This window comes from Gigantopelta aegis, chromosome 6, assembly GCF_016097555.1.
Source record: "Gigantopelta aegis isolate Gae_Host chromosome 6, Gae_host_genome, whole genome shotgun sequence".
NCBI lineage: Eukaryota > Metazoa > Mollusca > Gastropoda > Neomphalida > Peltospiridae > Gigantopelta > Gigantopelta aegis.
The window spans coordinates 57,980,230-58,050,423 of NC_054704.1; the positions used below are offsets into that span (position 1 = coordinate 57,980,230).

Consider the following 70,194-nt stretch of genomic DNA (forward strand, 5'->3'; position numbering starts at 1 on the left):
CAGAAACACATTGAATATACAGACACTGATATTCTAAACAAGAAAATATATTTAATATGAAAGTTTAATCGTAGAAATATTTTGTTAGTCGGAAACATCTTACAATGCAGCAAACTCGGGAATGTCCCTTTAACCACGCCCGTGGTCTAACTGGGATAAACCACGGGTAAGATACTAAGATCAAAGGTGCTTTCAAACAAAACAAACCAATGACATTTCACAGATGCCAAATGAGAAATGCTTTCATTTTTATAGGTTATATTAATAATTAACACCCATAGCTCCATCAGAAATTATTTTCATACACAAATATATATATATATATATATATATATATATATACTGTATAATGTTTTAAAAATCTATATACGATTACTGCGGTTTACACAAAACGTATTCATTGTACGTTATTTCCTAACCTAATCAGGACCTTTTGTAAGGAACTCTTTTTGCTTGAAAATAATAAAATCCACTAACTGCTGTTAAGAAACATTAGCAACAAATGAGTAGTTCTTTTGGGGTTTTTTTTTAACTGTCATGGTTAACTTGTGAACTAGTGTATAACTATAAAGCATGTTTATTAAGCTGTGTATTTTAACAATTATTTCAATTTTGCTTCGATGGTGTATCTCACTGAACAGTTACTCTGGTAAGTAAATCTACAGCTTCCGCTTTCTGGAAGTTATTTCCCTTACGTCTATGTACAGTTTGAAGTCAAAAGTTTCCTTGATTTACTATATGCATAAACCTTTTTCACAATTCTTTTCTTTATTAAACCTGTGTCATTGCGCAGGGTTGTAGAGAGATGTAGTGCAGTGGTGGGGCGGCATTTAGCTCAGTCGATTGAGTGCTTGCTTCAGGGTCCGACTATTTACCCCTAGCCCGAGTACTCTGTAACAGAGCTAGACGGACATTTGGACATAAATACGATCTCATTACAGTCAGAGACCAAGCTATGTATTTTTTTGGCAATTGCCGACAACCAAAAAGTTGGCAAAGATTTCTGCTCTAATACCACTACAATCCTATGTTTGACATGAAATACCTTTACATCCATACATGTATGTATAAACCAACAACAGCAAGAAAACGTGTACCTCTTTTAAAAATAACAAATTATCTACATTTTAATGCCTGGGGGTATATGGGGTATCGTGTATGTTTTGGGGGTATTGTGTGTGTCTTGGGGTAAATAGTCGATTATCTCCCTTAGCAATCAGCTGTCATTAAGGCTTAAAATTAATTCTTTTACATCATTTTCCACTAAATATTTGATAAAATAGTACATTTTAATTAATTTTAACAAATATTTAAGGAGTGTTGGGGTATCTAGGTGGTGTCTTGGTGGTGTTTTGGGGTATCTTGGGGTAAATAGTCAGACCGTTGCTTCGGTGGATCCATTCAAGTTAAACTAATTGCGTTTTTTTCGGTCCAACCAGTGCATCACAACTGGTCAAAGGCCCCGTACTTTCCTGTCTGTGGGAAAGTGCATATAAAAGATCCCTTGTTACATTAGAAAAAAATGTGGGTTTCCTTTGATGACTAAGGTCGACAACAGTCACTTTTCGCACCCTTGTTTTGGCTTCGTACACAATAAGTATCAGAATTACCAAATGTTTGACATCCAATACTTAACCGATGATTAATTAATCAATGTGCTCTAGTCGTATCATTAAACAAAAACAAACTTTAATTCAGTGGTAGTCCACTAGAGCTTACAAGATTGGCATGTTGGGAGCAGGTCAACTCGCGCCAAAACCACATGGCTGCAGTGTTTGGTCAGGACTCCCTATACTATTTATTCCCCAAATGTTACCAACTCACCCCAGTATTTAGTCAACTCCCACTTTACTGTCCATAATGACAGTATCATTAAAAATGAACGTCTACTAGTGTGATGGAAAGTTCTGCAGTATATTTATACATTTTCATGCCAGAACATTTACTGTTACATTTTCAAAGGTGTGAACTATCATAGTAGTGAAACAAGCAATGAGCAATTATTAAACTGCTTTTGTCTGCTGTAACCTGACCGGCACAAATAAGTTGGTGCTACTAAGTCAACCAACCCCATGTGTTTGAAGCATGTAAAATCCTTGTCATTACTCAAATACTAGGGCAGCAATAACAAGACTGCAGTAATAACGTCTGCGGTGTTAACTGATTTGTGCTTTGCCCCCAAGACTGTCATCAATCTCATTTGTACACTAATTAAGAAAATAGCCTACAAATAACTTTTAGTAGGCTTTTTTCATTGTAATTCCTTAAATTTGTAAATGCTAATATACCATCGTTAGCCAATTATATTTATGAGTTGAAACAAAATACAGAACCAAACTATAGATTAGCATTATGTTTGCAGAAATTGTTCAGGGGGTCTAAAGTCCGTAAAACATTGTTAACAACTACAATAAATTACTCTCTTACCTTTAATTACTGTTAGATGTTCCTCACGTTTTGTCCAGACAGAAATCATGGAAAAAACATTACTATGACATAGATTCCACATACTAAATGATAACCATGTTATCCAGTAATTTATTGTAGTTATTAACAATGTGGTTCAGACTTTAGACTGTGGCAAGCAAAGTTTTGGACAATAAAATGGGAATGGGGTGAGTTGACTAAACACTGCCCATGCAAGCTGGTAACTTTGGGGGGGGGGGGGGGGGGGGCAAGTTGACAAAACAGTCTGGAGCAAATTGTCCAAAGTTCTGCTGGGGCGAGTTAGTTAACCAGCATTCACCCTATCTACTGTAGGTTAGGTAGTGTCCTCAAACCGTTCTGTTGATATGTTGTGTCAAAGCTAGAGAGCTTATTTTAAAACCTGTTAATTTCTTAAAGGAATGCTAAAGCAAGGCTTTTGGACTGGTATGCATATTCAACGATACATAATACACATTATTGCTTAATATCAACAAGTATAATCGTATAGTTAATTAATAAAATGGTAAAATGTGACGGCTATTATATATAACGGGCGCAGCCATTTTGTACCATCTGGCGAGCTGGTGGTTATGTAATACCTAACGTGTCACGTCAGGAATGAGTCTTCGAACTGAAGAAACAAAACATACCTGATTTTTGCGGATGCATTGCAATGTTCTGTAATAATATCCATCCCAGTAACACAGAAATGTGTATATGTGGTTTATTTTTCAATACGAAATAAACCACCATTGTCAAAGTGTTGAAATAACTGTATTATATTTTGTACATAAATTAACCCACGTACTGAAATAATAGTTGGAATGTTTTCTTGGTTAATTGATCTTTTCTTTCCGTGGCCTGTACCTGTGGTTCTTGATTGGCAAGTGTATATTTAGACGGTCCCCAGACACTGTGTCTAGACACACTAAAAAGACGTGCCTCTTTTATTAAGATCACAGGGTATTGTGTGCTAAACTCAAATCGTAATGGAGTTATCAGCCGTCCTGCTTTATTACTGTAAGTAATTCTGTAAAACCCTTGATTAAGTAGACTTTCCCATCTAAAATCACAAAACTGACCAATTACGTTACTACATAGTCCCAAAGAAAAGAAAATTATCACTTGGGTATCGTGAGTGGTCATTTTTGCTTGAACATATCCTACCAATAGGCCTAATAATATGCATTTTTTCTTTGGATTTTTTAAAAGAAAAAATACTATAACTTCGTTTCATTATATTGATGCAAATTGAAATATATTTAGTTAAATACTTTATTTTATCATCCATTAAAGGCTTTTGTAGGAGATATTGCTGGCACTATAATTTGCGATATCTCCGCAGGAGATATTGCTTCTTATAATCTTGATTGGTCAAATTTTAATCAACAGACAATATTTTGTTACGTCACTGTATTTGTTTCAGTGCTAAACCTATCATTAGTGATGTCACGCCACTGCTGTTCTGCTAGTTAACGAGTCTACCGCTGACATTCAACCTACATTACTGACATTGTTTACAACCGTTGCAAATGAAAAGAATGATAATGGATGATAAAAAGAATACCCCCCTCGTGTCTTGTAATATTATAATTTATCAGCACTGGTTGATAAAAGTATTAAATACTCGGCAAGCCTCGGATTTCATACTTTTATCAACTCGTGCTGATAAATTATGATATCACAAGACACTTGGGGAGTATCCTCTATATACTATCAAGTCATTTATGTTGTTTTACAAGTCAGGCTGATGAAAGCGAAGCGCCTTGTCATAAATTAGAGCGTTTGTTTACACTGTGCATGGAGAAGTTGGACGGAGCTGACGTCACTTCGCCCCAAGCTATACCACCGGACGTCACAAAAATGAAACAAAATGGCTGGCTCCAGTTAGCAGGAATAATCATAGTTTTTTATTAACTCTAAAATTACGTATTTTTCATTTGTTAAAGTTTCTGTCACGTACCAAAGATTATGGAAAAGATAACCCAACAAAAATGAAATATTATATATATTTAATACAAAAAAACAACAACTATATATATATATATATATATATATATATACTTAACTCCAAAAGAAACGCGAAAATTTTAAAATATTAAAAAACCCACATTTGAATAAACTATGTACAAATCGATTAAGTTGACCAATAGCCATCTTGTCAGCGTATCCAATTCCACATAACGCATGAAAAAAACGAGTACAGTGTGACGTCACGCACGTGCTGAAATTGACGACCAAAATCGATCTGGAATGCAAAACGGGTGGATCATGAAAGATGCGAATTGCACGTGAAACACTACCAGGCCTGGGTATAAAAGAAACGCCAGACAGCAATGTTCAACTCATTTTACGAGTAGCGATACAACGATGCCACGACTTAACGCTGATTCCAGACATAGAGCTTTGGGGAATTTGGAGGCCGGAATGGATGCCAGGCAGGTTGCACGTGCTTTCGGTGTCCATGTCTCGACAATCTACCGTCTCATAGACCGATTTCTACAGAACAACAACGTCGTCGACCGTCCACGTAGCGGCCGTCCCAGAGTGACGTCACAGCGCCAGGACCGTTACATCGTCCGAACTCACATGCGTGATCGGTTCGTACCAGCCACCACAACAGCCCGGCAGACAGTGGGAACCCACAACCGCCCCGTTTCCTACACCACGGTACGACGTCGTCTGATCACCATCCATCTGAACTGTCGTCGACCGTACATTGGACAACGTCTCACACAGCGACACCGCCTTGCACGACACAACTGGACTGTTCTGCATCGACAGTGGCGGAACCGACAGTGGCAGAACATCGTCTTCTCCGACGAAAGCCGCTACTGCTTAGATAGGGCCGACGGTCGTATGAGGGTGTGGAGGCGTCGAGGTGAGCACTTCACAGATGCGTGTGTTATGGAGAGGGACCGTTGGGGAGGGCCTTCCGTCATGCTGTGGGGTGCCATATCCTGGGGACGTCGTGTACAACCTGTCATCTTCGACAACAACGGCCGAGGACGCGGCAGGGGCGTCACAGCACAGCGCTACATCGACGAAGTGCTCACGCCTGTGGTGGTGCCTTTTTTCGCGGGTCACCGTCAGATGGTTTACCAGCACGACAACGCCAGGCCACACACGGCACGGGCCACCCAGGTATTCCTGGCACAGCACAACATCATCACAATGGACTGGCCAGCTTTAAGCCCGGATCTGAACCCCATCGAGCACTTGTGGGACGAGGTTCAGCGCATGATGAACCAACGCCCTGCTCCCGTGGTGACACAGCAGCAGCTCCGCCAGGCCGTCGTGGACACCTACAACAACGTGCCCAGGGCCTTCATCAGGAACCTCTTCCTCTCCATGGGTAGGAGGTGTGCGGCGGTCATGGCCAGCAATGGCGGACACACCCGCTATTAGTGGACATGTTTGAGTGGCATGTGACGCCATTGAAGAAGCGCCATGGCCTTGACATTTCAAATGACAATGCGACCTCGATTTTTAACATGTCAATAACATGAAATCTCATCTTTACGAATTGTTTAAGTTTTTCATAGAAACGATTATTTTAAGAACTTTGGGACGTATTTCAATGAGTGCACTCAAAACCTCCAATCTACGTATTCGCGTTTCTTTTGGAGTTAAGTATATATATACCACGCACACCAAACCCCCACAATCACTCACCACCCATCTCATTCGTCCCATTCATCCATCAATCCAACCCCATGTTGAAAACCCCCCCAAAATAAACATAATCACAGTACTTGAATGTGCACAGTTTGTTCTAGAACAATTTCCGAAATGAAAATTACTCAATGTTGTTACAAACGTTCCAAATATAAATATCAAAACAACTACGGAATTTTATAGAGACCACGTCTCCAATCCACACCACCCTGGTTGTTCGTATACACCTCCCGATTCCGACCTCATGAATCCAACCTCATGAATCCAACCTCATGGAGTCCAATCGCAGGAGTCCAATCGCGGGAATCCAACCTCGGCAATCCAACCTCTGGCCAATCCAACCTTGGGAATCCAACCATATGAGTCCACTCATATCAATCCAAGGGTTTAGTCTCCACCCCAACCTCAGGATTCTACACCTGGGAACACCCGCTGTAACAATATAAAATGCATTGCATGTATTGCATTCTACAATCCCGTATTTTATATACATGTACCAAATTATTTACAAACAAATATCACTATAAACGTGTACATGCATTGCCCAACATTTAACAAATTATAACTATACATAATCATTGTTGCACAAATACGGTATCTAATATTCACAAAGTCATTTACAACAATCTAAGTAATAAGAATCAAAACTTATGTCTTAACACCGTGAGAAATACAGGAGCACCTTCCTCAATGAAAATGATAACTCTGCCCAACACCTAATAATTCTTTCTATATTTACACATTTCCCTGACACAGTTAGTACGTGCTTTCCATGAATTGCCCATCCCAAAACAATACACCATGTTCCCGTGTCTTCCACTGCTCATCCACACACTGCCCGTGCAACATACTACACCACACAACAAAAGTCAAGCATACAAATCAAATTCACTTATTTAGAATGCCCGTCAACAAAAGTAACGCATACATAAATATGACATGTGACAGTGTCAGTATGTGTTGGTGGTCCGGGTATGCATCTTTCCAACACATAAGGCTCTTGTTGGAGTTTAGTCTACCTTTAAGGATCATTAAGCACTGTGTCTAAAAGATTAACATTAAATGTAACATCTAAATTCAATTTAATGTCACAGACATTTAGTTTTATTGTATTGGACATTAAAGATATACATATATGTAAAGGAATTCCTTCCTCTTATTCAGTTGGAGTAGTTTATAATAAGTAGAAGCATGTCTCCCATGTCACCAGTATACTGTAGACGGGCATCGAAATAACTAGTCTATATGTTGGACAGTAAATAACCATAGTTGAAAGAGTACTGAAGTGTCTTTAAAGAAACATGTCTTTCATTTCCTCTTCACAAAAAGTATGGAGATGTACTCCACACTCACCCCTGTTGTACTTTTCCCAGCAATATTCCTTCATGGCAAGAAATTAGACATGTAAAAGTTCATTTGAGACAGAGTGTGGGTGAGACATGTCACATGAGTAAGGTATATGTACTGTATTTATACAGGGAGGGTGCTCTTTTAAAAAAAAAAAAAAAAAATTCTATCCCACTGCCCCGTTTCCTTTTTTTCTTCGAATTCCATCTTATTTCTTCCCGAATGACAGCTCCTATTTTCAACTTCTTTTGCTGTCCACCTCACAGATCCTTGTCTCTTGTGGCCATCCATGCCACACGCCTGTCATTTTCCCATTAGCTTTAGCTGTAGGCTTAGTCTGACACCAGTTTTGAGTGTTCAGTGGTTACTTCTGTCATTTTTAAGAGGCATTTGTAACCATCTACTACACTCCCCTAATACAAGTTATCATTAAAGTTAGTGCCTTGGGGTACAGTGTATTCACTGTCTTTAAAAATGACAGGCAGTCTATAAAAAAAATCCCAGACTGGGTTTTTTTTTTATTGAATTCACTAATAAGTGTATAATTTCAATTGACTTAATTAGTTTATTTTTGTGGTTGCAGGTGCGGGTAAAGCTCCTATGTTTGGTGATTATGAAGCACAAAGACACTGGATGGAAATTACGATAAATCTGCCTTCATCTGAATGGTAGACGTGTACCTTATTATTATACTATTATATGATTTATTTAATTTTCACTGATTTTTACTAAATAAAAATGCAGAAAATTATGTCATGGTGGAAAAATCTGGATCATGGCAGAGATGAAAGAAATTGATATGTGCATTTCAAACTGCATGTATATGATCTATCATGAGTTGTGTTTCTTAAATTTTTGTGAATGTATCGATGTATAAATCACAAATTTAGTATAACATGGCTACCTGTACTTTGAGGCAGTAACTAGATATACTTTATGGTTTAAAATTAATGATAAAATGTGTGTATATGTAAATTGAAAACTGTTAATAAACTACTATACATGCATGTACAATGTATAGGATCTAGGTGGGAGGGGATTTGAGCAGATTAGTGGAGCAGATGTAAAAGTACATATTCTGACATACACATGTATACTACAATAAATAAGTGTTGTGTGTGATCATGTGCTTATTTGTAAAGTAGTTTACTTTTTCTTTTCTTTTTTACTAATGCCTTAAATTTATTTTTGTAGGTATAAAAACACTACAAACAATGATTTGCTCTATTGGGGCCTTGATTACCCCCCTTTGACTGCCTACCACAGTTACCTTTGTGGCTTATTGTAAGTACAGCCAGCTAGACATGAAATAGATTTTTAAAGTAACACTACAGATATCTAAGTAACAAACTAGCAGGCCAGTTTGTATGATGGGTTTAAAAAAGATTAACAGCAAATGTCCCTTTAAGAAAAAAAACCTTCAGTTATAGCAATTGTGTATGATCCATCTTTCGATTGCTTGAATTATTAATTTAGATTGAGCAAAATGGTGGTCAGTACATATCGAATAATGAATGAAACATTTAAAATTGTCCATGACATTTTAACTTAATAAGTATAGTTTTATCACTACATGCCATCAATTAAGGAAAATATTTTTTATTGGGGATGATTTCTTTGTCGTTTCATTGAAATCTGTTGATTAATTTGATTCAATTTATTATAGGTCAAGGTATGTGAACCCTGACTGGGTGGCTTTAAACAAGTCTCGTGGATTTGAAAGCGAACAGCATAAACTATTCATGAGGTACTCAGGTAAAATCCATGTACCAATGTACAGATTTTATTTTATTTACAAACAACAATGAATCATATTTATAGTATAATTGTAAAATAAGAAAGATTTAGAATAGATAATCCAGTTTTAAATCTTTTGTTATGATCTATTCAGATTAGGTTACATAAAAGTGCAATCTTTGTTACACAAAACAAATCACATGAATGTCAAAAAACCAGATTTGATGTGTTGTGATACTCGTCTGCAATGGTAGCAATTATGACTTCACATTTTGTAACCCAGTATTTATTTGAAATGACTAGCTCAAAATTTAAATGGTCAGCCCATGTTAAATATAATAATTGTTTAAATTGTAATTTCTATTTTCCAGTAATCATTGCAGATCTTGTGGTTTTTATCCCAGCTGTTTTATTCTACTGGATATCTCATTGGAGACTATTAAAATCAGAAAAGGTACCAAAAAAAAGAAGTTTGCTTTGTTTAACGACACCTCTAGAGCACATTGATTTATTAATCATCGGCTATTGGATGTCAAACATTTGGTAATTTTGACATATAATCTAAGAAAGGAAACCCACTACATTTTTCTGTTAGTAGGAAGTGATCTTTTATATGCACACTCCCATAGACAGGATAGCACATACCACAGCCTTTGATATACCATTCGTGGTGCACTGGCTGGAGCGAGAAATAGGCCAATGCGGTCACCGACGGAGATCGATCCCAGACCAACCATGCATCAAGCGAGTGCTTTACCACTGGGCTACATTCCGCCCCCTGAACACATACGAAGATACATCTATATTTCTTATTCCTTTGCAATGTGTTGTTGAGGGGGATATAGCGTCTTGCTTGTACATACGTGACACAACAACATCACTGCTGCAGCAACATTATTTCTCATCAATTTTCATGAAACTTCATATATAGGAATAGGATCATGAGTTTGCTGCATTTCTATACCTTGCTTTACATGTTTTTATCTTATGTCATGTTATATGATTGCTAGCTGTCATATAGCATTGATATCTTCTGTTAATCTTATATTTTTCTTTTTAGCTTGGTGGTGTACTGACCATGCTGCTGTATCCTGGATTAATCCTTATTGATCATGGACATTTCCAGTATCCTTCCTAGCATTAAAACCAGTGGGATGACAATTTTATTTGTTTTAGTATAGTACTGTCCGGTGTATTGGCACATCTAAGCATTCAAAGATCATTTTCTGTGAACACTGAATTACATAGTAAAATGTATTTCTCACCAAAGAAGCAGTGCATAATCTGAAATATATAGGGGTATTACAATTTTTTTTATGTCTGTAGTAAATAAACATTTTAAAATTGTGCATAACTGTAATGTTTATAAAAGTGTGCATCAATGTATCTAACATGATTTCCATGTTTGGTGAATCTGTACAGTAGATTTGGCCCAGTCAACTTTTAGCCAATATAAGCTACACTGGTGTCCCAGGATTATTTTATAACTTTTGTTTTTTGGTTTTGTTTTTGTTAAAACATTTACTCTAAAAATGAACGATCACACATGACGCTGGAGAAAGAGATGGTACGGGCTGTGAGGGTTGCTGGCTGGAACCTGTTTCGCAGATGCGTGGTTCGGATCCATGTGTCTTGGCGAGGGGTTGTCACGGGAGGTCGGCTGCTACAGGGACGGTCCCTGACCTGGTTGTTTTGTTGATGTCGTTGCCATAAGTACCATATGGTGTTTCTGTGGATGTTGAATTGACATGCTACGTCACGCTGCGAGGTACCAGATTCAAGCATCTCTTTGACTCGCCATCTGTCATTTTCACTGTGGCGTGGCATGACGAAATTGTTTCAAACAGTTCACTAATGGTGTTTTTCTGACTTCTGGACTTCTGAAGGCTGCACAGAGTGACAATGATTTGCAACTGAATGTCTGGCCTTTTATGGTGAACACTGGACAGCATTTATACCGAATATTCCATGTTTCTTGCACAAAGCATGCAATCGCTGCAACAACTGTTTGGTTGCATTTCTTTGAGCTGTTTCATGCACATTTTCTCTGGTTTACATCCATAAATCCATTCATAAATTTATTACTCCAAACAATCCATGCCACAATAACTTTTGCCTTTGAGTATAATTATTAATCGCACTGTTAACAATACATATGTTAACACTTGATTTCCATCAGTGGATTAACCATTGAAAAAGGAATTGAGCTTTAATTTTCTGAAAAAACACTGAAAAACATGACAACTTTCTAAGTGTTCTTATGCAAAATACCAAGAGCCACATTACTGGAAGTGCCAATACATTGGACATGGCTGTGTACAGAATATTTTATACAATGTAATTATCTTACCCTGTTCACTTTCCCACATTGTGGGAGCTACAAAAACCTGGCCTTCTGTTATGAATACATGGATGTTCATAAATTGCCAATGTATATTCTTATGTTGTATGATTGAGTTTGTGAAACACATTACTCCTTAACTGACCAGATACAACAGCGTCAGTCTTGGGGCTGCTCTACTTGGAATGGCCTGTATTGTGAGGAACCAGGATCTGTGGGCAGCCATCTTGTTCTGTCTGGCCCTCAACTACAAACAGATGGAGCTGTATCACGCTTTGCCTTTCTTCTCCTACTTGCTTGGCTCATGCTTTACCAGCAGTCCCACCAAAGGGTAAACTTGCTTACCCTGTTCATTATCAATTCTCTTAGGTTCATTTATGAGATTTTACCTGTTGAAATTGTGCTTTCAGAATTGTAAAGATTATGCATTTGTTCCCTCCAGATCAAAGCCAAATTAATGTGTAATTGTCGAAAAAGTTGTTAAAATTTGCTTCAAACCTGGTTTTTGAGGATATGTAAGAAATAGAATAATACATTCATGTCCGTTAGATACGATTTATCTCACAACCTGTTGTTTAAAAATGTATCAAACTCACTTTTGCTCGTTTGAAACATTTTAAAACAACTCGTGAGATAAATGGTATCTAATGGCCACTATTATTATCTTTTTAACTATTAGAAAGAAAAGAATAACAAGTGTTAACAAGTTTAATATGAAAGTGTTTTTGTATTTCAGCTATCTCAAGTTTTCAATGCTGGTACTTGTAGTACTTATTACATTTGGTGTCTGCTGGCTTCCATTCTTACAAGATCTCAACACAGCTCAGGCTGTTGTCAAACGTCTTTTTCCATTCGGACGTGGATTATATGAGGTAATGAATATATAAAATATAACCAGTGAATTAGTCATTCGGTCAGTGAATCAATATATTTCTGGAAAAAACTAAATGTAATTACATATAAACAAGGATTTGAAGAACTTAGAAACACCAGGTTTGCTAATTTTGTGATTTTTTATTTTATTTTATCAAGTTGAAAAATGTTGGGGATGTGATGTTTGCTACAAATATTTTTTTTGTTAACCATTATAGTTTAATTTATGGAGCACGTTCATAATAGATTTGTTTTGCTCTTTACTGTCTTTTGTTTTGTTTTTATGTAGGACAAAGTGGCTAATGTCTGGTGCAGTTTATCGGTGATGATAAAGCTGAAAAAGCTTTTACCAGTGGATAAACTTGTATACTTGTGGTAAGTGATTGACTCTTATTGCTTTTTATATGTCAGTTTGTGTTTTGTTTTTCTTATTTTTACATTTTATCTTCAGCTGCAGTATATTTGTTTTCTAGATACAAGAAATTTTTTCAGTTGTCGTTATCTTTTTTTTTATCAAGTTAGTTGTTTCAGACATGAAAAGGCAGACCAGAGGTATATCACCATTTAAACACATTATGTGTTTGACATATGTAATTGTTTACAGTTATTGTTTTATTCCAATACCAGTTCCAGACACAGAATGAGTGCACCAAAAGCCTTGATGGAGAGATGTAAGGCACATAACCAACCAGCGTTCTACATTTTGTGTATATTATTCTGCCTCTGTGAAGGCTGTCTTACCTTTTCTGACTCCCAATAGCAGCTGTATGTTTTGGTGCTGGGGTGTCATTAAACATTTAGTGGTAGCCCAGTGGTAAAGCACTCACTCAATGTGCAGTCAGTTTGGGATAAATCCCCGTTGGTGGGCCCATTAGGCTATTTCTCGTTCCAGCCAGTGCCACCACGACTGGTATATCAAAGGCCGTGGTATGTACTACCCTGTCTGTGGGATGGTGCATATAAAAGAATCCTTGCTGCTAATTGAAGAGAGTAGTCCATGAAGTGGTGACAGCGGGTTTCCTCTCTCAACATTTGTGTGGTCTTTAACCATATAACCGTGAATAAAATGTGTAGAGTGCGCCGTTAAATAAAACATTTCTTTCATTGAACATTAATTCATTCATCCCATGAAGGCAGTTTATTTATATGATATATAAAAAGAATCCCTAGTTGCTAATTAAAGAGTAGCCCATGTGGTGGAAGAAGATTTCTTCACCAACACAGATCCCAGTAATCTTCTTTTTTTTTTCAACTTCTTTATTATCCCCAGAAAATAGGTCATGTCAGGGTTGGGGAGCCCTGAATCATCACCTTACAATAATCTCACCAACACTGGGAATAGAACATTTGGCAACTGAATTAATTAAAAAAGATTTTTTTTTTTTTTTTTTCAGACACACATGTAACAAGACAAACATACATCCAGTCAATCACACATAATCCCATATTATAATTGACAGTTTCCACCCATGCTTTTGCATACTCATGTATATTATATACATATTACAATTGACAGTTTCCACCCATGCCTTTGCATACTCATGTATATTATATACATATTATTCATGCAGATGATCCTCAGAAGTTTGTACCTTCTCATATTGTACTCTTTTATTTTGACAATTTTTTATCGAAATCAGCTTTTCTACATTTAGTGAAGTAAGAATACTTTTCAATTTGGTATCTTATGTACAATTCATTCTTTAAATGTTCATTGTTTGGCAAGATATTTTTCACTTTGCTTTTATAAATAAAGAATTTGGAAAACAAGATTAAAAAATCCAGACCTACATCTGTTTTAGTTGTTTTTTGTATACCAAATAAAATGAATTCTGCATTTAATTTGAGATTCTCAAACATGAAGACAGTTTGTTTTAATCCATTTTAAAAGTTGCGACCAAAAGATACTGACAATAGGACAATCCCAAAATAGATGGTATAAATCCTCAGTTGTTGATCTACAGAATGCATTTATCATTATCTGATTTATTAATTTTATACATAAATCTATTGGTAGTGTATGAGTCTAAATTAAAACCCCCTAAGTTTGGTTTTGCTGGTGGTCCTGAAGGGATGCAAGAAAATCTTATTCCAATCAGTATCACAATTGAACTCATTTTCCCATTTTGCTTTAGCTTTCCATTGAGCAGTAGAATTAAGTAACACAAAATATATCGCTTTTGAACCCTTCTTGACTGATGTCAGACTGGAGATTGCAACACGTTGATCCAAGGGTTGAAGGCTAAGTTTGTCATTTCCTTTTTAATGCTCAATTTTTTCAGATACAATCTAATAGAAGAAATAATGCCGAAAAATTCGACAAAGGGAATAGCCTTTGTACTCGAGTAGGAAAATTCTTCATAAGACATAAAGGATCCATCTCTGTTTATTAAATCACAGATTTGTAAAAACCCAGCATCTATCCAGTGTTTCCAAAATACTGACTTCTTGGCAATTCTTATATTATCATTATAGAATACGGGTTCAGTTATAAAGGCTTGAAACGAGTCGACTGGTACTTTCTTTACGTATGCTTCCAAACAGTCTTTCCAGAAAGGATTAGTTAAATCTGTTAGTATTTTAGAAATAAAATAATTCCCAAATAAATCCATTTGTTCCAATAAAGGGAAATTTGACAAAAGCAACTGCTTCCAAAGCACATTATTTTTATGATCCCAGTAATCTTTGTCTGGTGCTCTGCTCAGGACAGCCTGCGTACACATTAATGGAATGAAAACATCAAGAATGTTGAAGAACCATAATGTTTTTGTTGTTGTACTGTTTTATTTAAACCCCTAAACTACTAGTCCTGGAAGGCTGATGAAGCGTTTTATTAACTTAAAATTCAACAAACTTATATTATTTGTATTGACAACATGTATACATTTATTGTGCTTTCAGTTTGGGATCGACTGCTGTCTTACTGTTGCCTTCATCAATACACCTGCTGGTCAAGCCAACTGTTGAAAATTTCAAATTAGCTTTGGTGAGTTGGTTAAAGATTTTCTGGAAACAGTTTTGAAATGATTAATCACTGCAATATAGGATGTACAGGAAAGATAAAGCAAATTGTCATGTGTCTGACATAAACATAAGAATAGTTTTGATTTTGGTGTAATTTAATAGTGTAACACATTCTAAATTAAATAAAATCCCTCCAAACCAGATAAATGTTGAGGTCCCAAGGTGATCCACCTGCTTAAATATTTTTACTTTTGTCCTTATAGTGATCATTTCTATAGCCATTACCTGTCCTCAAACAAGGGCACCTCCCCCCCACGCAAGTGGTCTGGTCCGAACATCCCAACAGCCAATGGGATGGCCTAAAATTCTTCTACTGCATACTGCTCTCTAGTTCCGGTCACATGACTGTAACTTCCTTCTTTTTCTCTTCGCTAAAGGGTCTGGACGTCCTTTTGCTTGGCTCTGTTTGGAGTCAACTTTTATAAGACCTTTGGTTTTGTATTCGTGTTTGGGTGAAATGTTTTTCACCTTCGTTTTAGTTAGCTTTCGTATGTTTTTTTCGCGTATTTCGCTTGACTTTCCAAGCATTTAATTACTTGAAATGTTGTTTATATTGCCGGTTGTCGTGTCGGACGCCATTTGCAAAATGGCATCTGTGTTGACTGGCTTTGTGTTTGGGTGAAATGTTTTTCACCTTAATTTTTGTTAGCTTTCGTTAGCTTTCGTATGTCTTTGGCGTATTTCGCTTGACTTGCCAAGTGTTAATTACATGGAATGTTGTTATATCGCCGGTTGTCGTGTCGGACGCCATTTGCAAAATGGCATCTTTATTTACCGGCTTTGTATTTGTGTTATGGTTGGTTTTTCTTTCTTTTCACAGATTGAAAAATTACCATTATCATATCTGATAATGTTCAGGCAACTAGTTCGAGCGTGTTATGCTGCAAGAAGTTAGTGCCGGCGGCGACCCACACGACTTATGTCCAGGTTGTCGTGTTCGTGTGGCCACACTTCTAGATGCGACCTTTGTGCGGGCTTGTCTGATGTCGAGTTCGCGGCTTACCTGAAGGTGGTGTCAGCGAGGACCAAGAAGGTGGAATCTTCGAGGACCAAGAAGGTGGAATCTTCGCCTTCGATTGCTGACTCCGTGGCGGAAGTGTTACGTTCAATTCTACCGACCATGCTGGAAGAAACAATGGCGTCAATGGCGACCTTACCCAAACCGGCGGGTTTGGGGTCAGGTCCGGTTCCAGTCCCCTCTTCAGGGGGTGCGGCTTCTTCAGCTCCACCGATACCTAAGACTTCGGACGACAGGCCTGCGGTCTCTACGCAGCCCTCTAAGAAGCCGGCTCATTCAGATAGACACTCCACGGATTCCAAGGCTCACCGATCTTCGGCGGGGAAGTCCCCTTCGGCGCATCGGAGCCGGGACCGTAGCCGTTCCACATGACCTGTATGGCTCCCTACGGGTTCCACAGATCATCAGCGCCAACCTTCAGTTGATGTGGCTTCCAAGGCCTCCGAGGGCTAGACGGGACCATCCACGGTCCGGTTAACCGGCGGCTTCCATTACGGTACATCGATTGGCCTGTGCTCGAGTTCTACGAGACTTTGGTGATGAAGTGCCTGTGGCATCTGTCATTGAAGAGCCTGACTCTACGGACCATATGACTATGAGGGATTGCTTGGCGGCCGTCTACGACATGTTGCCGTCCTTGCCACATCCAACGACGATGTGGTCATCCGTTCCTTGGTATCCACATGGGACCGCCCACAGTCCGGTTCTCCGGTATCTCCATCGGGCCATGACCAGAGCGACTGGCCTGTTCACGGGTGCTACGTGACTTTCTGATGATGTATTGGTTCTTGCGGTGCTGGAAGATCTGGATGCGGCGGACCACCTGTCAGTGAGGCATTGTCTGGCTGTCATATCTGATATTCTACCACCGCTGGCCCATCCACCTGTTTCAGCCAAGAAGGGTCCGGTTTCGATGATCGCCACGGAGGTTCCACCGGCAGATGTCGGCATTCGATCGTTGGCTGCCACAGGCCCCCCGTTGGTTTACACGGCTACCAGTAACCGGCCCGTGCGGATCGTTGTTCCAGCAAGCAGACAGAGCCCTGTAACGAACTGGAAAATTGCGTCATCGGCTCACCGTTCGGTACCGTCGTCCCGTGATCGATCGAAGTGGTGCAGCGTCCAGGGTTCCACCGGCTCCTGCCGGTCCGTGTACATCGTACCGTCCACACCAGTCGGCAGCTGATTCGGCGTTCAGGGTTTACACCGGCTCCTGACGGGACCGTCCGTGTTTCCGATTGCAGCCAGTACATTGGATCGAAGTGCCTGTGCCAGGTTACTGACTGATTTTCCAGATGATGCGTCGGCACCTTCCGTTATAGAAGATCCGGACGCAGTGACCCACATGGCTGTGACTGATTGTCTCCCGTCTTCAACCTATCCTTCAACGGTGTGGCGCCGGCTTTGGATGACGCTGTTTCCAGCGGGACCAGACGTCTTCCTAGAACTTACAGATTGGCACGTCCTGTCGATGGCTTCAGTTCAGCGTACATGTACATGGCGACCACAACTCCTCATGTGCAGGATGCCAGAGGATATGCCTTGTTCCAGCTGTCGATTTTGATGTTGGTCTACGTTATATCTTCCGTGACGTCGATGTGCACTACGATTGCACACTATCGTCAACCGACTTGCCTGAAGCGATCCATTTTCGACTTTCAGCACAAGCCGGTAATCTTGGCAGACCTGTGGTCTACATACGGCTCTTTGCCGTGAAGGGGTTCGACGTTACAAGCGTTCCGGGTTGGTGACGAAGACAGTCTACTGGTCCGGTCACTTGTGTTGAGATCCAGTGCACCGATATTCTCTTGTTCGAGGAAGGTTCAGCGACATTCGGCAGATCGTTCTCTATATCCGGTGGCAATGCAAGACAGTCGCTACTTCCACTGGTTCCGGAAGTTATCCAGTTGCCATCACGTGGTACGGGGGTTTTACCATCACCGTTTTCCTATGGTTCATTGCGGCTTATCAACTCATTGATGTTCACTGTTGTTACCGCCAGAGTTCGTGACCAATGCTGTCTAGATGGTCTCTGCTGCTGTTTCGCACCGGGTGGTGTGACGACCGTGGATTTTAGCCGGTTGCTGTTTTGCGTTGCTTCACTTCCAGGTATATCGGGCATGTAGCGTAGCGAGTTGCTACGCTGTCTTGGCTCTTGCCTGTATCACGGGGTCACTGTTTCTGATGTCTTGATTCCTGAATCACTCTATTACTGTTTCATGAAGTATCATTGCAAGAGTAATTTTGACGTCGGCGCAACATTTTATGCTTAGAGGTCGCGGTATCCAGTTTGTTTCTGAATCCATGCATTCAGTACAATAACGCAGATTTGCTGATCCGGTTACCAGTCGCCTTGCAGTCCAGTCCCTGTTGGTGGCTGTGGTTTCCAGATGAAGCCGATCTACACATCAGCCTGTTGGAGATGTTGGCAGTTACGTCATCCTTCATTGGCGAGAGATGCTGTCAGGCGCCTCTCTCATGGTAGCCACAGACAGTACCACCGCAGTGGCTTATATCAACCGTCGGGGCGGAACCCACTCCAGCAGTCTGCTGCAGTTGACTTATCGTCTCTACAAGCTGGTTGACGAGATTCCGTTGCAACTTCGGGCTCGCCATATTCCAGGGGTTTCCAATGTACTAGTCGACACACTGTCTCAGCCGTTGTCTCCACATCCGACGGAATGGGTGCGACAGACTTTGCACACCAAACATCGATCCTTTCGCCACACGATTCAACCATCAGCTGAGGGTTTACGTGTCTCCGGTGCCGGATCCCGAAGCTCTGGATCTCGACGCATTGGCCATCAACTGGGAACAGATGGACGCATACGCTTTTCCTCCACCAATCCTCCTTCCAAGGGTGCTTCAGAGGTTTCAGCTGTACCATTGTCGCCTGTTACTCATTGCTCCGATGTGGCCATCCAGGATGTGGTATCCAGATCTAATACGTCTTGCCGATCCACATCCTTTATCGCTGCCAGACTGGGATCATTTGTTGCTGCATCCCACGTCAAGACTATACCATCCACATCCGCAGTTGTTCCAACTGCACGCTTGGACTTTATCTCCAAGAGTTTGAGGAAGAAAGGTTTTTCTTCACAGTCTACGGCGGCCATTATGAAAGCGCACAGATCATCTACTACTGCGGCTTACAACGTCAGATGGCTTTGTCTTCACCGATGGTGTGTCCGGCAAAAACTCAACCCTCAGACGATTCAAATACCTCGTCTTGCTGATTTTTTGCTGTATCTGCGGACCACTTTACAATTGAAGGGGTCTACCATCGCTGGGTACGTTTGGCTCATCGCTACTGTTCGTGATGTCACTACTGGAACGAAGTTATCGGGTATTCCTGAGATCCATAAGATGTTCAAAGGGTTTCGCCTTGAAGATCAAGTACACCGGTTTCGGCCACCAAGATGGGACCTGAATCTGGTGTTACGAGCGTTATCGACCGCACCTTATGAGCCGATCGAATCCTCTTCCCTGCAAGACTTGAAGCGGAAGTCGGTGTTTTACTCGGTTTCGCCACGGCTGCCCGTGTCTCAGAACTCCATGCTCTTGATGTAGACTTGGTACGTTTTCACCAAGATCGGCGTGCAGTCAACTTGGGGTTACTCATGAACTTTGTTGCAAAGAATCAGTTACCAGACCAAGCGCCTCGTTCGTATGTTGTGCAGGCCCTCTCCTCTATCGTTGGTCCAGCGGACGTTGAAGACTTGGCGTTGTGCCCTGTTAGAGCCCTGCACCAGTACATCGAGAGGACCAGATCTTTTCGACAACATCACAAAAGACTTTTCCTCTCCTGTAACCAGAGTCGGTTGAGGGATATTACCAAGAACACAGTGGCCACCTGGATCCGGTCTTCTATCCTGACCGCCTATCAGAAGGAGGGTTTACCTGCTCCGTCTGCTTCTAATCCGCATGAACTCCGTGCCTTGGCTGCCACGATGTCCCTGCACTGCAACACACCCATTCAGCACATTATCACTGGTTGTTTCTGGGCTACGGACTCCATCTTCGCCAACTATTATCTGAGGGATGTCTCCACAGAAGACGTTGAGGGTTTCCATCATCTGGGTCCGGTTGTTGCTGCACAGACTCTGTTGAATACAAGCCGTCCTCGTCGCCGTTGATGTCTGTCTGATTCTGGGCTGCATACCGAGATGTCCATCGAATCGACAGATGAGGATTGCTTAGACTTTTGTTCTTTTGCACAGTTCACGTACTGGTGCCGGAATTTTTGTCTCGATAACCTTTACCCTGCACTGCATGTGGTTATTGGTTGTCGTTATTGAACTAACAGATCTTTGGTGTACTAGACAGAAAACACTCGGGGGTCTTGTTTTGTTCAATGTTCTGACGGATGCACCTCATTAGGTTGTCGCTTGTTATTGAAACAAATAACACTTCAATACGTGAGGGTTACCTAACACCTGCATCCCTGGTGGCTACGACTTCCCACCTGTCAGAACCAGCATGAGATGTGGCAGCCGCCTCCTGGTCCTTGTTCTGGGAGCCGTACCTGCCACTGCTGACGGATGCCACCATTCTTGTTACTAACATCACCTGCATTGGTCTGTGACGGGCATCCCTAGGAGGAGGGTTTACCAAGGTTGGCCTTATTCTTCCACTAGTCAGCCTCTTTCCGGTTGGGGAGTTATCACAAGCATCTACGGATCTCGGCACCCACCACCATCTGTTGAATGCTGCCCTTGTTTGAGGACAGGTAATGGCTATAGAAATGGAGAAAACTTGGAGTGTTTTCTCTTTTATAGATACATTACCTGTCCTCAAGATTTTATCCCGCCCGGGCCTCCCCGCTTCCTGTTCTCCGTGCAATGCGCTCAGGGAAAAAGAAGGAAGTTACAGTCATGTGACCGGAACTAGAGAGCAGTATGCAGTAGAAGAATTTAGGCCATCCCATTGGCTGTTGGGATGTTCGGACCAGACCACTTGCGTGGGGGGGGGGGGGGGGGGGGGTCGGGGAGGTGCCCTTGTTTGAGGACAGGTAATGTATCTATAAAAGAGAAAACACTCCAAGTTTTCTCCAGTCTTTTGTAAGGATGTCATTTTCAAAGAATAAGATTTAGGTTTTTTAGTCACATCATAAAATCAAATTCCTGTAACTGTACAACAGCAAAACGTTTGTATTTGTACAACAAACTACTAGACTTGAAAGAAACCCTTTTTAGAAATTAAACCCTGAAGATGCAAAATTTAATATGCTTCGTCACATACCAAAGAAAAGCATTTTATTGTGTGCTGTGCCCATATACAATTATAGGTAAATTGTTAGAGGATACCAGCTTGAATGTTCATCTAGTTTTAGTTGCTTTTCTTGTCTTTATCTTTGTTTCATTTCAGATAAACTCATCTCTAGTGTTTTTCCTCTTTTCATTCCAAGTCCATGAAAAGTCTGTATTGTTAGCTGCAATGTAAGTGGGTAGTAGCTGTGGATCAAAATAGCTAGTTACTCTGTAGGAATATTTTGGTTATCTTATTCATTTAAAATTTTCTTCATTCAAATGTACATTAAATTATTGTAAAATTGGTATTTTTAGTCTGTATATTATTTTCACGTGTTTTTGTGCTACAGAATTCGGTTGTGATTGGATTGCAACCTGGAGATGGTATGAGCAGATGGTGGATGTTAGTGTATCGTGTACCTAGTGCACTGTACTCACAGTTTGTGCAGTGCCCGAAAACCAACAGTGGATTATTTTCACTAACCAATTTTGTATGATTTGTGGAATTTTAAATATACTGAACAAAAAAAACAACTTCCGATTTGTACATATAGTATTTGTTGTGTTAAAGAATTCATTGTGTAATGAAATTATATAGGTAATATTATTAACCTTGAGCTGTATTATCAGGATTCATGAATTTTATCGATTATTTTTGCACTGTTAATCGTCGAAACGCTTCAAAATTTGTAAACAAATTATTTTTTTTTTACATTGTAGCATTTTTAGTATGTCAAGAATACCCAATAATTTACGCGAAAGGGCGATTGGCATGCTTGATGCTGGCATGTCGACAGAAGACGTTGCAAGGCATGTTGGGAGTTCTAGTCGAGCGATACGAAATCTTCGCGTAAGATTTCGAACGACAGGAAGCACCAACGACTTGCCACGTCGTAGACGTCCGCGTGTTACAACGCTTGGTCAAGACCGCTATATCATGAACACGCATTTGCGCAATCGATTCCAAACTGCCACTGCTACTGCTGCTAACACACCTGGGCTTCATAATAACCGAATCAGTGGGCAAACTGTTTGTAATCGTCTGCGGGAGAACGGTTTACATGCACGACGTCCTTACGTCGGATGCGTTTCAACGCAACGTCATCGTCTAAATCGGGCACGTGTACACACTCATTGGATACGGCAACGCTGGAATACCGTTCTTTTTTCGGATGAATCCAGATTTTTTTTACGTGGTGATGGCATAGTGCGCGTCTACCGTAGGAGAAATGAACGCTATGCTGACTGTTGTGTTCTTGAACGAGATCGTTTCAGGGGTGGGGGTTCTGTCATGGTCTGGGCAGCCATTGCCCATGGTTATCGTTCACCACTAGTCATCATTGATGGCAATTTAAATGCTCAATGTTACCGCGATAACATTCTCGCTCATCACGTCATTCCTCTGTTCCATAACAACGCCAACATCTCGATTTTTCAGCATGATAATGACACCTCTCATACAGCTAGAGACACTGTAAATTTTCTTAGGACAAATAACATTGATTTCATTGATGACTGGCCCGCTAAAAGTCCTGATCTCAACCCCATCGAGCATGTCTGGGATAGTCTGGACAGACGATTGAGGCGTCGTCCCAACCCACCCGCTAACGTCAACGAACTTCGTCAAGCGCTCATTCAGGAATGGAACAATATTCCACAGGCAGAAATCAACACTTTAGTCAATTCTATGCGTCTGCGATGCACTGCGGTGGTCAATTCAAGAAGTGGTCATACCCGTTATTATGTGGGTGTTTTTATTTTTAACCCCTACCACATTTGGTCAAAATTTCTTCCAGTTTCTGTTAACCTATGGCCATGATTTTTGCACCAAACGATGCATCATGGAACACTCTTTAAATGCATATATAACAATTATTCCCCCGGTTTGTTTTCATCAATTTATGTTCAAGCAAAGTTAGCGGAAGTTTCTTATTTTGTTCAGTATATAATTCTCACCGAATTTTGACTGTCCAATCAAGCATTCAGTATCCATGTTAGGGTTGCAATATAGGTTTACAATTGTAGGGCAATGGCAATTTGTTTCTTCATAATGCAATATTAGTTACTAATGAAATTGGAATCTCTTATATTAGTATGCTAACCTTCTCGACTGTTAGCTAAAGTGAATATTACTAAATAAATATAAAATACTACCTTCATTTTAGTGTTGAGCATCAAATGCATATTAAAAATAACAACCTTTTTATTAAATGTGCTGCTGTTAACTAAATACATAGCAGTAACTGATTTTGTTGTTCATTTTCAGGCCAGTTATGGCTATTTTCCCAGTTCATCAATTTGGCAGTACCTGGTTTCTTCTTCTTTCAACATTTAGGTAAAACATTATTTGATTTTAGTTGTTGGGTACAAGAGTAATTGAACTGGTGTTCTCTGAATAACTATCCAATACACTCGTCGTGTGTTTTTTCAGGATTTGATAAACACCAATTTGAAAATACTTCTTCTGTTTCTGAAGTCCACTGCATCTGACCAGGTTGGGCATGTTTAAATGGCTAACCTGGGTTAAGTGCATACTGGTGTATGTAGGTTTTTGGTTTTTAGGATACCCCCTTACCATATACAGTCAGCATAGTTAACCTTCAGTTCTGAATGTTACCCAGACTCGGCTTGTTGATCAATCAATTGTTAAATCAGGACAAGCATAGTCTGTCCTGGTTTGCTGGTGGACTACAGAGTGCTAGTGTGTCCATACACTGTTGAGTCATGTACATTGAGTTATGCCCGCATGTTCAAACTAAATTTTCTCACAATCATCCCTGGTGATTGAAAATAACAACAGGCAACTCAAATCCCTATGGTTGCCCATCTGGAAACATAATAATTTAAATACAAAAATTATATACATTGCATCAGAATGTTTATTTTAAATATTTAATGATGCTAAGATTTATGTTTAACATCTCAAATGTGTTCTCGTGTAATTGGTCTTTATTTCAAAATTTGAGAAAGTAAGAGTTTTGTCAAATATGGACAAGTAAAATAAACCACAGTCACGTTTAAGTGCTGACAACATTTGTCAGGACTACAACCAGGGTTTTTTAAATCAAATCATGGGTCGCCATATACAATGGTATTAAACCTTAATACAGAGTATGGGGGCAGGGGATGCTGAGAGAATTTCATCCGTGAAGAGGTTACGACTATATATTGGACCGAGATTGTTGTTCCTGTATTTCACCATGTCAAGCTATCTGGGCCCCGTTCCACAAAAGAATTGTAGCCAAGGTTAATTGTAGCAACTTTAGGGGAGTTTTACAACTGGCACTGTAAACTTCACAGCCGTTCCACAAAGCAACCGTATGGTAATCGTAAGTCCCCCTTTAATCATTAAAATCTTCTTTGCGAAGAAGTGTGAATTTGTTAAATAATAAATTGGTTACTGACTTTTCAGAACATCTTGGATGTACTTATTGGTATCAGACATCCATGAAGTAACTTTGTCACTTTATTTGCCAAGTGATAATTGCCAAATGCATAAGACATGAGTTATCTCCCTTATTTTCGTACCAATCCAACTTCAGGTTTTATCACTATCCTTCTGTCTGTCCCACATATAGTTCCCAAGATACTGAGCTGAAATTTCTTGACTTTTTTTTTTCCAATGCCTGAAGATATGAAATTTTGGGTATTGATTTATCATGTACTGTTATAGATTAAATTTAACTTTCATGGCGATTTATAAATTTTCTGGACCCAGTAATGGACATGTATTGCTTTGACAGCACTCGGAATGCTAGGGGTTTTTTTAACTGCAAATGAATCATATTTAGTTTTCTTCTGGGATAAATATTTGAATGAAAATTGTTTTCCTCACATGGTCATTTATATGCCTGGTCTGTGATTTATTTTTCGTTTATCAACGTCCGAGTTTTGTGCAGGAAAATACACAAAAGACCCCTCGTTGTTACTGTTAGTGAGAAATCATGTGTTGGCTACTTTCTTCTTATTCTGTAAAATGATAGTTACCACACATCAAGTATTTGCAAATGCTATTCCGTTTATCAAAACGAATCTTGACAGAAATTTTAAAAAGTTGATTTAGCCATTGTAAATAAGCTGCTTTAGTAGTGAACTTTACTCAAAAGATGCCAGTGTTTTATGTATTTATTTTTCAGCATGTTACCACTATTAATCAAGGATGGTTTGTTCAGTCCGTACGTCAGTCTGACCTGTCTGTTCTTTATTGCCTCCATTGCCTACATGAAGCAAACAGGCAGCAAGCAGTACCAAAAAGTCATCACAATTGTTCTGGTGAGTAAATAACCTTGAAAATGTCACCTCACAAATTAGATTAACATCAGTGAATATAATTAGCATCTTGCTACTAGTATTACCTCATTTCTGCATGATTTTGTATGAATATTACAATAATTAAAACAAAATTAAAATTGTGAAATATTATTCATCAGTGTTTTCAATTTTGTTATAGTAAAATTGATTTCATAAATTTATATAAACAGGTATGATCTGAATACAAATACGGATTCAGGGAAGATACACAACTGATTGTAAATCATTGTTTTATATTTCAGTTCACAGCATCAATGTTGGGAGTTGCAGTTCTAACAGTTGTGGCCAAGTTTAGCAAACCTCCACAACATCTTCCAGATATGTTTGCAATGCTGATATCAGTGTATTCCTGTGGCCATTTTATTGTGTTCTTGTTTTATTTCCATTATTTACAATTCTTTCAAACATCTGCAATATCACCATTAACACAAAGTCCAAAGAAATTGTCTGCAAAGAAAATAAATTAATATAAATTTGTTTTATCTTAGTGTTTTACATGTTCAACTGTGAAAAAAATCCAACATTCTTGAATTATCAGATCTTTGTTTCCAAGATTATAAAAACGTTTGTTTTAACGACACCACTAGAGCACATTGATTTATTGATCATCGGCTATTGCATGTCAAATATTTAGGAATTTTTCCATTAGTACCAAGGGATATTTTATATGCACCATCCCATAGACAGGATAGCACATACCACAGCTGTTGATGTACCAGTGGTGGTGCACTGGCAGGAATGAGAAATAGCCGAATGGGCCCACCGACTGGGCTGTCCTGCCCCTCCCAAGACTATGAACACGGACTACAGCAAATAACCACAGATGACAGCCTACATTTGGTCTGTAAATTGTGCAATTATAAAACAACTCCTTTAAATGTAAGTTTAACAAAATAAGTCATTGGTAAGCAGAAGTTACATAATATATTTACATATATACCACAACAAAACAATTTGGTACTACTACATTCTATTTTTCAGGTTTTATTTTATTTTTAAGCACATTTACCTTGGTATATGATTAAATTTTACCTCTAATTGCTTCAGTGTATTCACATGGATAAAAGCAACATCACTTTAATATAAAAGAAGAAAAAAAGATTGTTGCACATTAATTGTTAATCACAAAAACATTTTAATAAATAACTTAATGAAATTTCATTAACATGTACATATATCAGAAAACTAATTTTAAGAGTCTTGTTTTGGGATTCGTCCATATCAGTTTAATATATCACAAATCTGCTTTGCACATTCAGATAATTTCTTGGGTTCTGGAACAGATTTGCACTTTGCGATTTGATTGGGAATGTCGAGTGACAGAGCCAAGGCCATGGATTCTTCATCGTTGTACACTATTGTTCCCACACACACCAGGGTCCTGAAGATGGCTTCCGAGTCTTGATGGACTTGTAACAGAGTCTGTGCACCTGACAGACATTCAGACTTCCCGTCAAGATCATCCTTGGCTCGCACAGCTATAGCCATATTTAACAAGACTGTTGCTATGGCAATATGAATCTTGTTATTTGACGACATCTTGCAGTTGAGGATTGCTTTCAGAACATTTGATCTATTGCTGTAGACTAGGTTCAGACCTTCTGACTGACTGAACAAGTTGGCCAAAACTCTCAGAGAAAGCATTTGATTGGCTACCGGTCCATCTGGAGATGTGAATCTCAGAAGTTCAGGCAGGAAATCGGATTGGCTGTTGAAGTATTGAAGGACGCAAGGTTGTTTGATGATAATCCTCAAAATGTCTAAAGCTGGGAAAACATCTGAAAGAGAGCAGAATACTAACCATTCAATACTTATACAAGCAATATACAGGGAGGGGCAAAACACCACACCCAGTTTCAAAATTAGTTTTTGCTTAAATAATCATTTTGTGTGGGGGTTTTTGTCCACCTAATGCATATTACATGCAAAGAAACTGAAAAGGTATGTATTTCGGAAGCTGAGGTCGGGGTATGCACTTGGGTTTTTTTTTTGACTGGCCAATCATGGCAACACTTTAACTCGCCCATACAACTTTTGAATGGCCCTCGACCGAAATTCATTTTAAAAAAGAACTTGCTTAAATTTCACTTTAAAAACATGTTATCATATCATACAAACAATAATAACAACACAAAAGAAGGAAACAGAACTTGTTTTAGTTTTATTACAAACTGTTGTAATTAAATTCTAATTATTATGTTGTCACGGGACCCACACAATCAAGCATCTGAAATGTTTTACCAAGGTTCGGACTTGCAATGAATAACCCCTGCGCATGATGTAACCTCACCGTGGTGCAGGGGTATAACATTCTCTTTGAGAATGGCCAATACAGCACAAATTTAAATTTTGAGTAAAAGTCCGTTTCTATCTGATATTTGTATTTTGGCACAGTTCTTTACACTGTTAATTTAAATCTTGAATTTTTATATTGATGTTGATCATTACCATAGTTTGACACCCAATAGCCGATGTATTTTTCGTGCTGGGGTGTCATTAAACATTCATTCATTTTGGAATGAATAAGGTGCTTTTATGACAGTATGACGAGGAATTAAAAAAAATTACTAAGCTAATAGCAATCTATACAAACAATAAGCACATCCACTAGAGAAATAAACATACAGTTGAAGGCATAATTATCACAATTTAACAGGAGCAGGTCAACTCGCCCCAAAACCAACTACACCCCCACCCACCAAGTTGGTCAAGTTGCCCCACACTGTTTAGTCAAGTCATATCTTTACCATTTTAAAAATTAATATCCCAACATTTTAAGCTAATGTGCATTAAATATTGTTGAATATGCACAAAAGTCTTGTCTGATCATTCCTTTAAGGAAGGAAATAAGGGACAAACTCACAAACATCGTTAAATTAGGCTTGACAGTTCATTGTAATAAATTATTATTTATCCGATATAGAACCATTTAATAAGCGGTGGTAATAGCGGAGTTTGGTGTCATTTTATTTATTAATATTACAATGAAAGTTGTAGACCTCGATTTTTTATTTTCTCCCAATTATTTACAGACAGTAAAGTTTGGGGCGAGTTGTCCACGGGCGAGTTGACCAGCATTCCTATTTAACACTCGCATGTGCACAGGCAATGGGTGTTTGGTATCGTAGACTCAGTATATTCCATAAGAAACGAAAACGTTCCAACACAATGTAACTTTGGAAAACCTCTGGCTCGGAAACAAAATCTTTCTGCGAAACATAGCGTAGTGGAATGTGATGAGTTGTTCCGATTGTAAATAAAGAGGGATATGGCCGGGGTGTTCCGATTGAACCTACGAATACATTTACGTGGCCGAGTTTTTCCAAATACATAATCAAAACCGGCCGAGGCATTCTAAATAGTTTTAAACTGTTCGATATATTGGGGAAGTGGTCGCTATTATGCCCTATATGGGTTTGGTTGCACATATATTAATAGGAAACCAGTTGAAAACAATAAATAAAAAATAACTTTCTGATTTCTTACAAACATTATTATTTTCATTTTCGGTCGCCAGGCGGACGACACACGATACGGTTTTGACTTGCCTGACGCTATTTTGACTCGCCATGGGTGATCGGGTGATCATAAAGTGCACGCCATTTTTAATTTACTCATGTAACATGTTCAAGTCTATTCAATGTAAAATAAATTTTGCAACTGGGCAGAGATTTTGACACACAATGTTAAAGGTCAACATTTATCAAAAATGTAATTCACTATTGTTTGGTGTCTAGTATACCTTTTACAATATATATGAAGTATCAATAAAATAAATTTTAAAAAATTTACCCATTTTTAATATATTCGCAATAAAAAGTAGCGTTTTTCCCATCACTTGTAATAACATCTGTCGACTCGAAGAGCCAAGTCACGTGATCCTGTGACACGCTAACCAGCATAACATGAAAGCGTGATTCGCAGCCTTTCAAACATTTTACTGGGAAGGTGAAACACGTGTAGTTTTTAAATGCAACAATTTTATTACATCGAATTGAATTGTATGGATGGAATATTCTTTTGGAGTTAGTTTTCAAATGTAAAATATGGTGAATCATTGTTTAGTGTTTGGATGTATCAAAGCAGCAGTTTTTCCAAACAGACAATCACAGGGTTTGCATGGAAGTGATTCTTAAACAGAACCCGTGTGTAATGGAAAGGATCATCACGATGGGATAGCATCTGCAGTGACCACTTCACCTGGGGATTACGACAATTATTTAAGGTGGTCGATAAATATGACACCTATTTTTTTTTTTTTTTAAACATATCTGTTCCAAGCTTGTATCCCCACCGGCACATATTCTACGATTGCGCATGATACAACAAACCAGAAACCATGACGAGCACGAGCTAAACTAGAGCTCAAAAGGGGGAGGGGGGAGGAGGCAGGGAGGGTACCAGAGAAGGGGCGGCAGTGTAAAATATAGTGTTACAACTCTTCTTTCAATTTATGTATATACATAGTGTGGGTTTCTCCCCCTCCCAATCCCAATATAAAATCCTGCCAACGCCAGTGAAGGGTACCAAGCCTAGAACGATAAAAAAAAATATGGGCTTGTATTTCATAATTAAATACAAATATTTTGTGTGTGTGTGTATATATATATACACATATATACACACACACACACACACACACACACACACAGAGTGGACTCTGTCCAAATCGGCATCTATCTAAACCAGCACAGTTTTAAAGTCCCATTCAGCTACTGTTAATTATAAGGAAACAAAAAAATCTGTCGACACCGGATGCCTTCTATTCCGGAGTTCGGATGCAAATTCAAGAACAAAAGAACTTTTCATGTTGTAATTAGCTCTGTACACCAGTAAGCGATCTTGCCCCAGTAATTAGGACACCACAGAAAGTGTTATGAAATAATCGCGCCTCTTTGAATGCTTAACAAACAATGAACAACACCTGTAGTAACGGGTGTAGGTAGCAAGATAAATCGTATTATTATTTGCATGTGTTCATACCTGCATTGCATCATACTGATCTGTCTAAGACAATAAATTCAGATCCCTATTTTATGTGATATGAATCAATAAAATAATGTTATTTATTCTGCTTGTTGTTTTAAATGTGTTCTGATCTGAACACATTTTTATTACAGTCAAATGTTAATATCCCACTTTCAAAAGTCAGGACTGAAATTGTGTCTTGGTAACTAGGTTAACGTGATTATATACCATTTCCTCACCAATCGAAGTATCATTAGAGTAGATGTACAAATATGTTAAGACCAAAATGTTGAAACTAGTGTCTGTTCAGAATCAGCTGTTTTTCGAACAATCATTCTCTGCTGTTGACATGCTGACCTACTAACAGAATGTCTGATGCTACTCACAGGTCTGATGCGGGTCAAATCGACTGAGCAGTGGGTTTTTCCCCAAGCATTTCACAAAAAGTCACTTTATTAATAACTGGGATGGTATTTTTGTTTTTTATTTTTAATACTGTAATGTTTATGTATTTGTTTTATATACTGTGTATTAATAATATGCCATGATTGTGTACCTTTAATATAATCTAGTACATTTGTGTAACAAATGATGAAAAAAAATATATAATAAGTTAAACATATTGGGTCGATTTCATGTCTGGGTTATTGGTGGGTTTTGGAAACATGGGTTAAACCTAGGTTAAACCCTGGGTCAAGTTTACTGTGCATTTCACATGTCAGGGTTTCAATAATCCTAGTTTAACACTGGGTTGCTATTGTATTGCTTGTTTAAACCTGTCCTTGAGGTGGTTTTTCACTGGGTTTGCTCAAAGTAACTTTTCTTCATAGATAATTTCGCCAGCAAAATGGTGTTTTACAGAGCCATTAAATGTGAACGTATTTTTAGAGACCATTTTAACCCGCTACAGTAGCAGATAAATGGTGGGGGATCAGGGGGTTCGACCCCCCCCCCCTTTTTAGACCAGATGCCCTTTTGTTTTTTCAATTTTCTTTTAGCACGACTGTATATAGAGAATAATACATGAGTGGCTGTTAGATACCATTTATCTTACAACAAGTCAAGCGAAAGCGAGTTGGATACATTTTTAATCAGCAAGTTGTAAGATAAATGGTATGGTATCTAACGGACACGAATGCATATTTTATTTCTTGCATATCCTCAAAAATCAGGTTTTAAGCAAATTTTAACATCTTTTTCGACTAAAGGTTATTTATAGCCCTTCCGCTTGTCGCCAAGTTACGCATCACAGACAAATGATTGTCAGGTTAACTATACATCACAGTGTAATCGATTTCGACTGTGCTGTTTTTCCATTGGATGAATGGCATTGGTGACCTAGACATCACCTAGGAGCAGCCAGTCATATGTCTTGAAATTGTTAAACCATGTACATGTTAACAAGTATGTGTTATCAAAAATAACAAATCATGTTCTCACCAATGTGTAAGACAATTAGATCCACCCCTTCACACAACAATTATTCACCATGTTCGTGGCGAACGAACAACAAAGCGCCTGAGATATATAGATGATAATAAACAAGATACCAGTTTTTTTAAAAACAAAATTCATGAGTGAAATAATTTTTAGTTGTCATGAACTTTAGCGAGGGACAAATTTGATAACTGGTATCTCATTTATTATTCTATTTATTACCCCAGCTATTTTTTCTTTAAACACTTTTATTTTAGACGCACATGCACGTACATGTGTAAAAACAATATAAACCACTTTACACATTATTCTGAGTATTCCTATTGCTTTGTATTTTAATCACACAGATAATTTTCAAAAAATGAAAGTTATCTTTATTCTGCTAAAAATATATATAATGAATTGCATTAAAATGACATTTTGAACTCGAAATCTTTAAACATCTATCCCAAACTGCAGTCTTATGAAATGCTTTCGTATTCGTCTCATCTTAATAAAGGGGAAAAAAGGTGAGATAGGCCTACAGGTTTGAAAATTTAACAAAACGTTTTCTCGTTGCCCTCAGGCGTACCGGTCTCTTTTTTTTGTTTTTGATTGGGGGAGTGGGGGAGAGGCTGGTTTTTGCCCCAATTAAAGGGAAATCCCCAATTCTGGGTAACAACGTTTATTCATCTGTGCATTATTACCAACAGCTATGTAGGGTTCTGTACGCACTTTATGTAGATTATAACTAATATTGTGAGTAGAATGATGGAAATACACAGTGAAACGTTTTCAGGCCAGCTTATTTTGGCCAAACATCTCCATCATTTTTGCCCGAATACGGTTTGCCCCAGACTGTGGTGGGAGGGGGGGGGGGGGGGGGGTGGGGAGGAGATAGCTGACACCCATCTGGTATGCAAATGCTAATAATATACTAGCAACGAGTTTGAACTACAAAGTAATGAAGTGTAAGCTATCCCTCGCTTATGTCCCTTTCTAGATCTGCGGGTAACCCATGTAAAAAGCGTGGTTTTGAAAACACGGGTAAAACACACACATGTGAAATGCATACCTTTTGTTTAACCAATCAAAACACTGTATTTATTATGACCGTTCACAATAAAAAATTATGTGCATACGACTGATTGGGTTTTATCATGCTACAAAAGGAATGTCAGTATGGAACGGTATCCCGAAACTAACTTCTGAAAGCTGTAGTAATCACATGATTTTAAAATTGTCAAGTAGCTTACCCTGAGGCCAAGACAGAATCCTTTTGAGAGTACCAAGCTGTTCTGGTGTAGTGGAATCTTCTGATAACAGCAGTGACAAGCTGTCGATACTGGAATCTTCAACTTTGTAACAACCGTCCATTCGCTTGTTGAATTCCTTTAGTTTTTCTAAAATATCAATAGCATATGGTATAAGAGTAAAATTAATTAAACAAGCATCATGATAGTATAGCTAAAATAATAAATGTCCCCTATGGGGCCCAATAATTGTTCTTATCTCCTAATTTAAAGGGTCACACCTCTGTGAAAAGTGGGTAAATCACCATGAAAGTTAAACTTGATTTATGACTGTATGTGATATAGCTTTATACAAAATTTCACCTCAATATCTTCAGGCATTGCAAAATTGGGAAAACAAATTTGAAAGGCCGTAACTCTGTCAAAAATGGGTAAATTGCCATGAAAGTCCAACTTGATCGGTCAGCTCAATATCTTAAGGCATTCTTAAGATATACTAAATATTTCAGCTCAACATCTCAAGGCATTCTTATAAAAAAACCTTTCAGAAAACTATGTGGGACAGATGGACAAACAGACAGATGGATGGAGATATCCCCTCCGGTTGGACCGGTAGGGGACTAAAAAAAAAGTTCCCACAAACCTTGTCCTCCCCTAAAATATATAAACAACTAAAAATCCATAACAGAAATTGATGGTTAAAAAGTACTAAGCACATCATTAGATGTCGGTTACAAAAGAACTATTCACTCTTTAACAAGTAAAATGAAACCCAAACTTTAGCAACGAAAGATGTTCTAGTTACACAATGTAATAAGCATTTAATATAAACAATTATTTCAAAATTCAAATTATGGACTCTGAGAACACTTATAATTATCTGGGTGAAATAAGCTCTTAGTCTGGTACATACCCACAATTTTAGCAGGGTCTGCATTGTCGAATGTAATAAATGTTGAAACGGGGAAGTAAGAGCTGGCTTGTGCAGACACTGATCCTGGAGGCCTGTAACTTCCTGAACCTTAAAAACCAGTCAAAGGTCATATACTTTATTGGAACTTTACTTTATTATGGTCAAAAACACACTGTGGAGAAAGCTTGGAGTGTTTTCTCTTTTATAGATACAATACCTGTCCTCACAAGTGCACCTCACCCCCCCCCCCCCCCCCCCCCCCCCCCCCACGCGAGTGGTCTGGTCCGAACATCCCAACAGCAATGGGATGGCCTAAAATTCTTCACTGTATGCTCCCTGTAGTTCCGATCATGTGACTTCAACTTCCTTCTTTTCCATGAGTGCATGAACGGAGAACAGGAAGCGGGGAGGCTCGGGCGGGAATAAATCGTTGAGGACAGGTAATATATCTATAAAAGAGAAAACACTTGAAGTTTTCTCCATTTCTTTTCACATTACCTATCCTCACAAGTGCAGCATTCAACAGATGGCAGTGGGTAATGAGATCCGCAGATGCACAAATGCTCTCCCCAAGTGGAAGAATTAGGCCAACCATGGTAAGCCCTCCTCCTAGGGATGCCCGTCACAAACCTATGCAAGTGATGTTAGTAACAACAACCTGAAAAGGCAGCATCTGTCAGCAGTGGCAGGTATGGCTCCCCGAAACACATGGAACAGGAACGGTGAAGCCACATCTCAAGTAGGTTCTGACAGAGTGGGAAGACGTACCACCAGGGATGCAGGTGTTGGGTAACCTCCCAATGTATTGGAGTGTTTTTAGTAAAAAAACAAGAAACAACATAGTATGGGTGCATCCGTCGGAACACTGAACTAAACAAATCCCCAAATGTTTTCTGGCTAGTACACCAAAGAAATGTTAGTTCAGTTAGGAAACATATGGCCAAGTGCAGTGCAAGGCAAATGTTATCCAGATAAAAGTTCCAGCACCAGTGCATGTTAAAAGTGCAAAGAACAGAAGTCTCAGCAAGTCCTCACCAGCTGAAACGATACACATCTCGGTGTGCAGTCTATAAGTCAACAGCAGCTCAGCGATGACGAGGACGGCTAGTATTCACCAAAGTCTGCTCAGCCACCACACCTCAGTGGAGACATCTCGCAAGTAGTAGTTGGCGAAGATGGAGTCTTCTACATCGTCCGAACCCACGATGAATGACAAGGCTTGTACCACGTAGGAACGAGGGGCTTGATCAGGCAGCTGATTCTTGGCCACGAAGTTCATAAGGAGTCCCAAGATAACAGAACTGCATTCACATTATATGCACTTGCGGGTGGTGTAACCATGATGTGGGATGCCACAGCAGATGATCCCAATCTGGCAGAGATAAAGGATGTGTGTTGGCGAGCCTGACGAGGTCTGGAAAGCACATTCTCATTGGCCACATTGGCGTGATCAAGAGAAGACGGCAATGGAACTGCTGGAATCTCTGCAACACTTTGGGCAGCAGGATGGGAGGCGGAAAGGCGTATGCGTCCATTTGATTCCAGCTGATGGCCAAGGCATCTAGATCTATGGCGTCTGGATCTGGGACTGGCGACACACAGACTCGAAGCTGATGGTTGAACCGTGTGGCAAACATATCGATGTTTGGAGTCCAAAGTCGGTTGCAAACCCAATGAAAAGCCTCCGGATGCAGCATCCATTTGGTTGACTTCGGAGCTGACAGACGGGATAGGCTGTCTGCCAGGATATTGGATACCCCCGGAATGTGTCGAGCATGGATCTGCAGTGGAATGCTGTCCACCAGGTCGTACAGGCGAAACGTCATCTGCAGAAGACTGCTGGAGTGTGTACCGCCTTGTCGATTGATGTAAGCCACCACGGTAACACTGTCTGTAGCTACCATCAGAGACGTTCCAATCAATCTCAGACGCCAGTGGAGGAGTGCGTTGTACACAGCTAACATCTCCAGAAGATTGATGTGGAGATCGGCTTCTTCTGGAGACCACAGCCTGGACAGAGTCTGGTCACTGAGATGAGCTCCCCAACCTTCTAAAGACGCATCTGCGAAGAGATGGTATGTCGCTTGGAAGGGCCGCAAAGAGCCTACGTCTAAGATATTTGATCGGCATTGCAAGCAACAGAGACTGGGCTGCAGGTCGACTGGCAGACAAATCTGCAAGTGTGGATCGTTGAACCGGATGTAGGGATTCAGGAACATTTGAATGCGGCACAACTGAGTCGACCTTGAAGCGTCAAGTCTTGAGCTGACGTTAAGAGACCCAGAAGACTCTGCCATTCTTGGAAAAACATCTGAGACATCAAGACTGCTGATCATTAACTGTATCTTCGTCCAATGATCACAAGAACCTGAACAAGGCCGAGATCTGGTCCCAGACGGGCTCCAATGAACTGTAAGTTCTGAGTTGGATGCAACCGAGACTTCTCTAAGTTGATGATCCATCTGAGAGACCGCAGGAACTGTTGGACGAAGTCGACATGGATCGATAGCTAGCTCTTGGAGCGAGACATCATTAGGCAATCGTCCAGGTACGGGTAAAAACAGATACCTTTGTGGTGAAGGAATTGCAACACCGGAGCTGTAATTTTTGTAAAGAGCCAAGGAGCTACGGAGATCCTGAAAGGCAGGACTGTCAATTCGTAGTGACTGCCTTGAAGGATGAACCTCAGATAACAGTGGCATGCGGGAAAAATTGGTACATGAAGATAAGCATCCTTCAGATCTAGATAAGTCAGCCAATCTCCTGGATGAACCACAGTGAGCACATCGCGAACCGTGAGCATCTTGAAGGCGGGTGGAGGATCCAAGTAATGGTCGTTGAAGTAAGCCATGTTGTGGATCATCCACAGGTCCGGCGAATCTTTCTTCGGGATGAGAAAGATATCCAGAAGTTTGTTGTCCGATTCTTGAAGAACCTGAACGTGTGCAGCCGAGTGGAACGTCTCTTGAGGTGTAAGTGTCAAGGGAGGGTCTGCAGACAATTGCAGGTGATATCCGTTCCTCAAAATCGACGTGATGAACTGGTCGCCGCAAAGAGTCTCCCAGGTTCGCCAATAAAGATGAAGTCGACCTCCGAACGTGATCTGTTTGGCTGGTGTATGACACACCGGAAGCATCAAGTCGAAATCGTTGATCTGAATCGAAGTGAGGGGCGGGCGTAGGTCACAACAAACCGGAACTGAAGGCTGGCATCAACGCTGAAACGAAGAACCTCGTCCCCGCAAACATATTCTTCCTCTTGTTGGACTCTGAGTTGTCATCAGCTGCAGGGCCTTCACCGTGGCTGTGGACTGCTGATCCTTGTCGTTTGCTGCAACCACCTCAGATGTTTTACCAGCAAACAAAGTGGACGCCGACCAAGGTTGCGCTAAAAGCTCTTTCTTCCACTGAGAATCCAGGGAAGATTTTCGTAGATAAGCCTGTCGCCGATGATGTGTGATCATGGTTGACATGGACGTGATGGAAGACGTCAAGAAGGCCAGCATCTGCACCGACTGTTGGAAAAGAAGGTACCGGGCCCTTCTTAGCAGGAGTAGGTGGCTGCGGCAGCGACGGCAATAACTCGTAAACAGCAGCAAGGCAATCCCTCATGGTCATATGATCTGCCGCATCAGTATCATCGACCGCCGTGGGAACCGAGACTTCATCTGGGAAGTCCCTAATGACTCGAGCGCAGGCAAGACGATCCGTAGTACTAGCCGGAACCGGAGAGATGGATCATGGATGATCCTGTCGGGAACCCATGGAAGCCGTATCAAAACCGGAATGGAACGAGACGCAGGAACCGCCGAACAACTGCGACTACGGACTACGGCTACGGTGTGACCCGGAATCCCTGGAATGCTCACAGGATGAACGGTGTGAAACTGTCTGCTCCGTCCACTGGGAAACTTCGGTCCGTTTAGAAGACTCGGTTTTCTTCAATGACAATGGTCCATTGAGATAATTCAGTCCGTCGAGAAGACTCTGTTCGCTTAGAAGACTCAGTCCATTCGGAACGCTTCTTGCTGGAAACAGTCTTCAACGGTCGCTCACTGGACTCCATAACGGTTGATTGCCGCTGGACAATCCATCGGTACCGCAGAAGCAGATGGAGCCGGACCAGAAACCGCTGACACTGGATCCGCCCCTGAGCAGGAACCTGCCACTGACGAGGCAGCTGCCATGGAAGCCATCGTCTCCTTCAGCATAGCTGGCAGCAAGGTTTTCAGGACATCCGCAACCGATTTGGTGTTCGAAGGCACACTAGAACCTGTAGCGGCACCCGAATCAGTCTTCCGAGCATGAGTGACTAACACCTTCAGGTAAGCAGCCAACTCCTGGGCTGACAGTCCAGTACACTGGTCACATCTAGTCTCTGTCTGGCATGGGACACGACATCCAGGACAGATGTCGTGTGGGTCGTCAGCCGACATAAACTTCTTGCATCGAGAGCAAGCTCGAACAACATGAAATACGCTAGCATCGGACATAATAGTAACTTTTCAATCTGTGAAATAGAAAGAAAAAACAACCATAAACTGCAAAAAGCCGGTAAACAAAAGACATCATTTTGCAAATGGTGACCACGCAGTGTAACCCGGCAAAATACAACAAAATTTGAAAAAATAACATTTAAAACAAGTGTTAAAAGCCAAACGAATATAGTGATAAGCATAATAAGACAATGGAGGAAACTGGTACTGTGAAAATATAATACATGTTCTGTGTCGTATGTTGCCAAATCTGTGGTCTGCACCAGCACAGAAGAGGTTTGTTTTGTCACATTAGATTCAGTGCGTTTCTTTTTAGACTGGTACCACACTCACCAGACCCAGCATGTTTTTAGACTGGTACCACACTCACCAGACCCAGCATGTTTTTAGACTGGTACCACACTCACCAGACCCAGCATGTTTTGGGCCTAATATAAGATGTGTGCTAATAATAACCACAAGCAAGACTGCCTAAAATGATAAAATCAATTCTTGTCTCTCAGACACATCTCTTGATGATTTATCAATATGAAATTAGTAAAGCAGTTCTGAAGCAATGGTTTTTATAATAATCATGCTTAAAAACAGTTTTAAAAAATAATTTTAATACCCAATATTTCAGAAATATTTCCTGAAAACAAGTACCACAAAGCAATGATTGTGATTCATGAAATTCTAAATTACTCATAATCTGTCAAAATATTGATTAATTTGTAATATTTCTAGTAGATACTGGATTAACTAACCATTTTGGACTTAAACTTTCACTAACAATATATTTGTCTGCATTGTCTGGGTTAATCAAAGAATAAAACGATTACCTGTAAACGGATCAGAGCTGTGTTGTTGAGTGGCAGGCAGACCGGTCTGACCACCAGCCGGTACGTACCGCCCCTCCCCCGTGAAGGGGTCAGTGCCTCCTACTGAGGAGCTGCTGCCACTTCCTGGCACATAGCGGCTCGACCCTGAAACATATAATCAACTCCTTAGAAATGAGATCAACAACAAATAAAAAATAATGGAAATGTAATGTTTCTTCTCTGATTAAAAGTTAAAGATTGTTTTGTTTAATGACACCAATAGAGCACATTGATTTATTGGAATATTTTTAAATTGCAAAAAAGTTTGTTTTATTTAACGACGCCACTAGAGCACATTGATTTTTAATCTTATCATCGGCTATTGGACGTCAAACATATGGTCATTCTGACACTGTTTTTAGAGGAAACCCGCTGTCGCCACATAGGCTACTCTTCTTTACGACAGGCAGCAAGGGATCTTTTATTTGCGCTTCCCACAGGCAGGATAGCACAAACCATGGCCTTTGTTGAACCAGTTATGGATCACTGGTCGGTGCAAGTGGTTTACACCTACCCATTGAGCCTTGCGGAGCACTCACTCAGGGTTTGGAGTCGGTATCTGGATTAAAAATCCCATGCCTCGACTGGGATCCGAACCCAGTACCTACCAGCCTGTAGACCGATGGCCTGCCACGACGCCACCGAGGCCGGTTTTTAAATTGCAAAGTCAAGTGATAACAATAACTAAGTCTATAGCTTAAGAAGTACCTGTTAGTGGGTCAGCATAGCCTTGTTGACCTGTGCTCAGTGTCACGCCCTTTGTGTTGTCAAGGATGAAGTTGGCAACCTGATCAAGATACATCTGACTGAGCTGGTTGCGATCGAGAAACTGCTGTGCGGCAAACCAAGGATCTTCAGTAATGTTGAATGGCAACTTCAGCGGTGGGGCCCCCTCTTGGATGTCAACAGTAAACACATAGTCATATTCCTACAGAAAGAAACCTTTATCAAGTTTATGTGAACAGTGGAATTGTCATTAATATACAATTCACCTCCATGACAAGTGCTTGACAGAGGACTGCAAGACAATTCTGACTAATTTGTCATTTGGAAAATACTATTACAAGAGGTAAAGGTTTAATAACTTGTTCTAATAAAATAATTATTATTGAATTTTTGCTAAACTTTGGGTCAGTAAAACCACCAGTTGGTCAACACAAATTTCTCTGGAAGTCAAAATCCAACAAAGAACTATATATGTTTTGTAATGACATGATGATGGCTTCACTAGAACATATACTACGAGTTGTCTAAATGAACATCCTCATGAATTACACTTTGTCCATACATGAAAGCTATTGAGACCTTGATAATTCTTGTTACAAGATTTCATAAAGATATCACCAGTTGGTGATGTATGTATGTTTATTCTCACTTCATGATTCCACTATTGCAAATTTCTTGTTTGACTGACTCTGCTGACAGGTTGCCAAGAAAAAAAACATTTGCAAAGGTAAAGCTACTGACTGAAATTAGGGGTTGGGTAGGGGAACCAATAAAAAATATCCCCTAATTATAAAGTTCAATTTAATCCATTTTCATCCATTTGTCACCTCTAGAATAGATAACCAATATCAGAATTCGAATATAAATGGATAAATTATCTTTCTTGATCTTAGGACTATAATTGAATAAAGTTCTGGTAATGATTTGATGGATTGAAAATGTACTGTTGTACATAAACTGTGAGACAACACTCAAGATGTAATACCTTTCCCTCAAACAAAGTTTTGCCTGATGTTTTCTGTGTTCCACCAGACGAGCCGACCACATCACCAATCTTGGCCCACTGTGACTCTGATGCATCCCAGTGATACAGCTGTACCGTGTTATCTTGTCGCACCATCTTGGTCTGTCCATCCTTCGTACCTGTAATGGCAGTCACTCATGTTATTCTATACAAGATGGCTACAGTGATACAGCTGTACCTTGTTATCTTGTCGCACCATTCTAGGCAGTTGCGTTGAAATATATCCCTCATCCAGCAGTAGTATCAATAATGCCAAGGTGTCAGATTTTAAAAATCAACAAAATGTCATGACCTTTTGACCTCTAGAGACATAATTGTTACACCAGTTTGTATATATTATATATTAGTTTGTAGAGAGTTTTATATAAACATTGTGAGTGAAAATGTGTGTGGCTATGTTCATTGGTTGCAAAGTTATGATACATTTTGTTATCCCTACCCCAAAATGTTGTACAAGAATTTGTTTTCGCCTCACTATGTTTATGGGGTGATAACCACCAAAAGCTACTCCTTAGAAAAGACTGTCATACTAATTTATTAACTACAAGCATAGGGCTATTAAAAAAACACCATGAGAATTTGCCGGCCCAGGTGATACCAATTGATTACATTTCAGGGTCTGGCCCATGGACTAACAAGCTCATATAATAATCTCTATGTAGATTATAAGGCACTGTTGTGTTTTTCACTGCATGACACATACACACAACATATACACATACTAAAATATGTTTTATTACTTCATATATTGGCAGTGGTAAAGTGATCACTTAATGCATTGTCATATTCCAGCCAGTGCACCATGACTGGTTTATCAAAGGCAGTAGTATGTGCTATCCTGTTTGTGGGGTGGTGCATATAAAAGTTCCTTTGCTACTAATTGAAAAATGTAGCAGGTTTCTTCTCTTACACTATATGTCAAAATTACTGATTTTTTTTACATCCAATAGCCGATGATCAATTTGCTCTAGTGATATTATTAAACAAGCTAAGTTTAACTTGATATATTTGTTTAGCTTTGTTTTAGCTATATAATGTCTTGCCTGGGTTAATGAGAGCTTCAGGTCCTGGTAAGTCTTCCATCTTGATGTCTCCGATCTGAGCAGGTATCTCTGTGGCTGCAACCTCGGCACTGAAGGCCTGTTGTTCATCAAGCGGAGCCATTCGATCTTGACTGTTTGTAAACACCCGAATAACACCATCACTGTGACAAGCAAAAAATACACAAAAATTAGGTCTCACAGTGACAGTTTTAATGAAGGAATTTGGGTGCTTTTTATTGGTTACTAGTCATTTCGTACCAAAGTCATTCCGTACCATCCATTTCATACCATAGTTTATGGTCATTTCGAACCATAGTCATTTCGTACCATAGTGCTTCTTATTTTTATTGTTGACGAATAAACGTTGACGTGTAAACATACCTTGTAACACACGGTCTTCATGGGTAATTAAGTTTTTTCTGAGATCAGCTTGTCTTAGAAGATCTTGATATGTTATTCTAACACAAGGTGCTCATTGGTAATTAAAGGGACATTCCTGAGTTTGCTGCAATTTTTAAGATGTTATCGACCAACAGACTTTTTAATGATTGTAATTACATATCAAATATATTTTTCACCATAAAATATTAGTGTCTGTATGTTAAACATGTTTCTGATCGTTCTAATATTTGTACTAGGTTAAATTTGATTTGATTTCCTAAAATAAAAAATTTCGTACGTACGAAATTATTTGAAGACAAAATCCAGTTTGGGCTGCTTACAAATATTAAGACGACCAGAAACACATTGAATATACGGACACTGATATTCTAAACAAGAAACTATATTTAATATGTAAGTTTAATCATAGAAATATTTTATTAGTCGGAAACATCTTATTATAATGCAGCAAACTCGGGAATGTCCCTTTAATATAATGATGAACGGAAACGTGAGGAGATGAAAGTAATATATCATATTTTTCTTGTTCTTACTTTCTTTCTTTATTAAGGGGTGGGGCTTCAATATAGTTGCATTAACCTAATGTTTATTTTTTAAACCAGATAATTTACTATCATTCAGCTAAGCTGTCCAATAAATGATTGAGATACGAAATGTCCAAGATACAAAATGACCAAACAGACATGGTGCGAAATAACCATGGTACGAAATGATTTGGGTACAAAATAACCAAATAACTTTGGTATGAAATGACCAAGGTATGAAATGGTAAAATTGGGTATGAAATGACTATGGTACGAAATGACCGGTTATCCTTTTTTTAATGGTCTGCAGAAAAATAAAGGGGAGCTACGTATAATTTTCAACTTAGTACGTGGAGAGTATCTTGTTATTGGAACCTAGCTTATTGATGGCTGTTGTTGTTTGTTGCCCTAGGTTGTCCCAGTAGTGGCCCTTAAAAGGGCCTGATCTATTCAGATCGTGGCAGGACAACCCATGGGAAACTCTTTTTGCATTAGTAGCACGGGATCTTTTATTTTATATGCACCATCCCACAGATAGGATGGCACATATCATGGCCTTTGATATACCAGTCGTGGTGCACTGGCTGGAACGAGAAATAGCTCAATGGGCCCATCGACAGGGAAAACCCCCAGACCAATCGCACTTTTGTACTGGGCTACATACCGCCCCACTAGAATGGTACTAATGACCAAGGATGAGAATACATGTGCTGTGGCTTGGTACTGGGTGACATCCCACCCCACTACAATGGCACTAATGACCAAGGATGAGAATACATGTGCTGTGGCTTGGTATTGGGTGACATCCCACCCCACTACAATGGCACTAATGACCAAGGATGAGAATACATGTGCTGTGGCTTGGTACTGGGTGACATCCCACCCCACTACAATGGCACTAATGACCAAGGATGAGAATACATGTACTGTGGCTTGGTACTGGGTGACATCCCACCCCACTACAATGGCACTAATGACCAAGGATGAGAATACATGTACTGTGGCTTGGTACTGGGTGACATCCCACCCCACTACAATGGCACTAATGACCAAGGATGAGAATACATGTGCTGTGGCTTGGTACTGGGTGACATCCCACCCCACTACAATGGCACTAATGACCAAGGATGAGAATACATATGCTGTGGCTTGGTACTGGGTGACATCCCACCCCACTACAATGGCACTAATGACCAAGGATGAGAATACATGTGCTGTGGCTTGGTACTGGGTGACATCCCACCCCACTACAATGGCACTAATGACCAAGGATGAGAATACATGTGCTGTGGCTTGGTACTGGGTGACATCCCACCCCACTACAATGGCACTAATGACCAAGGATGAGAATACATGTGCTGTGGCTTGGTACTGGGTGACATCCCACCCCACTACAATGGCACTAATGACCAAGGATGAGAATACATGTGCTGTGGCTTGGTACTGGGTGACATCCCACCCCACTACAATGGCACTAATGACCAAGGATGAGAATACATGTACTGTGGCTTGGTACTGGGTGACATCCCACCCCACTACAATGGCACTAATGACCAAGGATGAGAATACATGTACTCGTTGTGGACATTAAACAATACGATTACACAGGAGTAAATCTTGATGTTAATTTGTAGAAAAACAATAGTTGTTCGCATCAATGAATACCTAACTGCAGTTTTGGTTATTTCTTTGTTAATTTTGTACCCATGGTCGAGAGCACGCATGCAGATCGCGATCGCGGAAAATGAACATGCGGTATTTATACAAATTGCAGTTAAACGTACACTGAATAAAATTAGTTTACAATACTCATATTTGTTAAATATAGATTTGTAAGGCTGTGAGGTGAAATTTAATAAGTTAGCTGGATTTTAAAAAGACCGTAAATTATTTTAATTTTTTATTATTATTATTATTATTATTTTTTTTAATAAATGGAATATACTGTGAAGTCGGCATTCTTAGCCTAGGTATTTTATAAACAGAAATCACAAGCATTTAACACGACGCTGACATCAACAGCAACAACATGGCGCAAATTATGAAATTGTTGGAGGTGGGGAATTGATGGGTCACTTAAAAAAAAGAAAGAAAAAAAAAGAAGCAATTTAAACATAAAGACAGCTATTTCAAGAAATAATGAGCTCTATATTTAAAAAAAAAAAACACTTAAGTTTTTTTATTTGGCGAAAAAAACACTCTCCATAAACATTAACCCACCCCCCATATTTCTGTATGTTTGTTATTTAATGTCATAGGCCTTAGAAGTTGGGGCAGGTGTACATGGGGTACTGGCTTCCAACTCTGAAGATAATGCATCACCCCATCCTCCCACCGCTGAAAAATCAAAGTAATATATTAACTGCCTGTACCCCCATTGCTGTCTTTGATTTTGATCAGGTAATACGGTTTTGTTATTCAGATTTATTCCAGTTTGTACACAATTAGCTGAAAAAGATGCATTTTCATATTCATATATTAATACTCTATACAGTAAAACAATTTTGGCTAAAGCATTTTCAATATGGCTAATAAAAATTCCATTTGGCTACAGGTATTTTTTATCCAGGGTGAGCCCTGTGTACTGTGGGCTTGAAGACCACTAATTGCATAAGTTTTCATAAAACTGACCTTTCTTTGGCCTGATACAAAATTAATATTTTAAAATGTTTTATGTAATATGTACAGTGATATGGAAACACCAGTGAAATAAATCAATCCTGGCAATTCAATGAAAAGAAAAAACACAAATTACTCGGATGATTGTCAGTACGTCTAAAACCAAAGAAACACTGCCAGCAACAGCAGAAGAGAAAAGCACTAACCTTGCACCAACAACAATATCTCCATTCTGTAGTGTGCAGACAGCCCATACCGACTGTGTAGGCTGTGCTATTGTTTGTACGCACTCGCCGTCTTTCCACACACGAACAGTTCTGTCCTCACTAGATGTGACAAAGTCTCTGCCATTTGGCAGCAGAGCAATACTATAAACAAAGTTAGAGTGTCCATAGTATGTGTGTATACAATCCCCGGACAGCAGCCAGTGCTTCACTGTGGCGTCGTTGGAGCATGACAGGAACTCACCATCCTGCAGCACAGCCAGTCCGCGCACACAGTCGTCGTGACCTGAGGAGCAGCAAAACAACACAACACTGTACACCATTATCTACGTTTCTAATGGATTTGGCTATTCGGTTGTTGTTTTTTTACCATACCATTTTATATAGGACTCTTACAACTTGATTTTTCCAAAAATAGATTTAAGTAACCCTATTTCCTTTTTGAGTAACCTGTTTGTCTATGTAAATGAAAAAAGTTTGTTTTGTTTAACAACACCACTGTAGCACATTGATTAATGATGGATGTCAAACATTTCCAAATGCAGCAAGGGATCTTTTATATGCACATTCCCACAGACAGAAAAGCATATACCACAGCCATTATTCCAGTTGTGGTGCACTGTAAAAATCCAATCAGCAGAATGGATCTTTTGAGGTGGTTCCCAAGCACTTAACTGACTAAGCTAAATCCCACCCCTACCATGTAAATGATGTCCTTAGTTTAATGCACAACAAAAAATAAATTATGCGAGTGACATGTGAACAAAATGATTGGTTTCGCAATTTTCAGAGCCCTGTGCCAGTTAATGAATTGGTCAATATTTGTTTATTATTGAAGGTACAACTCCACTTTCTTCTGATTTGCTGACCTATGATGATTTCATTGTTTGGGGCAATTCTAGTCATTTTATTAACCATACCTGTGAATGTCTTTTCACATTTTCCTGCTTTAAAAAGTTTAATAGTCCTGTCTGCGGATCCAGTTAACATAATGCCTTGTTCAGACATCACTGCTACAGCCCATACAGCTGCCTCATGACCTAAATAAAACACACATTGGTGAGACAGGTAATCAACATAAGTGCATTTCTATAACAAAATCCCAAAACATATCTATTCTCAAATCTAATAACAATGTATTCACCAATAAAGTAATATATACGCAAATTATTAATCAAATTTGGATTCATTTAGTATGTGATATACAAGTACACATTAAAGTATGTATCAAAATATCTTTAACATAAATACTGTGTAATCCAAATTACATGTATTTATTTAGTGTTGTTATATATGTTCCTTCAACTAATATCCTGGTTATCCCTGGGGAAAGACAAACAAATGTCTTCCAATCTCTCACTGTGGTTGCTTTCTTTTAGCACTAAGTTAAAAGACTGCAATCAAGTAACATTGGAACAATTGACAAATTGCACAAATATGCACTGATGGTTGAATATATATATTTAGAGTACTGAGTAAAGTTGTAGTTACCTTTTAAAGTCATAACACACTTGTGTTTCAACCATACTTTAGCAGTCATATCCCAGGATCCACTCACAAGAAAGCTAAACTTCCCAACTGCCAAAGCACAAACTATAACAATAAAGGTAACATTATATATTGGTCAATACTGGTTATACCACATGAAATGCAGAGCACATGCATATATAATCTTGAAAGGTAGATATGAATTAATTATATATATATTTTTTTTCTCTCAATCAAATGATACTAAAAATAAACTTGAATGCCTTTGTTCACTTCATGACAATTTTACAGACTGTAATCTAACAGACTAAAATAAAATCTCATGCACTACTTTTTCAATATAATGTTTCAAAACACACAACTCACTGTCAAATTATTAGCAAGATAGTATTGGTATTTATTATATACATAGCAATTAAATATATAGATAGATCTACAGAAACCATAAATGTGATATTTGGTGAAGTCATATTTTTACTGTATTTTAGCTACAGTGAAAATATAGAAATCATATTTATATTTTTGTGAACATTAATGAATCAGTTATCTCCCTTATAAATTATTACAAGTTTTTTGTTGCTTTAAATACGTGTTGAAAACATACTTCAGACAATCAGCCAACTTGTGTGATAATGATTATGAACGTATCTGTTGACGTTGAACTAGTCACAATTATGACAGGGCAAGGTGCAAGTTTGATGATTATCAATGCATCTGGTTATTTGTTGTTTTTGAAATGTAATTAAACAATTGTACCTATAAAAAAAATGGATATGCAGTGCAATTACGATAAAATATTTAATTACTGAATACGAAGCTGAATAATGATGACACAATGTCCTGTCATTGAGTGCAAGTTTTTTAATTTGCTGTTCAATTTGTTTTGTATTTGTGGGTGGGATTTTTTAGGATTATTTTGTCAAGTATGTTTACACAGCAGTATTATTAAGTAATTATTAATTAAATAAAGATACTTTTTATTTGTTTTGTTTTTTTAAATACCATAGTCACGTAAATTTTCACCAAAAGTTCAACCGGAAGAAATATATCATGGCGTTACGTGTTTTCGATAGGATCAGTGAAAGACATTAACAAAAAAAAAACCCAAAAGATATTGTCAAAAACTAGGAAAGATGTATATAATAAACAGACCATTTGATAGTGTTTTTTCAAATACAATTTTAATGTTAATTTGTGATGTGTGAAAACCATATTTTCACTCACTGTTTCGCAATTTGTGAAAATATGGTTTTCACACAACACTCGTTGACATAAAAATTGTATTAAAAAATAATAATTAAATAGCCTCTATATATTTAATTAAAAACTTACCAGTGCTTGTATGTCCCGTTAGTTTAGCAATTGGCTGAGTGGAGTCCAAAGTGAATGCCAGAATTGACGAGTCATTGCTTCCTGTGTAAACGATGCCATTAGGGTAGGTGTCATCGGGAGGCATGACGCACACACTAGCTACAAAGTTACTATGTCCACCCATAACATGACCTTCTGTGAACCCTTGTGTTTTGCTAAAATATAAAGACAAATTTATTAAGTTATGGTCACTTAAGGAATAGCCGACAGTCTGTGTATGTCTTTCAAATTTGACTAATATACTCTTCAAAAAAAGAAACTTGACATTGATTTTCACATTTAATAAAAAAAACACCTGGTAGCCATGATACAAGCAACCAAAGATCAAGACACCATAAGAAGGGGATTACTCTGTACATGTCTGAAACAGTATCTCTGGGAATCCACCTGAAACATGTACACAGGCAAATATGTGACATAGGGGTGGGCAAAACGTCAGTATCGGTTATGACCAGCACGAGCCCTGATGACAGCTTGACAACAGCGACACATAGAAGTAATTAAATGTTGCACAACACGTTGTGGAATGTTCTGCCACTCATGCTGCAGTGCCGTAAGAAGTTGCGGACGTGTCTGGCATGGTGGTTTCCTTTGTCGCACATGCCGATACAGTGCATCCAGTAGATATTCTATTGGGTTTAAATCCGGCAAATGGGCACTGCAGAAACTCCTGACTAACAAGTGCAACATGTGGTCTGGCATTGTCATGCCGAAACATTCCACCATTGACGTTGATGTACAGAATGATGTGATGCTGCAGGATCTCGTCTTGATATCTGATGCCTGTCAGTGCACCTGCCACATGCACAAGAGCCGTCCTACCACCATGATGGATTCCTGCCCACACCATGACACTGCCACCACCAAAACGGTTGACTTGTTGAACACAGTTTGTAGCATAATGTTCCCCTCGACGTCTGTATACATGTGTGAGTCCATCAACACGTGACAGAAGAAAACGATACTCATATGAGAAGAAAACGAGACTCATATGAGAACAAAACAGTCCTCCACCTGGCACGTGTCCATCTCACCCTCTGCTGACACCACTGCAGACACTCCACTAAGTGACGTGGGATCAAAACATTACGTCGCACTAGTCTTCTAAAGAAAATTTCTGCCTCCTTCAACTTACTACAAACTGTCTGGTTAAAAATTCTGCATAGTCCAGGAATGTGTGTCGCTGTGGTTGTTGCTGTTGTGGTTCGATTTCAAAGATGACGCACCCGGATGTATCGATCTTGAGCGGCAGTGGTTACTATGGGCAGGCGTCCCAGCCACTTGTACATATTAAAATATAGGAATCTGCATACCAAAATATACACATGTAGGAGTTTTATAGGAATTTTGAGGTCAAATATAGGAAAATTTTGACTGATTATCATGATTATAGGCATTTTACACAGATTTTAAAGACATTTACATTACTAATGGTATGTTCTTACCTTGCATACGTACACAAGATACCATCTACTACCTCAACAAACAGGGTTGAAAATTAGCAGTCGCCCGGTAGCCCGTAGCGACCTTTATTGGTTATGGGCGACTATGAATTTCACAAAGGTAGTCCGTTGGACGAACATTGATTTTAGAGTCTGGCGAATATGGTACCAGGTGAATAATTAACGGACTGAAACTGAATCGAATGTGACTAAACACACTGCTATTGTGCTGGTGCAAACTACAGATCTGGCAACAGACAACATTATAGAACATGTTCTATATTTTGACAACGCCACTTACCAGACTCAGTCTCAGCTTCTGAAATTTTGGTCTGAGGCTTTAAAAATATATAGCTCAAAACTACTGAAAACACATCATTTTTTTTAAGTTGTCAGATTAATGAACTGGATACGCCATAATTATTTAGCAGACCTACTTTTTGACATTATTCAATGTTATGGTACAAATTAATCATATTTAATTAGCTTATATTATTCTATTATTATATTATATGTACTTTTAACCCACACTCATACAGGCAAGGACCCATAAAATTCAAGCACTTTTCAAGGACCTACCTTACGTTTTCAAGGACCATAAATACATGAATGAATGAATGTTTAACGACACCCCAGCACGAAAAATACATCCGCTATTTGGTGTCAAACTATGGTAATGCAAATAAATAAAGTGATGATCAACATCAATATAAAAATTCAAGGTTTAAACAAAAACAGTGTAAAGAACTGTGTCAAAAATACAAATACAAATATCACAGAATTTTATGGACACCGAATTTTACTCTAAACTTCAATTTGTGCTGTATTGGCCATTCTCAAAGAGAATGTTACACCCCTGCACCACAGTGAAGTTACAGCACGCGCAGGGCAGGGGCATAAATACAAACCTTAACCAGCCTTTTCGTGCGATTTGAGTGCGCTCTCGCCCAAGGCGCCAATGTTAATATCTTTGCGAACAGGAACACACGGCCTTTGACACATCCTTACTTTCTCCAATTTCTTTTTTTCAAAAGTATATATAGCAGAAGAGGTTGACTGTTCTTATTATCTAACTAATCATCTGACAACCATGTCATCACATGTAACTTATACTGGTAACCCAGAATATAAATTACAGCATGATGGAATCATTATTTGCACCTGGACCGTAGACTTTGAAATATTATTTTCAAGCTACCACATGGAATATTGATGGCAGTGACTTTCCATTGTAAAGAATGTAAATAGTGGTTTCTCCAAATGTGACTTACATGTAACAATTACATATAACCTGTTGGTAATGATCCTTTACAAATTTTCCACTTTGTAAAATTCTACTAGTAAATGCTATTACTGTGTTTGTAATTTTTTAATGAATATATGTAGTTAGATACATAAATAATTTTTACATTTTAAAACATGATTAATACTTTTGGCTGAAATCCGCCCATTGCACACTTTGGTAAACCCCCTAGAATCCAATTATTGGATAAAAAATTATTACTGATGGTCACAATTGGCTCTGGTTATATAACAATGTTTATTAATATCACACTGGTATTGGAATAAATATAGATTATTGCATGTACAGGAGTCACATACAGAATTTATTTCCCGAAAGATAGTGAGGGGTATAAAACAATTCCCAAACTACTTTCATAAATTTCCTATGGCACCCCTGCTTGCATATAAGCCTGAAAATAATCATAATGAATTAATTTAAGTTTGCTCGGATGAGTGAAATGTATAATTTAGTCGTCTGGCGGGCAATCAAAATTTATCCTTTTTGTACACTTGCATAGTCTGCAGCAAAAGTCGTCCATTTCAAAGCTTGGCCAAGACCGCAAGGTCGTTCACGGACTTCGATTGGTTGTGCAAGTAACAAAACTATAACTGCCCCAGACCTTGTCTTTTAAGGTGCGTGAGTGCGATCACGCTTGTACAACACACGTAATTTCAATCTGGCGAGTATGAAAAATAACGCATGTTACACTTAAAAAAAATTGTGTATGTAAAATAATTCTGTATATTGATTGCCACTAATTACCATATGTAGCTGATAGAAAGACATGTTTAATAATACCAGAAGAAAACATGATGTGAACAGTTGTGTCCATGCAAGCTTTTAATATATGACTGGTACTTCTCTTTTCTATACAAATCGGAAAACACTGTTTTAATAATACCAATCCGATCAAAACTCATTTGCCTATTTAATTTATTATTAATTTGAAACAGTCTACTTTTATACAGTAAATAGATCACAGCGTCTGATACGGCTAACTCATTTATACTGTTCCTATAGTGATGAAGAAAAAAAGGAATTGAATTAGATAGTAGCTTTTGTAGCCTACACAAATGAACTTGTTAGAGGAAATCAGCGAAGTCAGTAAAATTGTCTTGATTAGTTCATAACTTTTAGACTACAAAGCTTACGCGAGGTCTCGAAAATGGCAAGCGTGTAACTTTCTACTTTCTTTAAAAAAGAAATGAAATCGAGACAAAGACAATTCAAAAGTAGACGGAATAATAAAAAGAAGGAAATGAAATGATAACAGGTATGTAGGAATAGGCCTTGGTCTCGTTTACCAAAAAAGTATATAACTTAATTTAAATATTTGTATTTCAGCCAGAGGTTAATGAATGTACATATGCTATTTATATATGTGTATATATGTACAAAATATAGTAACAGTAATCAATGATCAAAACTGACTATTTAATTTTTGTTTGTTTAATATGTTTGTTAGAAAGTCACAGACCATGTGACTGAACATGATTTGATGTGCAGTACTCTGTGGCATATTGACCAATCAGAGCTATCGGGGTCAGATTATTTTTACTCTTGGAACTCTGGCTGCACGCACTTGCTGGTCTTTATGACAACTTGTTTTTCATTTATGATTGTGTCTAAAATTATGGGGGGTTTTGTTTTTAGATTATCGTTATATAACGGCATCCCACGTTTGGAATAAAATCCTTTGTAATGACAGATTTTGTCGGAGTTCTAGCTCAACAACTTAACGCTGACTTCACGTAACTTGTAGTGGTAGGTCAAACGATGTGTTACAAAATGTTCAGGGAGAGAGACTGTTTACATAATTGTTGAATTAAAACTGCCAGTTCAATTGATAGTGCCCCAACTAACACTATCAATTGAACTAATTCTAGGCCTACATTTATCGAGTTATTTAAAACATAAAAATAATATGAGGGATCTAATTCAATACGTAGTGCACACCTGAGATGCTTGGGTCGTAGTATTAATTGGACAACCAACTCAGAACCAGTTGGTTTTTCCCATCCCAACTAATCATGTTTGTTGTACATAATAATGAAATTCAAGACAAGTTGATTCCTACATGTTTAGCTGCACATTCATCAAACCATCAGACATTGAAATGGTATCTATAAATGTATGCATCAAATGATCTGAATAGTATATATTGTAATTAAAAAATCAAATTGTCTGCATCGGTGTATGTCATAATTATATTTCTATTACTAATAACATTGCTCCTAAAAAAAAATAAAAAAAATAAACCAAACAACATAAATTAGAAGAAAACATTGGTTTATTGGCTAATTTTTGCAACACATGTCTCTACATTTGTATGTACCAATTACTTTATAAATGAATAATGTTTGGTTTTCACTCGCCTTAGCATTTTTGACGAGTGCCATTTTTCACTCGCCTAAGTGTTTTGAAGTGTGCGATTTTTCACTCGCCATGGTCTGCTGACCCCCAACCACCCCCCTCTCTTATGCTCACTCTTTCTCTCTCTCCACCCATCCCCTATGTACAGTGTGTATGTGTGTGTGCGTGCATGAGGCCCCTGGATTTCACGGAAAAAATAGTTATCAGTAAAATCATGAAACCGAACTTTCGTTTCTCATGATTATTATATTGAATACTGTATTTGACCGGAAGAAGGCCAACATCCTTGAATAAGCGCCCCTCCTATTTAAAGGCATTTAATTTCACTTTAAGAAATTAGTCCTTTATTCATAAATCATTGTATTCCATGAAGGTGTCCATGAAGTAAATTGCCAAACATGTTGAAGAATCGAGAAAAAGCTGTTTAGAACATTACGATCCAGCACGTTACTAAAATGGATATGTAGACTCTTTGTAAAGTTAAGTTTTCGCTTTATCTATGTGAGATTGTGCAACACATGTGTGACGTAAAACGAGGTCAGGGAATTACCACTGCACAGTCGGTTTTTCACTATGGTAGTAATGTTTCATATTACGAATTCGAAATTAGGTTGTCCATCTGCACATTTTCGCATTTGTTTCCCAATTAAATGGACGTATTAAATGTACATGCAAATTAACATTTAAATTGACTAAATGTTAAAGCACAATGAGTAGGCACATGTGCAGGAAAATTTGTAATGGGTTCTAAGCAGTCTCTGACTGAGTCTGTGTGATGGACTCCAGGGTTTAAAATTAGCAGTCGCCCATGGTGACCTTTATTGGTTAAGGGCGACTAAGAATTTTACAAAGGTAGGGTCAACTCAAACAAGAGCCTTATGTGTTGGAAAGATGCATACCCAGACCACCAACACATACTGACACTTTAGCAAATATATATATTGCTGGATATACTTATTGCTAGTTTACTGGGATGTGTATTATTACAGAACATTGAAATGTATTACTATTTATCATCCCGCAAAAACCAGGTAGAGTGTGTTTCTCTAGTTCTAAGGCTCATTCCTGACGTTACGCGTTAAGTATTACATAACCACCAGCTCGCCAGAGAGCGTACTCACTGGGATGGTACAAAATGGCTGCGCCCATTATATATAATAGCCGTCACATTTAACCGTTTTATTAATTAACTATACGATTATATGTGTTGATATTAAGCAATAATGTGCATTATATATCGTTGAATATGCATACCATTACCAGGCCAAATGCTTTAATTGTCCTCTCCTTTAAGGTTTTAGTCTCTTTATACTGCATTATCGATTACTCCAGAGACAATGTACATCAATCTGCATATAAGTTGGCTGTTTTAGCATTTTTCTTTACTCCTGTATTAAACATTTATATTCTGCATCATTTAATTGTAAGTTGTAAAGAAATATTTTTATATATAATGGATTTCTTTAAAAAAAAAAAAAAAATGGGTTTAAAACTTAATAATATGTTTTTTTAATATGAATTTTAACTTTGTTCATTATGAAGTTACATGCCAATTCATCGTTTTCCTTTTGACGCAAACGGACTATATACATGGTTATTAATCAACACAGAAAATTATAGTTTTTATTTTTGCTTAGAGGGCTAGTTAAATTTGAGAAGGGCCGGTAAGATATTTCTTCAACAGGCCCTGCTGGCGACCATGGTTTTCATGTTAATTTTCAACCCTGGGACTCACATCAAGAGCACCAAACGCCAGTATTTGTAAGGAAAACCGAGGGTATACTCCCCCTTAAAATTTTGAGACTTAAATGTCCTGAAATGCAATGTCCTGCATTCTACCTGTACATGTATGATGCAAAATTCATACTGAAAAATAGAGGGGTATACTTTATTTTTAATATTTAAAAAAAATATATATATCTCTTTCGTACACTCGTCCGTTATGACCCCTCACCAAAAAAACACCCCACCAAACAAACAAATAATATGTAATTAATGTTTTTCACTGTGAAATCAAGTCTTTTGATTTCACAGTGAAAAACATTAATTACATTTTCAATTTTGAAAAGAGTATATTTTCTATGAATATCATCTATGATCATTCTAAAGTAAAGGGTTAAAATAAAAAAATCATAAACTCATATCCAATTTTCCTTCATTTCAATAACAATTTCTTTTTTTTACATTCACAAATTTAGAAAAATAAACATATTTGGTAATGCAGGTTTTAAATACGACTTTTCGCATCGACCGAAAATAGAAAGAAAGAAAGAAGTGTTTTATTTAACGACGCACTCAACACATTTTATTTACGGTTATATGGCGTCAGACATATGGTTAAGAACCACACATATTTTCAGAGGAAACCCGCTGTCGCCATTACATGGGCTACTCTTCCGATTAGCAGCAAGGGATCTTTTATTTGCGCATCCCACAGGCAGGATAGCACAAACCATGGCCTTTGTTGAACCAGTTATGGATCACTGGTCGGTGCAAGTGGTTTACACCTACCCATTGAGCCTTGCGGAGCACTCACTCAGGGTTTGGAGTCGGTATCTGGATTAAAAATCCCATGCCTCGACTGGGATCCGAACCCAGTACCTACCAGCCTGTAGACCGATGGCCTGCCACGACGCCACCGAGGCCCGACCGAAAATAGAGAATGTTAGGATACAAATTTTGAATATGCCCCTACATCAAGCATTTAATAAAAAAAACAAAACACACCCATTAGGAGTCCATATGCGTGCTGTCATATCTCTGGAACCGGATACAATACCGCTGTCAGGAATAATAGACGGAGCAACAGAACGGACATCTTTTTCATGACCAAGAATATTACAACGCAACTTATAGGGCGCCGCCATTTTTGTTTGGTCTAAAACACCCACTCTCAAGTTTAGACAACAAAGGTTCCGGACGCGGTCTGACTATTTACCCCAAGACACCATAAATAGTTTTAAAATTGAATTAAAATGTACTATTTTATCAAATATTTAGTGGAAAATGAAGCAAAATAATTAATTTTAAGCCTAACCCCAAGACACCGCCTATTTACCCCAAGTCACATACGATACCCAAAAAACATACACGATACCCCATATACCCCCCAGGCTTTAAAATGTATATAATTTATTTTTAAAAGAGATACATGTTTTCTTGCTGTTGTTGGTTTATATATATATATATATATATATATATATATATATATATATATATATATATATATATATATATATATATAAGTATATATATATATATATATCAAAGTAGTCGATGGCTTAAAATTAATTCTTTTACGTCATTTTCCACTAAATATTTTATAAAATAGTCCATTTTAATTCATTAAAAAAAATATTTACGGAGTCTTGGGGTATCTTGGTGGTGTCTTGTAGTGTCTTGGTGGTGTTTTGGGGCATCTTGGGGTGTCTTTGGGTATCTTGGGGTGTCTTGGGGTAAATAGTCGGACGTGACAATTTGGTTTACCGTGAAGCGCATAAACAATTCTAGCGGGCGTTTTTTCTGCACAGTCTGGATGAACTCACACCCACCACCCAACCCCCATTCTAATTTCATTTACAGCTACAACTACCAAACTCAAAGTTGTTTGGAATAAAATCATTTATTAATATATTAAAAGTACGTGGCCCTGTTACAATATTGTGATATTGTAATCGAAACTTAGTTTGTTAATTAATATATTAAAGGTATGTGGTCCTATTACAATTGTGTGATATTTCAATATAAACGTAGTTTGTTAATTAATGTATTCTAATGGTGTACTATTTAATATAAACTTAGTTTGTTAATTATTATATTAATGTAACATGTATTTAATTATTATATTAATGTAACATGTATTATTAAAACACTGTTTGATATTTCTATCGAAAATGTGGTTTGTTAATCAATATATTAAAGGTTGTTGATTTTTTCAAATTTAAAGTTACTTTTTCCAAGATTATATGTTGATCTTTCCAAGATTAAAGTTGATTTTACCAAGATTAAAGTTGATTTTACCAAGATTAAAGTTGATTTGTCCAAGATTATATGTAGGCAAATATAATTATTTTATTGGGTTGGTGGGACTAATCATCTTCATAAATCAAGGCTAATATTCGTTCCTCGTATTCAGCCTTGATACATGTCGTCAAGAAATCGTGCCACAAAATGCTTAAATTTCATTGGATGCGATGAGATCTGATTGCAACGAATCGCAACGCTCCTTATAGATTCCCTTGTTATTGTAAACAAAGATGGCAGCGTCATATTCCGTGGAAACGTGTCGTGTATGTCACGATATGTTAAAAAAAAGGTTTCGGCGGTTAATTTTTGATATTGCTTTCAAGATTGTCACATGTTACCGATGCTGTGATTGTCAGCGATGTCATCGTGTAAGGGACATAATCGGTGTTACAAATTTTCTTCCAACAGAGGGCGCTAGTAGTGGATATCAGTAATCTTGACTACATGTATCAAGGCTGAATACGAGGAACGAATATTAGCCTTGATTTATGAAGATGGGCACTAATACGCTTCCGTACTCTTGGTATTAAAGGTCCACGTTTATCAAAAACGTAATTCACTATTGTTTGATATCTACGTATACCTTTTACAATATATATGAAGTATATATATATATTAATTTACACGTTTTTAATATATTCGCAATAAAAAGTAGCGTTTTTCCCATCGCTTGCCGAAACGCCTGTCGACTCCAAGAGCTACGTCACGTGACCCCGTGACGCGCTAACCAGCATAACATGAAAGCGTGATTCGCAGCCTTTCAGAAGACAAACCAAGTAAGCCTACTAAAATCCTATATTTAGGGGGCGGGAATCAAAATTCTTCAAACTAAGTACCTAGATTGGTGCATATATGTATACAATTGCTACTTGCCACCGTTAGTTTCGTTTTATTGCATTGGTAATAAAGTTAAGTATGCCAAGCACTAGGCTTTTTAAACCAATACCTACACTATAAGGGTTTAACCCTTCAAATTAGATAGCTAGGCTAGTTTAACTCCCCCTCCGTCTTTGTATTCAATGCTATACAAGGACGGAGGGGGATGGGTGGTCATGAATGACCGTTGAACTCACTAGAATAGGGACTTAAGACAATAGGTACAACCTTAACACAAAACTAGGATTCACACACAGACTACATGCTCACTGCATCAGTACACAGGGTGCATTGACTAATGATAACAATGCACCCGCCCCCATTTAAAGGCCCAGCACGTACTCTAATAAGGAACCGGACAAAAGAATACCGGTTCCGAGTACACAATTGCAATGCACCCGGGGGAAGCTGAACAAAAGAATATCGGCCTCTCCCACCCAAACCCCGAATACTTGCTGCTGGTAATAACTTGGTACTTGGTGATACCTCGATCAGAAGCGGTCAGGCCCTTTATAAGGGCCCTATGGGCAACCTAAGGAGACACCACATCATCGTAGAGGTCTAAAATTAACGAGCTACTCTCGATTCACTAATATCAAAACCTATATTAGCACGGCCATTTACCTTTCGACCGACCGTTAAAAATTGCGCCAATCTCCCTCAATCAAAATTGCGCACCCTTTTCTCTTTGGCATTTAACTGCTCCATTCAAATTCCATAGCACCACCACCACCCCCACCCGCCTTCTACCGATTTGATCGGGCTGCTGGTGCTCCCTTGCACCTGCCAGTGCAGGCGGTCCCTCCTCTCCCCTCCCCCCACCTTTCCTGTCATGGACGGAGGAGCCGGCCAAGGCCGGCTCTTGTGCCCACGACAGGCGTACGCTACAACAGCTTGTTCTGAATGTGCACGTAAAACCCTATGACATGACATGACATGCAGCCTTTCAAACATTTTACTGGGGAGGTGGAACACGTACTTTTAAGATGCGAAAATGTTATTCAATTGAATTGAATTGTATGGATGGAATATTCTTTTGGAGATGATTTTCAAATGTAAAATATGGTGAACCACTGTTTAGTGTTTGGATGTATCAGAGCAGCATTTTTTCGAACTTTAAACAAACCGACAATCACAGGTGGTGGGTTTTTTGGGTGTGTTTTTTTAATATATCTGTTCCAAGCCTGTATCCCCACCGCCACGTTCTATGATTGCGCATGATACAGCAAACAAGAAAACACGACGAGCACGAGCTAAACTAGAGCGCAAAAGGGGGGGGGGGGGGGGGGGGGAGGCGGAGAGGGTACCAGAGCAGGGGCGGCAGTGTAAAATATAGTGGTACGGCTCGAGGTTGCCAGACTCTTCTTTCAAACCGGCCTCGGTGGCGTCATGGTTAGGCCATCGATCTACAGGCTAGTAGGTACAGGCTGTCGACACCGGATGCCTTCTCTTCCGGGCTTCGGACTTCGGATACAAATCCAAGAACAAAAGAATGGTTCATGTAGTTATTAGCTCTGTCTATACCGGCGCGCGATCTTGCCCCTACTGTCTACAATTCAATTCAATTCAATTCAGTTTCAATTCTTTATTCACTTAGACCATATACATGGTACATGAGGTAATATAATAATATAATATTTACAAAGTGAGCAAGTTACAAACATATACAGATAACATTTGGAGAATAAAGAAAGAAGAAAGAAGTGTTTTATTTAACGACGCACTCAACACATTTTATTTACGGTTATATGGCGTCAGACATATGGTTCAGGACCACAGAGATTTTGAGAGGAAACCCGCTGTCGCCACTACAGGCAGGATAGCACAAACCATGGCCTTTGTTGAACCAATTATGGATCACTGGTCGGTGCAAGTGGTTTACACCTACCCATTGAGCCTTGCGGAGCACTCACTCAGGGTTTGGAGTCGGTATCCGAACCCAGTACCTACCAGCCTGTAGACCGATGGCCTGCCACGACGCCACCGAGGCCGGTTTGGAGAACAAAGTATAATAAATAAATAATATAGTAAATACATGTACTCATGTTCATTTCTAGATCACATTCTTGTTAAACCTTGTTTAATGTAATCACTTAGTTTTATTAATACATGTTTACTCTGCTTATTAAAAAGTATATTCATTTTTTTTTTACATTTGGCTGTATACAATAATAATTAATAGTACTCAAATATCATTTAGTGCTTTACATTCAAATAAGAAGTGAAATTCGTCACCAATACACTATTACATATATTACATAATCATTCTTCCTTTGGTAAATGAGTCCATCTTGCTATTTCAACGGGTAGTCTGTGGTTAGCAAGTCTAAATCTGGAAAATACAATTCTTCGTTTCAAAGGGAGTATGTCTAGATATGGTTCATATGAATGTTCATTTTTAAATAATCTATAATTGATACCTTTTGGTGTTTTCTAGAGAACTGTTCCATTCCTGTATATACATATCGCGATAAATTCTTTCAATTTTTTGTGCTAAACATTTTCTATTGACATTAATATAAAATTTGTTTAACCAAATTTAGCTTAGACCAGCTAGATCTAAAATATTGTTCACTTTACACAACCATCTAGATTTAAAAATATCATTTTCATATAGACTGAACAGAAATTTGTATATAATGGCAGACATTTTCTGCTCTTTGTAATCGATATTCCGTTTCCAATGGCTAGTAATTCTACTATATATTGTATATTTTACGGGAAATCTTCCGAGCTCACCATATATCCTAAAGCTTGGGGTACTGTTTTTAACACTAAGAATGCGTTTACAAAATGATAAATGAACTCTTTCTATATCGTCTAACTTCTCAAAACCCCATATATCACAACAATACAATACAATCGGTAACACAAGACTATCGAATAATTTCAGTTGTAAATCTAAAGGTAAGTTATGTCGTCTTGCTTTTCTAAATACACCATACATAGCTTTAGTAGCTTGTTCTATTATCTGTTTCATTGCTGTACAAAATCTACCATTATATGCAAATTTAATACCAAGGTATGTATAGCTATCAACAATGTAATACAAATACAATACACAATACAATACACAATACAAATCTGGGTATCCTTTTACTTTTTCGTTTACAAAGTATCATTATTTTACTCTTTGATGTATTTACACAAAGCTTCCATTCATTACAATAAAACATAAAACAATAAAAATAAAATTATGTACACACCCAGACTATGCAGTATATTCTTCTCACATTCTTCTAAGCTGCTAACATCATTTTCTATAAAGTATTGCTCCAAATCATTGAGATAAATAGCAAATAATAAAGGCGAAAAAAATTTGCCTTGGCGTACACCGATATTACACATAAAGAACTCGGATTTTTTTCCGTTAACTGATACACATGACTTTGCTGCATCATACATATTGTATATAATTCTAAAGCACTTACCACGTATGCCACTATTTAATACCTTTTCCCATAAACCTTCTCTCCATACAATGTGAAAGGCTTTTTTAAAATTTATAAAAGCACAGTACAGGTTTTTTTCCTTTGAATAACATATATTCTATAAGGCTACTAAAAACAAATACATTGTCTGAGGTACTATAACCTTTCCGGAATCCAGTTTGGGCTTCAGTTAATAACATTATACAATCAGCAAAACATGTTAGTATTTTGTTTAAAACTGCCGTAAATAGCTTCCCAAGACAGCTAAGTAATGTAATGCCTCTGTAGTTGTCGGGATCTTTCTTGTCACCTTTGTTCTTATAAATGGGATTGGTGATTCCTGCAATCCACACTTCTGGTATAACACCACTATCAAAAACTAAGTTGAATAATTTTACATAAATTGGTAAAAACAAAAAAGGGTCGATTGAAGAGGACAAATATTCGTTTACTATATCATCACAACCAGCAGCCTTGTTGCCTTTTACTGACACATTCTAGTATTTCATCTGGTGTGATTGGATCATCCAGTCCATACATATCAGCATCCGTTTCGATATGTTGGCTTGAATCGGTTATAGTATCGTGTTTTGATTCGTTTAAGTTCTTACAATAATCAAAGAATGTGTCAACGGATATAACATTGCTAAAATCAAATGAATCATGAACGACATCATTAAGAATCTTCCAAAATGTCCAGCTAGAGTGTCTTAATGTATTTATCATATCTTGTCTAGGGCTATTATAGTGTTTATTAAGAGTTTGTTTATATTGTTTGCTAGTTTCTTGTAGAATCGTTTTATTTGTGTCATTATTCACCACATTGTAACGCTTGCGTGCATGGTGATATTCGTTTCTGGTATGTTTACACTCCGTTCAAACCCAAGGTCTCTATATATACTTTTTCTGTCATCGCTTCCCTGTCTTTGTAACACCAAATGTCTGTTTCGCACTGTTCAGAAATATAAAATTAATACTTTCAACAATACTGTCAATACTGTGTTGGTTACAAGTTCTAGTATTTTGTATATCATCAAGTTCAGCATTTATATTGTTTATATCCGACGAGTCAATATTAATGTGCTTCGATCGCTTGGGCCATTGTCCAAGTATCGGATCGAGCACAATGGCGACTCGGCGACCGTCACGCTATTATACGGCAGTGACAGGAAGCAACCTACACCCAGCAGAAGACGGAGGAGGCGACCCAAGACTTCGCAGGGGGGACCTAACTTGGCGGCTCAACCGCCAAGGGCGGTCCCACCTGTCCCGAAGAGGAGGGCGAGACTAGGAGCGGCGCAGGGTGATCCAAACCCGGTGGCTCAACCACCGGGGGCGGTTCATTCTGCTCAACCGAGTTTACCTGCTCGACCGAAGCACTCGCCAGGAAAGACCCAGGGGGGACCAAAGCTGTCAGCTCAACTGACAGTGGCGGCCCCTTCTGTTGATCTACCGACTACCATGGACACGGGCCACGTGGTCATCGATGAGCCACCGGCAAGTCCACCACTACCTCCGGTAGTTGTTGTTGAAACCACGGCGGTCCAGCGAGAATCCAAGAGGAGGAAGATGTCATCAGTCACCGCACCGAAGACGTCCGACGATTGGATTCTCGTCTGTGACAAACTTCCGGCAAAATATAGAGGAGCGGTAATCGGTGACTTTACCGACCCCAAACATCTTAAGGGACCCTGGTCAGACAAGTACTGGCGCCAACTTCCAACAGGACAAGGGAAGTACCAGCTACAGGAGTCCCCTCACTCAAACCAAACCTATGTGACAGCGCAGCAGGACGGGCTGTACAGACAAGGACTCCTGATGCCTACGATGTCCAACGCGACCATGCATCGCATCTTAAAGATGGTACTGCGGGACATCTACACAGGAGCCCTTGAACGTAACACAGTTTCTGATGGAAGGATTCCCCAACTTCTGCCCTGATCAGCCCATCAACTCGCCATGAGTCCTGCTGCGTCAACCTTAACTAGGACAGGTAACCTCCTTTTTGGGCTTAGTTGGACTTTAAACATTTTTCGATCGAGCTTCCAAATTCTTATGTTTATTTTTTTATAAATAGTCCAACGCATTTTACTTTGGCGCCCGTTCAGTTGCTCAAATCACCTTAAATCTTTTTCGGCCGAGCAGTCAAACTTATTTTTGGGTTTAAATTCTTAGTCCGGACATGATGTTAGGTGCAGGTATTCTCCGTAGACTTAGGTTTTTCTAGTTAGATCCGAAGGAATCGAAATTCAGCCAGTCAGAACACGGCCCATTTTCGGTGTCTACTAGTCGGTTCGCGCAGTCGCTGGACGCTACTAAATACTTATTTCAAATTCCGCCCACTTCAAACTCAATCCCCCCCCCCCCCCCCCTTGTCCTGGACTTAGTCACTGGCAAAGGCCAGAGATTAAGCCCAGGACAGGCGTGCGTGAAACCTTCGTGGTATATATGCACGTTAATACTTTTATGAATGAATGAATGCTGCTGGTGTCTATCGGATTGTTATGTTGTATACACTTATTCGCGCGAGTATTACCACAAATATATTTGAATACAACAGCTGAATGGACATCGGAATATAAACTGTTAAAATCCTTAACCTCAAAATCAAGCAATTTCACAAAAACATTAGATGTACATATAGTGTATTCGACAGTGCTACTGTCTTTACAGGTCACTTTTCCAACGTCCTGGTCTAAACCAGATCTACCATTCACTATATATATATAGGCTGTTATTTTTACATAAACGAAGTAGTTTGTAGCCATAATTAGTGGGTATTCCAACATCCTGTGACATTCATTCCAAATTTATATCTGAACTTTTTAATATTTCAATATCTAGCATATACTTTTGTACATATTCATCAAACTGCATAACACGCAGTGTCTGTATCAACATTTACGAAGGCTGGCAATATTCTAGTCCGTGCGTTAAAATCTCCACTTAGTTTGATTTCATCCACATCTTTGCTTAATTGCAGAATATCTGCTTCAATAAAGTCAAAATGTCCCTCATTAGAATATCTAGTGTTTTCAGGAGGAATATATACAAATGAAAGTAAAAGATCACTTCCACTTCCAGTTAAATCTTTACTAACTTGGATCCATATTCCATTTCCGTACATACATTTAACTTAAGTAACATACTTAAAAATATAATCCTTGATGGCTACTAAGTAAAGTTTGTTTTATTTAACGACGCCACTAGAGCACATTGATTTTTTATCTTATCATCGGCTATTGGACGTCAAACATATGGTCATTCTGACACTGTTTTATAGAGGAAACCCGCTGTCGCCACATAGGCTACTCTTTTTACGACAGGCAGCAAGGGATCTTTTATTTGCGCTTCCCACAGGCAGGATAGGACAAACCATGGCCTTTGTTGAACCAGTTATGGATCACTGGTCGGTGCAAGTGGTTTACACCTACTCATTGAGTCTTGCGGAGCACTCACTCAGGGTTTGGAGTCGGTATCTGGATTAAAAATCCCATGCCTCGACTGGGATTCGAACCCAGTACCTACCAGCCTGTAAACCGATGGCCTAACCACTACGCCACCGAGGCCGGTGGCTACTAAGATACCGCCTGAACGTATTGCACTATTACCTGTTCTATTTTTAACAATGTTGTATCCTGGGATACGAACCGAATCAGTCATCAAGCTTAGTTTCATAAAAGCCTATTATATCATAATCATTAAGAAAGTGCTCAAAGTCAGGATTTATAAGTTTTGATTTAAGACCACACACATTAAGAGCAAACGTTAATGTTTGATTGTTCATCTCGGTTTTGTTCTCCCTGTCGGGCCTATTTTCTACTGTCTCTAAATCCCCCGAACGTGTTTCTGGTTGTAACTGCATCTGGTGTGATATACAGTTCATTATTTATATAAAGTTTGTCAACCACCAACACAGCCTTCTTGTTCTGTTTTTTTGCCTCTCTCATCACAGGATACAACCGCTTCCTCTTATCTTCAACCTCTTTTGGATACTGTTCATTAATACCGAATCTGGTTCCAACTAGGGCTTTTGGTGCTGCTCGTCTCACTGCTTCTCTATCCTTGTATTGCTCGAACTTGGCAACAATCGGTCAATTGCCTCTTGGCCTACCTAACCGGTGCACTCTGTCGAAGTTGATATCGTTATCAGTTTTCATCACATTTTTAAGGAAGTCTTTTAGCACAGTTTCTGTTTCTTCTAGGTTGGTATCGCTATCGGATTGTTCTTCCAAACCTTTGAATATCAGGTTTTCCCTCATAGATCGGCTCTGCATCTCGGGCATCCTTTCATTGCCTAAGATAACTTCATTCTTTAAATGTTCAATGTCTTTCAAGAGGCCACCGTCGGATGTAATCAAAGTTATTTCATTGAGTGCTCCGGCCATTTCTTTCATTTCTTTTTCCATTTCACACTTGTCTTTTTTCAATCCTTCGAACTCAGTATTAAAGTGGTTCCTTAATTGTACCATACCACTTTCTATATCATTAACTCGAGTTGTTACTTGTAACAGATTATTCTCAATGCTGTCTAGCTTTGCTAATTTAGAGTCAATCGAGTTTAACTTTGATAATACTTCCTGCAACACACTGGCTTGTGCGGGTATCATACCCTGGTCATACATGATGGGAGTTGAAGTTAACTGTGGTACATGAGACGCTGGAGGGACTCCCGCTCCCCCTACAATCTGCGGGCTGATCGGTAATGAATACGCCATTTGTCCGTGTAACACTGAGTTAGTTTCGTGTAACAACTGGCTTAATTCACTTGTACTGCACGTTGATGACAGCGCAGACTGTGACGTATCTGAGTGTTTGATGTCTTTCTTTTTGCTAGGCTTCGAGTCGTTGGCACTGCCGCTGTTGTTACCACTGTTGTTACCACTGTTGTTTACAGCTCGTTTTAGTTTTGCCTTCTTCTTTGAATTATGCATTAACTGACGTCAGACTCACTCCTGTAGCGCCTCATTTGATTAAACTGTTAGTGTTTGGCTACTGGTATGGCTTGTGTAGTAAAACACTGATTGGGTAATGGGTAATGGGTAATAGGTAATGGGCAATGTTGGGTGGCCAGAGTACACTGAGTAGTTCTCACTGTTTTACATTTCACACATTTTCACAGAAATTAACTTTCGGCAATATTTTAAGTTCATAATAAAACATAGTTTCTGTTCTCCATACCTTCAGATATACGCAGTACGAAAATTATAAGTCAGAATAACTTGGTTCTTGTATTATTAAGATACTTTTAGTCAGAGACATATTTCTTGTAACTTGCTCACTTCACCCTGCGAACATACCTCTACTTTCTGCCAGTGGTCACCTTTTAACAATGCCTGCAGTTCCCCGGTAATCAGGACACCACAGAAAGTGTTATGAAATAATCGCACCTCTTTGAATGCTTAACAAACAATGAACAACACCTGTAGTAACGGATGTAGGTAGCAAGATAAATCGTCTAAAACAATAAATTCAGATCCCTATTTTATGTGATATTAATCAATAAAATAATGTTATTTATTCTGATCTGAACACATATTTTTATTACAGTCAGATGTTAATATCCCACTTCATAAGACAGGTAGGCCTAGACCTATAGGTAACTAGGTTAACGTGCTTATATACCACTTCCTCACCAATCGAGGTACGATTAGAGTATGTACAAATGTGATAAGACCTAAATGTCCAAACTAGCGTCCGTTAAGAATCAGCTGTTTTTCGAAAAATCATTCTCTGCTGTCGACATGTTGACCTACTAACAGAACACCGGATTCTACGTCACAGGTCTGATGCGGGTCAAATCGACTGAGCAGTGGGTTTTTTTTCCCCAAGCGTTTTACAAAGAGTCACTTTATTAATAACTGGGATGGTATTTTTTATTTTTTATTTTTAATACTGTAATATTTATGTATTTGTTTTATATACTGTGTATTAATAATGTGCCATAAGCGTGGACCTTTAAGATAATTATTAAACATGTTTACAACAAGAACTAGATTATTAGCTAAAACCCCTATAAAACAGGCCCGTAGCTAGCATTTCGAGTGGGAGGGTTCGACTAGGTACATGTATTTGACGAGGCCTTTTGGATATGAAGTTGCTTCAAGACGCGAAGCGCCTGAATTATCTATGGGGTTCCAGGAGCATGCTTTAACGTAAAATTTGAAATCTCTGAATTTTTTTCAAGATAATGAAATTCTAGCACAAAACAGGAGATGACCCGGGGTATTGTCCCGAGGTATATGTTAAATGTTTTCGGCAATTACTTGTTATAACCTTAGTAACAGAAAAGGTACTTTTACCTCAGAAGTACCAGTTTCTTTAATAATGAACATATTTATGAAAAAACGAAACACATTATGTTCATAAAAACTGTATCATCTCCAATCACCGCCAACACATGCAGGTACAGGTGTAGTCCTCAAACGTTTTCAGCAAAAGGTATTACATAAGGCATAGCATCCCATTTCATTTTTGTCACTAATGCGTCGTATCATCAAAATGGCATCTACATCATGTTGACCATAAAACATTTTGAAATACTTGGAAATTACCTTCATGAAAGTACGCAACATTTTCTAATTGGCCTTAATCCTAATGGACATTTGCAAATTCAAGAGCACCAAAATCAACTCTCGCCCGCTACCGACCATGGTCGGGTTGCTTGTACTCCCTTGCACATGCCAGCGCGGACGACTCCGTCTCCCACTCACCCCAAACCTTTTCCTGCCCTAGGCGGAGGAGCCGGCGAATGTTGACACCTGCGCCCATGACAGGCGTGTGCTACAATCGTGGGTTTTTTAATGTGCAAGTTAAAACCTATGACTTGACTTGATCTATCAAGATTACTTTCTGTTGTTAACCTTTTATTTTTACTTTGGTTGATAAATCAATGGAAGGTGAACTGCTGTTATTGTCATGTAATTATCGAATGCTTTGATATCATCAATATAGCAGATGGTACAATTACAATGTAAAAAAATTTGCTACATGTAGGTTCCTTTGGTTTTTTTTATTTTGCCAGAAATTCTTAATCATATACACTGCAGCTTTGCTTTGATGAAGACAAGCAACTATTGTTTTATGGGAGAGTTGAAAAAGTTACAGTCAACTATTTGTGCAATATTTAAAAAAGAGTGGACCTCAGCTTTTGCGGGAGGGTTCGGACGATCCCCCCGACCCAGGGGCGAGACGTAGCCCAGTGGTACAGCGCTCGCTCGATGCGCGGTCGGTGTGAGATCGATCCCCGTCGGTGGCCCCATTGCGCTATTTCTTGTTCCAGCCAGTGCACCACGACTGGTATATGAAAGGCCGTGGTATGTACTACCCTGTCTGTGGGATGGTGCATATAAAAGATCCCTAGCTGCTAATCGAAAAGAGTAGCCCATGAAGTGGCGACAGCGGGTTTCCTCTCTCAATATCTGTATGGT

General features: G+C 38.8%; 2 protein-coding genes across 2 annotated transcripts; one reads left to right on the top strand and one right to left on the bottom strand.

The window, feature by feature from the left end:
* Positions 1 to 444: 444 nt before the first annotated feature.
* LOC121376193 (dolichyl pyrophosphate Man9GlcNAc2 alpha-1,3-glucosyltransferase-like) lies at positions 445 to 26,482 on the top strand. The gene is made up of 14 exons (XM_041504011.1): positions 445 to 649; positions 8,036 to 8,120; positions 8,647 to 8,736; positions 9,119 to 9,207; positions 9,561 to 9,643; positions 10,250 to 10,314; positions 11,679 to 11,861; positions 12,267 to 12,402; positions 12,693 to 12,778; positions 15,305 to 15,389; positions 21,813 to 21,883; positions 23,961 to 24,029; positions 25,831 to 25,966; positions 26,248 to 26,482. The coding sequence occupies exons 1-14, from the start codon at positions 574 to 576 to the stop codon at positions 26,470 to 26,472; spliced, it is 1,479 nt and encodes a 492-aa protein (XP_041359945.1). The 5' UTR covers positions 445 to 573; the 3' UTR covers positions 26,473 to 26,482.
* Positions 26,483 to 26,910: 428 nt separating this feature from the next.
* LOC121376192 (phospholipase A-2-activating protein-like) lies at positions 26,911 to 57,328 on the bottom strand. Its single transcript, XM_041504010.1, has 12 exons — positions 57,159 to 57,328; positions 49,293 to 49,486; positions 47,964 to 48,065; positions 47,393 to 47,512; positions 46,455 to 46,758; positions 42,704 to 42,864; positions 41,622 to 41,779; positions 40,619 to 40,838; positions 39,872 to 40,015; positions 34,556 to 34,663; positions 33,646 to 33,792; positions 26,911 to 27,783 (listed from the first exon to the last, which is right to left on the bottom strand). Exons 1-12 carry the CDS (start codon positions 57,296 to 57,298, stop codon positions 27,227 to 27,229), a joined length of 2,355 nt encoding a protein of 784 aa, XP_041359944.1. The 5' UTR covers positions 57,299 to 57,328; the 3' UTR covers positions 26,911 to 27,226.
* Positions 57,329 to 70,194: the final 12,866 nt, after the last annotated feature.

Bases quoted from the DNA above. Each gene is read 5' to 3' on its own strand.
- LOC121376193 (XM_041504011.1), top strand. From the start codon at position 574: ATGTTTATTAAGCTGTGTATTTTAACAATTATTTCAATTTTGCTTCGA. The intron at 9,644-10,249 runs GTACCAAAAAAA...TTTTCTTTTTAG, and splicing joins GACTATTAAAATCAGAAAAG to CTTGGTGGTGTACTGACCAT. The intron at 10,315-11,678 runs GTATCCTTCCTA...TTAACTGACCAG, and splicing joins ATTGATCATGGACATTTCCA to ATACAACAGCGTCAGTCTTG.
- LOC121376192 (XM_041504010.1), bottom strand. From the start codon at position 57,298: ATGGCGGCGCCCTATAAGTTGCGTTGTAATATTCTTGGTCATGAAAAA. The intron at 48,066-49,292 runs GTAAGTTTTTAA...TTATTGTTATAG, and splicing joins AACGGGACATACAAGCACTG to TTTGTGCTTTGGCAGTTGGG. The intron at 33,793-34,555 runs GTATGTACCAGA...TTGATATTTTAG, and splicing joins AGACCCTGCTAAAATTGTGG to AAAAACTAAAGGAATTCAAC.